The sequence below is a fragment of the Indicator indicator genome, chromosome 3 (genome assembly GCF_027791375.1).
Source record: "Indicator indicator isolate 239-I01 chromosome 3, UM_Iind_1.1, whole genome shotgun sequence".
NCBI lineage: Eukaryota > Metazoa > Chordata > Aves > Piciformes > Indicatoridae > Indicator > Indicator indicator.
The window spans coordinates 243,876-312,424 of NC_072012.1; the positions used below are offsets into that span (position 1 = coordinate 243,876).

General features: G+C 55.1%; 3 protein-coding genes across 3 annotated transcripts; all 3 read right to left on the bottom strand.

Annotated features, from left to right (window-relative positions):
- Positions 1-9,502: 9,502 nt before the first annotated feature.
- On the bottom strand, positions 9,503-12,963 carry LOC128981060 (acrosin-like). The gene is made up of 6 exons (XM_054399709.1): positions 12,893-12,963; positions 12,388-12,585; positions 11,794-12,059; positions 10,962-11,107; positions 10,480-10,818; positions 9,503-9,778 (listed from the first exon to the last, which is right to left on the bottom strand). The coding sequence occupies exons 1-6, from the start codon at positions 12,961-12,963 to the stop codon at positions 9,503-9,505; spliced, it is 1,296 nt and encodes a 431-aa protein (XP_054255684.1).
- Positions 12,964-14,537: 1,574 nt separating this feature from the next.
- Positions 14,538-18,764, bottom strand: ARSA (arylsulfatase A). The gene is made up of 8 exons (XM_054399659.1): positions 18,574-18,764; positions 18,000-18,240; positions 17,299-17,517; positions 16,253-16,422; positions 15,702-15,826; positions 15,423-15,550; positions 14,934-15,036; positions 14,538-14,839 (listed from the first exon to the last, which is right to left on the bottom strand). Exons 1-8 carry the CDS (start codon positions 18,636-18,638, stop codon positions 14,538-14,540), a joined length of 1,353 nt encoding a protein of 450 aa, XP_054255634.1. The 5' UTR covers positions 18,639-18,764.
- Positions 18,765-30,130: 11,366 nt separating this feature from the next.
- On the bottom strand, positions 30,131-49,796 carry DENND6B (DENN domain containing 6B). Its single transcript, XM_054399658.1, has 20 exons — positions 49,635-49,796; positions 48,477-48,515; positions 48,348-48,390; positions 47,169-47,281; positions 45,621-45,701; positions 43,933-44,038; positions 42,503-42,582; positions 42,210-42,272; positions 41,121-41,176; positions 40,178-40,300; positions 38,795-38,890; positions 38,608-38,702; positions 37,474-37,539; positions 36,878-36,942; positions 35,594-35,683; positions 34,351-34,404; positions 33,207-33,316; positions 31,840-31,942; positions 31,133-31,207; positions 30,131-30,253 (listed from the first exon to the last, which is right to left on the bottom strand). The coding sequence occupies exons 1-20, from the start codon at positions 49,794-49,796 to the stop codon at positions 30,131-30,133; spliced, it is 1,743 nt and encodes a 580-aa protein (XP_054255633.1).
- Positions 49,797-68,549: the final 18,753 nt, after the last annotated feature.

Genomic DNA, 68,549 nt, shown 5'->3' on the forward strand with positions numbered 1-68,549 from the left:
CACCATCTACCCAGCCCAGCATGCCATCATACCTGCTCTCCCTCCCCAGCCTGCCATGCCATCGTACCTGCTCTTCCTGCCCAGCCTGGCATACCCTGCCCTGCCCGGCGTGCCCCGGCCCCTGCTCCGCTCGCCAGCTTCCATGCATGCGGCAGCAGCGTGCAGCTGCGGTGCAGCACAGCCACATGCCTGTGTGGGCTCTGCTGGAAGGAGGTCAAGTGCTTCCAACCACCTCAGTGAGGCACACGGGGACCCACAGCCTGCACAGAGTCCCCTGTGCCCCGAGCGCCCTGTGCCCCTCCAGGAGAGGCTGCTCTGCCAGGCTCTGTCCCTCCTTGGGGCAGCGGCAGTCCCCCTGCAGCAGTCACACCCAGCTCAGGAGAGCCGCAGGAGGGATGGACCCATCTGGCAGGACACTGCCAGGATCTTCTCCCTCTCCCTGGGACAGCTTTCCAGCATCCCCTGGGATCCGTGCTGGCCATAGCTCCCACACATCCCTTCCCCACTCTCCAAGGGGAGCTGCAGCCACCAAGGGATGTTCTTCCTGCGGCTTCCCAGGTCAATATTGCTACCTCAGAGGCTTGGACATATCGTGTCCAGGTTCTGCCTGTGCCTTTGCCCTGGTTTTGGTGATGAGATGTTTAGCTGCCATTCTTTGGGCATTTTTTAGTTCATGGAGGCAAACTTCCCGGACTTCCTTCAGGAGCCTGGAGAGCTGAAACACACTGTTCCCATAAAACTGACACATTGTCCCCTGTCCCTACACTCCAAGTGTCCTCAGAGCACTGCAGGCCCGTGGCACTAAGAACAAGTCCCAGCCACACTGAAGAGAAACAGGTGCTGGAGTCACAGGAATGGGACCAGAGCCTAGACACAGGAGAGTGAACAAGAACATCCTAGGCAGAGCAACACATGAGCAGGTCCTGATGGAGGTCAAGCAAGATGATCCTGGCTGCATGGCACAGGGAGCAATTAAACAGCAAGGGGTGGGCCTCGGAGGAGTGGGGCAGAACTTCCTCCTCTCAGCAGCAGCCCTCCTGAGGACAGCAAGAGACCCTCTGCCAGGTGTCCCTGAGCTGCGGTGGGGCAGCCCACTCCCGAGCTCCTCCACAGCACAGCCCAGGCACAGGGCAGCTCAGCATCTGACATATTGAAGGTGGCAGCTTCCCTCGAGACTACCCAAGTGTGAAATAGAGCTGGTATGAGCTGGGAGAAGAGACATCACTCAGGGGAGAGCAGCCAAGAGAGCGTTCAGCTGAGAGCATCCTCTGCAGCAGGCAGCTCCTGTGGTGAGGAACCCCACACAGATGTCTGTACGTCCAGCCAGCCCATAGCATGCACACAGCTGAACAAGGGGAGCAGCTTTGGACCAGGGCTAGCCCCAGGAATGAGAAGCCATCCTCCTCATGCCTTCATCACAGCACAGTTCTGTGGTGTGGCCCGGGGTTTGTGCCCATGCAGAGGTGAGAAACTCCAGGGCACAACCCATGCTGGTCCTGGCTGAGCCTCAGCCTCAGGGAGGACACCATGCGAGGCAGCCCAGTTTGCTGTGTGTGGCCCAGGAGATGGAACCAGCACACAACCAGGAAGCTGTGGCCTGCTGAAGCAGGACTGTCAGATGGGAGGCTCCGCAAGGCAGGGCAGTGCCCACACATGCACTGCGGGGAACGCAGGCACGCCGGCCCAGCAGAGTGGCAGGGCTGGAGGGGGCTCGGCAGGGCTGGCCGCGGGCAGGGGATGCGGACAGCAGGGGCCTGTGGCACACAGAGGAGCTCAGCACCTGTGGTGCCTTCTCCAAAGGTCAGGGAAGCAGCGCGGAGCGAGGCTGGCGAGTGGGAAGCAGCAGGAAGCCGGCGCCCAGGCAGGAGCGCGGAGCCAGGCGGAGGCAGGGCCCATCTGCTCCCTCCAGTCTGGCACTGCGGGAGAGCAGACACCACGCAGCGGACCCAGAGGAAGGGGGCAGCTGCAGAGCTGCCCAGAGCTGGCTGGATTTGCTTCCAGGCATGCCAGGGCATCCTGCGATGAGCCGAGGACACTCTGCAAGTGCTGGTCCTCTGGGCATGGTGCACTCCCCCAAGGAAAGAGCTCGGGTGATGGGTGTGGAAAGGCCAGATGGGGAGAGAACCAGGTGGGCCTTGGTGGCTGTGGTGGGGATCCAGGTGGCTGCCCACCATCAAGCAGAGAGAATTGCCCTGGCTTCACCCGGGGTTGCTGCACAGTGCCTGGGGGGTGGGCGGATCTCACCATGGGGAAGCAGAGGCAGGTGGTATCTCCAAATCTTATACTCAGTGCTGCACCTGGAGCAGAAAGAAGTCTTCTCCATCTCCAGGCTTCTGCTAGCACATTCTGCTGAGGTCCTCCAGCCCCTGACACAGGCAAGCAGTGGAGCAGCAGCACCCAGCACCAGGGACACAGCTTAGCTCCCCTCCTCTGAGCCTCCCTGACTCAGGCTTGCCCTTCCCATCATGGCACAGCACTGGATGGCAGGAAATGGGCAGCTGGCTGGAACCCCCTCCGATGCTGCCCTTTGGAGGGAAGGAGGTGGCAGCAGAGGCTGATCCCACACTCCATGCACTGCACTTGAAGGCAGAGAGGCTGGGCTGGCAGTTGCCAGAGGGCTGGCAGCATGCCCAGGACTCCTGGTGGCACGGAGGGGATCATGGTTGGGTATGCCAGCTCCTTCAGCCTCTGGTCACGCTCAGTCTCCATGAAGGCCAGGACATGGAAGTTCTTGGGAAGTTCTGGAAGAGGCTTTTGCTTTGGCATTGGTTAGAGCAGAAATATAGCTGCGGCTGCCCCAACCCTGGAAATGTTGCAGGCCAGGCTTGGAGCAGCTTGATCTAGTGGGAGGTGGCCCTGTCCATGGCAGGGTAGTGAAACTAGATGATCTTTAAGGTCCCTTCCAACCCAACCCATCTGGGATTCTGTGTGCCAGCTAAGTGCCTCTCACCACAGAGTGACACCACCTCTGCCAGCACTCCGAGCTCTTAGGGACTGGCTCCAAGGAGAGGAGCAGCTTGCTCCAGCTGGGCACATGCAGGGCCAGGGCTACTGCTTTGGGCAGTGTGCCAAGAAGCCTGCAGACAGGACAGCTTGCCAGCTGTGGGACTCCAGCTGTGGGTTCACCACTACCCCTGCAGCGAGGGGCGACTCCTGCTGAGCTCAACACTCAGAGGTTCATTAGAGTCACGCTGAAAGCTCTGGCTGGAGATGATGCATCACCCACAGCTCCTAGCACACAAAAACACCACTGTGTGGCTCCTCAGCAGCTCTGGCTACCTCAGGGTGGCCTCAGGGTCCGGCCAGACCTCCAAGTGCCACAGGCAAGAGAGCCACCTTCAAGGTCTGGGTCCTTATCTGCAGGGTCCACCACAGCCCTGCCCAGCACAAGGAGCCTGAAGCCATGGGCCTGTGCTCCTTGGGCACAATGACATTGTCCCCAGCCAGGGTGAGACATGGCAGTTTAGGATCAGTTTGCCAAAAGCTCACTACATCCCCTGCTAGCCCCACTGCCTCCTGCTCCTCACTGGGCTGTCTCTTCCACCACAGCTACAGAGCAGCCTAGACACAGACAGAAGGTGGCCCAGAGCATTTGTTCCCCACACTGCCCTTCCTAAGGTGATGCCCAGTGGCCACACATGCCCACTGCAGTGGTTGTATTAGGGGTCTGCGTGGCTCTAGTGTGCCTGGACTGAGCTGGTCCTCTGCACCGAGCCTCATGGAACAAACTGGGTGCTTTCTGGGACTCCTCCCTGTGTCACATATGCTGGATCCCATCATGTTCCCTTCACAAACCATTCCTGGGCATCCACCATAAAGCTGGTCAGGTCCAAGAAGGGCTCCAAAAGGTGGACCAACACAGGAGGAGGTTCTGTGTTTTCCAGCTCTCGTCGGTAGCAGAAGGTGCAGCTGTCTCTTCCCTGAGCTCATGGTGTAGGAGCAGGTGCTGTGGGACTCTGAAATGTCAGATCTTCCTGGCTGACACAGATAAGCCTTGGGCTCTGCCAGCAGCAGCCTCTGAGCGTGCCGCTAAGTGCACTGCATGCCCGGCCCGCCGCTTCCTGTAGCAGCAGCTTCGGTGGTGGCACCAAATCCACCATGCATCTGCTGCTGGGACCTGCCTGGGCAGGCAAAGAAGTGCCAGACCACTGCCCACAGCTCATGCCATGCCACACAGCACGTCACAGTCACACACAAGGCATCTCCTGCCCTCACCACTTGTGCTGTGCTGGGAGGGGGCTCCAGAGCACCATCACTTCCAGCCTGTGCACAGCTCCAGCAGCATTGTCCTGCTCTGCAAGCCTCCCGTGCAGAGCTGTGGACACAGTCCCTGCAGTCTTGCTGCTGAGGAGCCTCTGGCCAATGCTTGTTAGTGAAAGTGCTTCTCCTGTTCCAGTCTCCTGTCTTGTCAGCTCCTCCAGCCCATCCTGCCACATGCCAAACATCTCAGCTCCTGGGCACCTGACTGTGCTGCTGTGGGCTGCTCCCAGCACTCACATGGTGAGTGTGAAGTCAGATAACCCTCAACAGGAGAAGCATTACTGCAAGAGTTCAGAAGGGCCTTGCTAGGATGCAGCCATTAACGAGAGCGCTGCCTGGGATCAGGCAGGTAGGAGACATCAAAAGCTGTACCTGCAGCTCCCTGTGCTGAGGCACAGTTGTCTCTCCAACCAGATCACATCCACCAGGATTTTGGTACAGCCTTTGGCCAAGTCCTTACTCCAAACCTCCACCCTAGCTGTTGCTTTCCCCCAAAGGGGTTTCTTTGGTGGACAACATGGTGTGCTGAGCTCTCCCTTGGTTTCTTTCCAGGGTCACACTTGACTCTGAAGGCTGACCCAAAAGCTGCAGAGCACCTCACCTCAGCAGTCTTGTGCCCAGTTTATGTGCCGCCTCTCAGCTTCGTGAAGAGCAGGGGCAGAAGACATCACGTGGATGAAGACTTCATCCCACTCAGCTCAGCCCTTCACGAGCTCAGCCTTTCCAGACTATTTTTCACCTCAACATATTTTCAAAGCATTCTCCCCACCAGCTTGTGAAGAGCCCCAGATGCAAGCCCTGGCCACCTTCACACCGAGGAACAACTGCACCTCCTCTGAGGTGGCTTCACCAGCACCAGAGGTGTCCTTCAGGATTCACAGACATCCCCTCTGGGCACCACCAGCTCTTCTCAGCTGCAGGGTGGGTGAGCCATCCTCCACAGGACAGCCCCTGTGGGCACCTATCCTGCCCTCCAAGCGCCATGCCACAAGCCTCCTCCAGCCCAGCGTGGCCAAGCCAGCAAATCCTCCTGGTGCCAGGCTTGCCCATGGAAACCCTCTGCCCTTGGAAGGGGGAGCTCAGAAGGGCAATTGAGCTGGGTCAAGCGAGATGCTGAGGGCAGGCCTGGCTCGGGGTGGGCAGATGAGGAGGCTGGCAGAGGAGGTCGGTGCCAGGGCTGACTGTGGGACAGGCTCCCTGCCCCGCACCAGGAAAGAACTGCTGGCTGCCTCCCCAGCCCCGCTGGCAGCGCCGGCCGCTTCCTGCTGCTTAATCACCTTTCTCTATGCTAATGAGGAGACAGCTCCTTAAGGGAAGCACGCCTGCTAATTAAGCCCTTAATTTCGTGACACTGCACATTTCCAGAGGCTGTCTCTCTGCCTGCCTGGCCACAAGGACATCCTGTCCGTGCCTGGCTGTGGCACTGCCCTCTGGTCCCTCTGCCCTGCTAGAGCCATAGGTCACCCCTGCCCCATGCTGTCCCCCCAGAGGGGGGACAGAAATGTCCACACACCCCCACCTCAGCCAGCATGGAATGGTTTTGCTTGGAGAAGACCTTCCAGATCATGGAGTCCAACCACTGATCCAGCACTGCCAGGGCACCACCAAACCATAGCCCTCAGCACCACAGCTCTGAAACCCCTCCAGGGATGGGGATTCCTACACTACCCTGGGCAGCCTGGGCCAGGCCTGGACCACTCTCAAGGGGCAGAAATTGGTCCTCATGGCCAAGCTCAACCTCTCCTGGGGCAACCTCAGGCCAGTTCCTCTTGTCCCATCACTTGTTCCTTGGGAGAAGAGACCAACCCCTACCTGGCTCCAGCCTCCTTCCAGGGAGCTGTGGAGAGCCAGAAGGTCTCCCCTCAGCCTCCTTTTCTCCAAACTAAGCAACCCCAACTCCCTCAGCTGCTTTGCCAACCAAAGGACTAGGAGCATGATCCTTGGGTGCCCACTTGCATATCAGCACAGCATGGCATGACCTGGTGTCTCCACACTGCCCAGGTGTTCAGCAGTTTTCTATCATTACCTCAGCCAAGAAGAGGGAATCAGGAACAGAGAGGAGCCCTGTGGGCTGAGCTAGGAACAGATTTCAGGGAACAGCCAAACCAATATTAATGCCAACACCAAGCACACAGAGCTATGCCCAGCCCAGGAACTGCACAGCACTCACAGCAAGCAGGAAAGCATCCTCAGGAGCAGAACAGTGAGCAAGAGAGCAGAAGAAGCAGGAGGAAGAGGCTTGGGAGCAGCCCCAGCCCCAGTAACCCTCCCCCTTTATGTGCAGAGATTCTGCTGGGATGGGATGGACCTGCAGTCAGCTCGGGGCAGCTGCCCCAGCTTCTGCTCCTGCCAGCTTCACCCTGGCTGCCTCCAAACTGCTGACAGGATTCCAGCCAAGCCAAAGCAGGGCAGCCACAGAAGGGCAGGGCCACGAGGAGGAAAGCAGACTCTGGAGCAGTCACAGACTGCTGCACTGCACAGAGCCACCCCATGGGAAGCACAAGGACATGACCACCTCATATCACCTTGTACCAGCTGATACCAGCTCACAAGGGGTGTCAAAGCCTGCAGCCAGCAGTTGCAGTTTGTGGAGGAGGCCAGGGCTGCCCTGGGAAGGCTTTGAGAGGAATCCCCTTCTGCAGGGAACCAATGCCCTGGGCACAGCCCTGGCTCTGGACAGGAAAGATTCCAGACTCTTCTCCAGGGCAGAAGGGGGGATGGTGCCTCCCCAGCCTGACAGCCCAGCAGGATGAGATGCTGACTTGGTGGGTGAGGGGAGTAGCAGATGTTACCTCAGCTTTAGTCATGCTTTTTTTCATGCTGTCTCCTGATAAACTATGGATCAGATGAGCAAACAGGGAGGTAGACTGAGATCTTCCTGCATGGCTGGGTCCAGACAGGTGTGAGCAGGGGTGCAAAGTCCAGGTGCAGGCCAGTGGAGTGCCCCAGGGGTCAATAATGGGGCAAACATTGTCCAACAACTCCAGTAACAACATGGCTGGTGGGGCATACAGCACAGCAAGCCTTCAGCTGACTCAGAGCTAGGAGTGGCTGACACACCACAGGAGTGTGCTGCCATCCAGAGAGGAGAATGGAGCTGGCATCTCCTCGAGTTCAGCTGAGGGACTGCAAAGTCCTGCACCTGGGGAAGAGTAACCTCACAGCACCAGTGGGTGCTCTGTGTTGCCTGGCCAGGAAGCAACTCTGCCTGGAGGGACCTGGGGGCTCTGGGTGACACCAAGCTCCGTGCCCTTGTGTCAAAGCAAGCCACCAACATCCTGGGCTGCAGAAGCAGTGTGGCCAGGAGGGAGGTGACCCTTCCTTTCTGCTCAGCGCTGGTGAGACCACAGCTGGAGTGCTGGTCCTGTTCTGGGCTCTGGTGTACAAGGAGGACATACTTAAGAAAGTCCACCAAAGGGCCATTCTGAGCCTGACTGGAGCATCCCTCATATGAGGAGAGGCTGAGAGGGCTGGGACTATTAAGCCTAAACAGGAAAAGGCTCAGGGAATCTCATCAATGAGGATCAATGCCTGATGGGAGGGCATGAAGAGGGAGCCAGGTTCTTCTCAGATTCACAGATTGCATTGGGTCAGAAGGGACCCTCCAAGGTCATCTTGTCCAACCCTCCTGTAGTGAGCAGGGACACCTCCAACTAGATCAGGCTGCCCAGGGCCACATCAAGTCTGATGTGCTGTCCACAGACAAGACAAGAGGCAATGGACACAAATTCAAACCCATTAAAGTCCACCTGAACCCAGAAGACACTTTTGTTACTGCAAGGGTGGCTGAGCACTGGCACAGGTTGCCCAGGGAAGCTGTGGAGTTTCTATCCTTGGAGGTATTAAAGATCTGACTGGTCATGGTCCTGGGTTAGCTGCTGACCCTGCCTGAGCTGAGGTGTTGGACCAGTTGACTTCTAGAGGTCCCATCCCACCTCAAGCACCTGGTGATGATGTGACAGTTCCTCCCAGCACACTTGGCTAGTGCTCCCCTCCCTGCACAAGCTAGGCCAGCCACTGCCTGGCTCCTGGTGTCTTGCATGCCCATGCAGCATCCTCCACCATCTCTGCCATCCCCTGGCACCCAGCCTGCAGCCTGAGCATGCAGATGGGAAGAAGCAGACATGGCCTATGGAAAATAATGTCAGGAACACGATCAGAGAGAGACTGTTGGAGACTCCAGCTGGCATGTGAGGGGTGGTACTGGGCTGCAGAGGGACATCCCAGATCCATCTGTCACCCAGGAGCTGCAGAATATCTGCCCAGAACCACCCCCAGCCCAGGAACACCAAGGCCTTCTGTGGGGGCAATCCCCTGCTTTATCTCCCCAGGCTGGCGCTGAGGTCTGGGAGCAGGTCTCCCTACACCAGGAAGCAGGAGTGACCCTGACCCTTCTCCTGGAAGGGACACAGATGGTTTCCTGCACTGCCCCTCCACACCTGCACCTCCATGGCATGACCCTGTGTCCCTGAAGCCATTGCCCACATGCCCTGGTCCTGCCAGGCTGTGGCTGCATGCACTGTAGGCACATCAGTCCCTCTCCCGAGGACACCCCCAAGCTTCATACATCTCCAGGGCCTGGTGCCACGGGAACAGAGACTTCTGCTGGCTGCTGGCTCTGCCTGTCATGCTGGGTTGCTGCAGTGCCCTGCACACCAACACAGGTGTGCAAGCACCTGTGGCCAGACAGCATCCCTGGCACCTCACTGCGACCTCGCTGCTGGTTGTAGCACCCTAAACGTGACCTCAGCCGGCAGACCCCCTGCATCCCATCCACTGCCCCACCTCATCCTCTCCCTGCTGAAGACCCTGAGACCCATGGTGCCAGGCTGCTGCACAGGGCAGAGACCAGGATGCTCTGAAAGAAGCATGGTGGTGCCCACTTGAGGAACGTCCCCCGTGGAGTTGCCCTCAGCTTCTCGGCAGTGCCACACCGATGCCTCTACTTGGGGTGAGCAGGGTCCTGAGCCTGCCATCGGGGGGCAGCTGCCCTGCCGATGCCCTGCGGGTGCCCACGCTGCCCCTGTGCCCTGCAGCCCCTTGCCCTGCGGTTTGCAGCCAGCGAAAGCCAGGCTAAGCTTTCCCACGAAGGGATGGAGAACACGGGAGATGCAGAAAGCAGTCCCGCGGGGAACAACCTGCCCCCGGCTTTCCGATCGGCCCCCGAAAGACCACCAGAAGCTTCCCCCTGTGTCCCGCCGCTCGCTCCCCGCAGCACCCACGCACCCTGGGAGCCAGTGCCTCAGGCCTGAGGCCAGAACTGCGAGGAACGGGCAGCTCCCGCGAGACCCTCCCGCCTGCCCCCGGACCACGGCTCGCAGCCCCAGCGCTCGCTCCCGCCGCTCCCGCGCAGCCGGGGCCGCAGCCAGGCCCCGGCCCGAACCGCGGCGGCGAGTGGCTGTGCCCCCTGGTGGCGGTGGGGCACGGTCCTGGGGAAAGGGGGCGGAGAGCGATGGAGCGGGCACAGCGGGATGGGCTGCGGGCACAGCGGGATGGGCTGCGGGCACAGCGGGATGGGCTGCGGGCACAGTGGACACACAGATGGCATTGGTTTAGAAGAGACACTCCAAGGTCATTTTGGCCAACCCTCTGCAGTCAGCAGGGGCACCTCCAACTAGATCAGGCTGCCGGGGACACATCAAGTCTCATCTTGAATGTCTCTAGGGACAGGGGCTCAAACACATCCCTGGGCAGCCTGTTCCAGGTTCCGCCACCCTCATTGTGAGGAACTTCCTCCTGATGTCCAATCTAAATCTGCCCTGTTCCATCTAAAAAGGAGGAGGAACTTCTTATTTAAGGGTTACAGAGCCCTGAATCAGGCTGCCCAGAGAGGTTATGGAGTCTCCATCTCCAACCTACATGGATATGTTTCTGTGTGACAGACCCTAGGTGACCTTGCCCTGGCAGGAGGGTTGGACTCAATGCTCTCCAGACATCCCTTCCAAGCCCTACCCTTCCATGATTCATTTGGCATGTGTGGGGCAGGGAAAGCTTTGCCTTGTGCAGGACACAGCCCTGGCCTGAAGCAGGGTTAGCTGTGAAAATTGACAACTTCAAGACCAAAAATCACAATCAGCATTTGTGTGCCTGGGAGCGAGGTAGCCAGGACAGAGCAGGCCTTGGACACTGAGGTGGCCTTCGGGTTAGCAACGCATTGTCCCAGGGGGACACGGTGGTGGGACAGTGCAGCCTGGAACCTGCTCATCCTGCTGCTGCAGCCTTGCTGCCCCACACATACTTCAGCAGCTCCTGCAGAAGACTAAAGAACTGCACCAGCTTCTGCTGTGGAAAGGGACAGGACCTGGTGGTGGCTGACTGAGCTGGTGTGGCCCCTGGTGTCTGACTAGGGGCAGAGGAGCCTGGTTGTGCTGCTGGAGTTGTTGTTACTGCTGGGGACAGTCCCATTTGGACCAGGATCCACTTGTAGAAGTGCTGGGTGGAGGTGTAGACTCCAGGCTGCCTGGCTCTGGCACAGCCTTTGCCCCAGCTGGTCACTCCAACCAACCAGAAGTAGTCATTGTTCTTGTCCTGGCACGCAAGAGGACCCCCACTGTCACCCTGCAACAGAGGAGAGAGGGGGCAGCTGGTATTGGGTGGCCTCCTTCTCTCCCCCAGCATCTGCCAGAGCTGTGTCATGCACAGAGAAACTCTTGTGCCAGGGCTGCCCCTGCTGCTGGGCTTGACCTACAGCAGGCACCTACCTGGCAGGTGTCAATACCACCCTGCAGGTAGCCAGCACACAGGTCGTGGCTGTGGATGGAGCCATTGTACCAGCGGCTGCTGTTGCAGAGCTTGAAGCTGATGAGGTGGACCTTGGCCTCCTGGAGCACATCAGTTAGTTCCTCAGCTGTGAGCACAGGAAGGAATTGACCCCCAGCAGCTCTCCTTCACTGCTGGAGTGAGCTGCTTTCCAAGGGCTTGGCATCTTGCAGGCATTGTGCCAAGGTTGGCCCTCTGCCTGCCTTTGGGTCACAGCCTGGGCCCATCTCTCTCAAGGGGTCTCTGTGTCCCACAGCCTGGCTCTGGCTTTCACCCTGGCTCTCAGGAAGCCCAACTTGGGAGCAGGTCCAGAAGAGGCCACCAAGATGATCAGAGAGCTGGAGAAGCTCCCCTGTGGGGACAGCCTGGGAGAGTTGGGGCTGTTCAGCCTGGAGGAGGCTACAGGGAGATCTTCTGGTGGCCTTCCAGTACCTTAAGGGGGCTACAGGAGAGCTTGGAAGACTTTTGATAAAGGCTGGGGGTGAGAGGATGAGGGACAATAGCTTCGAGCTGGAAGAAGGGAGATTGAGACTGGAGATGAACCAGCAAAGGTGGGGAGACACTGGTACAGGTTGCCCTGTGGATGACCCCTCTCTGGAGATGTTCAAGACCAGGATGGATGAGGCCTTGAGTAACCTGGGCTAGTGGAAGGTGTCCCTGCCCATGGCAGGGCATTGGCACTGTATGATCTCCCAGGTCCCCTTCCGACCTACACCACTCCATGACTGACCCCACCACCCCAGCGTGCCCAGCCTGCCCATGCTGGGTGCTCACCGTTGGCCGTGGTGGAGCCCCAGCCGCTGACAAAGCAGTTGGTGAGCTTGGGCACCCTGAGCGAGCCGTCGGGCAGGCAGGCTGGCTGCACGTAGTGCCCGCAGTGCACGGGCTGGCCCAGCTCCAGCAGGGCGATGTCATTGCTCTGGGTGGCCCTGCTGTAGCCCGGGTGTGCCAGCAGCTGCTTCACCTGGTGCACCTCGGCCCTGGCTCCCAGCTGCGACAGGCTGCTGGCCCCAGCCACCACATGCCACTTGCTGATGTTCCTGCAGATGGAGACAGGGCTCAGAGCAGAGCCCCGGCCCGCAGCAGTCCAGCACCTCCCCACCCTCTGCTTGCCAAGGGAGAGAGAAAAGCGGCGCCACCCAGGGTGCCACCGCTCCAGCATTGCCTTGGGCACAAGGAATGCCAAGCTGGAGGCTGCTAGCAAGCTGTGGCATCAGCCCAGCCTTCTCCTGAGTAGCCTCAGCTGTGCAGGGCAGTGCCCAGGCATTGGGTGTATGGCAAAGAAGCAGGATGGGAGTGGCAGGGGGTGCTCGAGGCAGGGCACCTGCCAGCGCTATGGGCACAGCCCCACACCCTGCTCCTCCTTACCTGGCACTGACGAAGCAGTGGGCTGCTGTGAGGACCCACTGGGCGCTGATGAGGGACCCTCCACAGATGTGCCCTGAGCCTGGTCTCTGTGGATCCTGGATGCTGACAATCCAGGGCCAAGCCCCTGGCAGGGCACTGGTGCCACCCACAATGCGTGACATGCCTGAGCCACGAGCCTTGGGCCGGCTCCCACAGGCCCTTTTGTAAGCAGAAACTCATCAGTGCCCTGCTGAATGTCTGGCACTGCGCAGACTGAGGGTCAGCCTGCCCTCCCCACACAGCGTGGCACAGACAGCAGTGCCAGGGCAACCCCAAGGAGCAGGTGCCCCTCTGACCAGTTCCGCTTTAGTCCCATAGTTGAGCTGTGCCAGCAGTCTGGGTGCTGGCCAGCTAAGGCTTCCACAGAGGGTTTGGGAAGCTGTGGAATGGCCATGGGAGACAAAGAGCACACCCCATGAACCCCATCGGTCACCCAAGCTCACTCCCAGAGCCTGGTCCCACTCACCCACAGTTCCTCTGTGTGCCATGCATGGGCCGGCACAGCGACTGCAGGACAAGGAGGGGGAACAAAACCATCTTGCTGCCAGTGGCTGCAAGAGCTGAGGGCTGCTCACCCCAAACAAGTGCCCACAGGGCTCACGTTGCCATGGTGCCCTTGGCACTGATGTCACAGAGTGGCTGGTACCAGGTGTTGGGCTCTTTGGCCTTGGGGAGGTGACAACACAGAATCATGGAATTGTGGATAGGTTAGGGTGGAAGGGACCTTTGGAGATCCAGTCCAACCCCCTGCAGCCAGCAGGGACATCCCCAACCACAACAGGTTGCTCACAGCCCCAAACAACCTCACCTGGGGTGGTGCCAGCCATGGGGCAGCTCCCACCTCTCTGGGCAGCCTGGCACAGGCTCTCACCACCCTCAGGGGCAAACATTTCTCCTTTCTCTCCACTCTGAAGCTCCCTCTGAGTCCCAAACCATCACCCCTGCTCCTGCCACAACAGGCCCTGCTCAAAACTGTCCCCAGCTTTCCTTAAGCCCTGAAAGGCCACCAGAAGGTCTCCCTGGAGCCTTCTCTTCTCCAGGCTGAACAACCTCAACTGTCCCACCTGGCCTCACAGGAGAGGCCTTCCAGCATTGCTGTGGCCTCCTCTGGCCCTGCTCCAACAGGTCCAAGTCCTTCTTGTGCTACGGAACAGAGGTTGCAGGCAGGAAGGGAGGCAGCAGCTGGGGACAGCCCTGAACTCTCCCTTGCAGGAGGAGGCGTGCATGCCCCACGGCTCTGAGCAGAGCCTGCCAACCCCCTGTGGCATCACAGCCTCTTTGGGAAGCTCACTGCCACCCTGTCCTCAGCAGCTCTTTGTCACCAGGCCTTTCCCAGAACACAGACACCAGAGGAGGTCACTGCTGCAGCAGGGTGCACGTGTTTGGGTGTTGGGAGGACAGCCTGCCCACAGCCATGGTAGGCAGGCAGGGCTGTGCCAGCCAGGGCAGCCTGGTACAGCCCAGCAGTGCCAACCTTCCTGCACAGAGCTCCCTGGCACACAGACACCACATTCCCTACACTGCCTGTGCCAGGCACACAACACCCCCTGGCAGGGCCATGGCCTGTGGCTGGCTGGGCAGCTTAGAAGGGCCACTGCGGCACCAGGTGTGCATGGCCAAGGATGGGCACTTTGTAGCTGCAGCCATGGAAGGATGCTCCTGCTCCATTCCCCATGGCTCTCATCTGTCCTGTCCCAGCCTCATCCCTCCAGTCGTCCTCATGCAGCTCTTCTGGAGCCTTGCCACCATGCTGGGCCACAGGGCAGTGCTGGCAGAGAGGCACGAGCCAGCCACTTGTGTGCAATCTGCAGAGCAGCTCTGGCACTGGAGATGGTGGAGGTGGTGCTGCCTCATCGGGCACCCCTGAACAAGTGGGGGTTTCTGGCAAGAGGTCCCATGCAGAGCCCCACTGACCTGCACTCCTGGCAGAGTTGCCGCCCCCTCCAGCCTGAGATTTGCCAACCCAGCACCCCATTAGTGAGAGGTGGCACTGAGCCCAAGCTGCAGGGCAGCTCTGAGGCTGAACTTGATTAGTTGGGGATGGGGTGGGTCTGGTGGCTCTGGGACAGGGCTCCAGCGAGGAGCAGCTGCAGGAGATGCAGCACAAGGGGCTAGGAGCAGTGGCAGCAGGCAGGCTTGGGAGTGCAGCTTGGCACACAGCAGGGCTGCAGGGCAGGGTCCCTGCCCTTGTTCATCTGGCTTTCCCCAAACTGCAAGCACTGCTCAAAGAGCACTTTCTGCTGCTTGATCTCCTGCAGCACCTGCAGCACCTCAGGCCCTGCAGCCCTCTGCAGCAGGTCATAGTTCTCGGCTGGGTCTGAGTCCAGGTCAAAGAGCAGGGGGGGCACGTGAGGCGTCAGGGGGGTCAGCCCGTGGCAGGCCTGGTCTGGCGTTGTGTCACTGTGAAAAGAACCTGCAGAAGAGACCCTCAGGTGTGCCTCAAGGTTCTCTTTGAGCTTTGGCCAGCAAAGTTGGCCAAAGTGCAGGGGGGAGGGGGCTGCACTGACCTTGTGTGAAGTAGTGAGCCTTGTGCCTGCCCAGCCTCACTGCAAAGGGGCCGTGCAGGGCACTGGGCGACGGTGGGTAGAAGAACATTGTCCGCCGGGGGCTCTGTGGGAGAGCAGAGCTGAGCTCACCTCTGCTGCAGCAGGACCAGGCAGAGACTCCACAGAGCTCCACAGGAACCCCGAATCTACAGCCAGATCGTGGCCAGAGAGGGGGGAAGCTGAGGAGCAGCTGCATCCTCTTTGTGCCCTCCTCAAAGCTACTGGAGCTCTGTCCACACCCACCCTGCAGACATGGGGCCTTGGCATGGCAGCACCTTGCAGTTGGCAGAGAAGCCTGGGGAAGGCCAGGAACTCCAGGGCATGACCCAGGCTGGACAGAAGAGTCACAGCTCACGGACCTCCCCTGATGTCCAGCCGGTTCTACTCATCAGAACAGCTCCACCCCACCCTCAGCCTTCAGTGCCAGCCCAGCCAGCCCGCAGGACTCACCTGCCCAGATCCAAACAGCACCGGGCTCAGGTCATAGCCATCCAGGGCAACCTTGGGAAGGGTGGCTCCAGCTAGGGCAGTCAGTGTGGGCAGGATGTCCAGGGTGCTCGCCAGCTCATGCGTCACTCCTGTCCCATCACAGCCGGGCACAAAGACAGGTTCTGACCCCACTCCCTTCCCTGCCACCCTCAGCTCTCTCCCAGGGCAGCCGAGCCGCCATAGCAATCCTGCCTTGGCTGGCACCAGCAGGAGGAAGGCACAAGCAGTGCCAAGTCTCACCTGGAGCGATGCAGCCGGGCCAGTAGGCCAGCGCTGGCTCCCGCATGCCACCTTCATATGTGGTGCCCTTCCCACACCTCAGCAGGCCGGCGCTGCCCCCGCGTGCCATCCGCATGGTGGAGGGGCTGCCAGATGGAAGGGCCACCCAGCATCAGAGACATGGCTTTCTGGGGCTGCCAGGGGGGTGCGAGCAAGGGGCACTTCCACCTTTCTCAGCCTTGTGAGTGAGGAGGTGTGGGGCAGCTGAAGCAGCCGAGCTGCCTGAGATGCCCAAGCAGGGCACTGGAGACCAATGCCACTCACACACAGAGGCAACTGGGGCACAGTCAGGCTGCTGCCTGTTCCTGGCCTGGACCCTGTGAGGTTTCTGCTCACCTCAAGGGCACAGCCAAGTCTCACCAACTAGGGGTCCCCTCCAGAGCAGCGTCCACCCCTTACCTCACCCCAGGTGTAACCTGGCAGTGCCACGCCAGGTCCCTTTTGTCCCAGCCAACCAGTGCCTCAGCAGAACCTCATCAGTGACCAAGTGCCCCCCTGCTGAGCTAACTCACCCGTTGTCAGAGGTGAAGAAGACCAAGGTGTTGTTGGCAACTCCATTCTCCTGCAGTGCCTGCAGCAGGTGTCCCACTGAGGCATCAAACTCCAGAAGGGCATCACCGAAGGGCCCACGGCGCGACCGCCCCACGAACTGCTGGCTGGCGAACTGGGGGTAGTGTGTGTGCTGCAGAAAGGGCAGGGAGACTGCTGGGCAAGCACCCCACAGAATCACAGAATGGGCTGGGTTGGAAGGAACCTCCAGTCCAAGCCCCTGCACTAAGCACGGACATCGTCCACTAGAGCAGGTTGCCCAGGGTCCTGATGAGCCTCACCCTATATATCTCCAAGGATGGAGCCTCAACTACCTCCCTGGGCAACCTGTTACAGTGTTCCACCACCCCCATAGTAAAGAACTTGTTCCTCACATCCAATCTCAATCTGCTCTTCTCTCATTTCAAACCATTGTTCCTTGTCCTGTCCCTGCAGGCCTTTGCAAACAGTCCCTCTACAGCCTTCTTGGAGCCTCTTCAGGTACTGGCAGGCTGCTCTTAGGGCTGCCTGCAGCCTCCTCTTCTCCAGGCTGAACACCCCCAGCTCCCTCAGCCTGTCCTCATAGCAGAACTGCTCCAACCCCCTGATCATCTTCACAGCACTCTTCCGGACCACAGTGCTGCCTCTGCTCCCCAGATCACTTAGATACAGTCAGCACTCCAGCTAGGACAAGGAGATGGGTGACAACCACAAGAAGAGGTCCCCAAGCTTTAGAAGCATCTCTCAGACAAGGCACAAAGGAGCTGAGCTCCAGCAGAGGATGTGGAGCCCCAGAGGGGGAAGTTTTCCCTGGGGGCTCCTGGCCCAGAGACATGGGCAAAGCTTCAGAGAGAAGCAGCTGAAGAACACTGTCAGAATGGTGCTGCCACAAGACCTGGCCATGAGAACAGCGACCCCAGCTCAGCCAGGGGCAGGTACTGGCTGCTCAGCACAGCAGCAGCCAAGATGCTTCCCCGCACTACCCCATAGGACAAAGGTGCCCTGCCCAGCCCTGGGCCCCATCTCCTACATGGGAGGCATAGTAGAGCAGGAACGGGAGGCCTCGGCGGGCACAGTTGGCGATGAAGTCCCCGGAGAACTTGTTGTAGAGTGGCACCAGCTGAGGAAAGGAGACTGGCTGCTGCACAATGGTCTGGTTCCACAGCAGTGGGACTGGCACTAAGCCCTGGTCACAAGTCCCAAAGCACTTGGTGTCAGGTGGGAAGCAGGTGAGATTCTGGCAGGGGCCCTGCAGAGAGCAAAGAACACTTTGCCTTTTACCTGTCTTGCAGGACAGAGAGGAGAGCAAAGAGTCTCACAGCAGCCACTGCCAGGTCCTACAGGCTCCGTTCAAACACAGCTCCCAGAAGCCCAGGGGTCTGTGCCCAGCCGAGCACTGTCCAAGGGCCATGATGCCGCCACATCAAGGCCTCCTGGCAGCAATCCAGATGCTTCTCTGCAGCCCAGAAGCTGACCCTCCCTTGCTGCAGGGTGCATGTCCTCACAGACGGCTGCCAGCCACCTTCTGCAAAGCTGCCCTGCCACAGGAGCACCTCAGAGAGAGGCTTTCCCCAGCAGCATCCACCTCCCCAGCCTGCAGCCAGCCATCTGCCCAGGCAAGCACCAACCCACGCTGAAGCTTCAGTTCTCAGACATCTCCCCCTCAGTCCTCAGACATCTCCCCCATCAGCCCCACCCAGGACACCCCGCAGGGCCTGATGGGCCTCTCACCTGGTCATGGGAGTAGGGCACCCCCAAGAAGTGGTCAAAACCCTGGTGGATGGGCAGGAAGGATCCATTAATGCCCAGGCCAAGGTGCCATTTACCAACCATGGCTGTGGCATAGCCCTGAGCCTTCAGCACCTCAGCGATGGTGACCTCAGCAAGCGGCAGCCCTCCCCTTGAGTCAGGGTAGAACACACCAGGGTAAACCCCAGAGCGCATCTGGAACCGGCCCGTCAGCAGGGCTGCCCTAGGGGGAGAGTCGAGAGAGAGAGAGGAGATGGGCGTCACACTGGGCACAGCGCAGGGCGAGGTGCTTGGGCGCCATGGGAGGGTGCTCCACTCCTCGGCACCTGGCAGCTTGGCTTCTCAGGCTCACGGCTGCCGCCACCCCCGTGTGCTGGGACAGAACAACGGGCACCCCACAAGGCAGGGGAACCTCCGCGCCTCCTGGGTTACGGCAGGTTGATAGCCACCCGTTCCTCCTGGCATTGCGGCTCCAGAGCTGGGTGCCAAGCCCTGACTCACCCCCGCCCTGGGGCCCTGCAGCAGCCGCCGCCAGCCGGCGCAGCGGCAGACGTACCGTGACGGGCTGCACACTGGGGAGCTGCTGTAGAAGTTGGTGAAGCGCAGCCCTTGGGAAGCCATCCAGTCTAGGCTGGGTGTGTCAGAAGAAGGGTGCCCGTAGCACCCCAAGTCCCCGAAGCCCAAGTCATCCGCCAGCAGCACGACGAAGCTGGGGGGAGCTCCGGTGGCTCCGTGCAAAGTCAGGAGCATGAGGAGCCACAGCAGACCCCGGAGCCACGGCGCCATCGGCTCGGCGATGGGCGCTCGGCGATGGGCGCTCGGCACTGCCAGGCACGGCACAGCCCCGCGATACCCTGTCGGCGCGGCCGGCGGTCAGCTGACTGCAGCGGCGGTCGCGCGGCCGGCCCGCCGCGGGGCATGCCGGGAGCTGGACTCGGTGCCCGCTGCCCGCGGCTGGGGCGTCTTCGGGGCCGCTTTTCGGGGCCGCTTTTCACGGCACCTCCCGGCCTGCCGGCACCGCTGCGGGCGGATTCCTGAGGCCGCCCTGGTGCTGCGGACCAGGTTTCCCGCGGAGCTGCTCTTGGCATTGCCCAGGCTGTGGGTTCAGCATTGCTGTCACACAACCACGGAGCGGTGTGGGTCGGAAGGGACCTTTCAAGGTCCATCGACTGCAACCCCCTGCAGCCAGCAGGGACATCCCCAACCACAACAGGTTGCTCACAGCCCCAAACAACCTCACCTGGGGTGGTGCCAGCCATGGGGCAGCTCCCACCTCTCTGGGCAGCCTGGCACAGGCTCTCACCACCCTCAGGGGCAAACATTTCTCCTTTCTCTCCACTCTGAAGCTCCCTCTGAGTCCCAAACCATCATCCCTGCTCCTGCCACAACAGGCCCTGCTCAAAACTCTGTCCCCAGCTTTCCTTAAGCCCTGAAAGGCCACCAGAAGGTCTCCCTGGAGCCTTCTCTTCTCCAGGCTGAACAACCCCAACTGTCCCACCTGGCCTCACAGCAGAGGCCTTCCAGCACTGCTGTGGTCTCCTCTGGCCCTGCTCCACCACGTCCCTGTCTGTGCTGAGCACTCCAGAACTGCCCCAGCACTGCAGGAGGATCTCGAGCAGAGCTCCCTGGTGCCCCTAGGCAGCTTCTCAGTGCCCCCGGGCATTGCCTTCGTGTCCCTAGACTGCTTTTTAGTGGACAGCTCCTCCTCTATGCCTCAGACCGTCCCCCAGATCTTTGTTCTCCTCATCAGCCCAAAGTCTCTGAACTAAGGCCAACAAACCCTGTTTGAAGCAGGACTCTGCTTGTTCAGGGTTGGAGAGGAGAACCTGGGTTGGAGAGGAGAACCTAGGACTGGAGAGGAAAAACAGGACTGGCTGCTGGTGGATGTTCATACAGCACTTCTGGGGGCTTCTGGAGCCACCAGTCCTTGTGTTAGAGTCTTCTGCAGGCCATCAGACCTTTTGCTGGGGTCTTCTGGAGCCACCAGCCCTGGTGTGGAGGTCATCTGGAACTGTACCTCGCTGCCTTCTCACTCCCCAAGGAGCAGGATGGAGATGCAATATTCAGCTGGGTGGGGAAGCTCCTGCAGCCCTGGCTGGGCAGGTTCCTCCAGCTGTGGCCATGGCCCTGCAGACAGGGTGTGGAGAGAACTCCACTGGGAGCTTCTCCAGTGCAACCAGATAGACCCAGACTGGTCCCACTGCTGGAGAAGAGCTGGGAAAGCTCTTGGCCATGGTGAGTGAGGAGGAGCAGCTGTCAGCCCTCTCCAATGAGCAGGTAAAGGCTTCTGCTGAGGGAGACTTCTGAGGCCTGGGAAAGCTGCTGCAGGCCCTGGCCAGGCTGGGGGACCTTGGCCAAGGGGGCTTCCTTCATGGGGGACAGCACCATGAGGGTGTCAGCAGAGGGGTCCCAGCTGCCTGGTCCATGGCTTTGCAGGTTACGGCTTGCTGGGGCTTGAGCAGCTTGTTTGGAGTTGCTGGAGCAGGTCCAGGGAAGGACAACAAAGCTGGGGAAGGGTCTAGAAAACAAGAAGGGTCTGGAGGACTTGTGAGGAGCAGCTGAGATTGTGGAGCCTGGAGAAAAGGAGGTTGAGGGGAGACCTTCTGGCTCTCTAAAACTTCCTAAAAGGAGGCTGGAGCCAAGTGGGCACCAATGTCTTGTCCCAAGTGATGGGACACGAAGAAGCAGCCTCAAGTTGCCCCATGGGAGGTTCAGGTTGGACAAAAGGAACAATTTCTGTCCCTTGAGGGCCATGTCCCTTGAGGGTTGTCCAGGCCTGGCCCAGGCTGCTCAGGGCAGTGGTGGAGTCCCCATCCCTGGAGGGGTTTCAGAGCCATGGAGCTGTGGTGCTGAGGGCTATGGGTTGGTGGTACCCTGGCAGTGCTGGGTCAAGGGTTGGACTCCATGAGCTTCAAGGTCTTTTCCAACCCAACCCATTCTGTGGCTTTTCCTGGGGTGTCTGCTCCTGCACTCTGTGAGAACCAGCAGGCCCTGGGACAGGTCCAGTTTGGCCAGTCTCACCAGTTCGGCCAGTCTCACCAGTTCCTCCTTGCTAGCCCCAGCCATGCTGTCTGGGAACTGAGCTCAGCAGCATAGCCTGGAGCAGGAGGTGGCTTCTCAACACTCCCCAGCTTCAGGCAAGGGAAACCAGGGTGCTGCAGAACCCCCCTCATGATGCCACCATCAAGGAGCCCATCCCAGGCAGCAGCAAAGTTGGCTTGGCAAGGACCCAGTCACTGTCCCCTCCACTTTGCCCACCACCATCAATGCCCCCAAGGCAGCATGCTTTGGGGAAGACACTTCTTGGCGACACCTTGGTGACACACAAGCCCTGGCCACCCATTGCTGCTTCATCCAGGGTGGCCAAGGGAGTGGGTCTGGCTCCATGTCCTCCTGTGCCATGAGCTGAGATTCCTGGTGTGGCCCCTTTGCAGAACATCTCTTGATGGCTTTCTGCTGTGAGGAGAGGCCAAGAGAGTTGGGGTTGTTCAGCCTGGAGAAGAGAAGGCTCCAGGGAGGCCTTCTGGTGCCTTTTCAGGACGTAGAAAGCTGGGGACAGACTTCTGAGCAGGGCCTGTTGTGCCAGGATAAGGGGTGATGGCTTGGAACTCAAAGAGGGACATTTAGAAGAGAAGTTTTTTATCATGAGGGTGGTGAGAGCCTGTCCCAGGCTGCCCAGAGAGGTGGGAGCTGCCCCATTCCTAGAACCATCCCAGGAGAGGTTGGTTGGGGCTGTGAGCAACCTGCTCTGGTTGCAGGATGTCCCTGCTGCCTGCAGGGGGGGTGGAGTAGGTGACCTTTAAAGGTCTCTTCACCCCAACCCATCCATGGTTCCATGATTTTCTCTCCCTCAGGTCTTTGTGTTGACATGCATCTACCTGCCAGCCTCACTGCTGAGGTGGGTTCTACCATGGCTTGGAGGAGGCAGCAGCCATTACCCTCTCCTCATGTGGCTTCTTCAGGTGTTACCCATGCCCCGTTTTGTCCCCAAATCTGGACACGAGGATCTGGCCTTGCACCGATCCAGGAACCCCCCACTCACCCCAAACCCATGCCAGTCCCTGCCCAGGTTGATCTGAGGGTCCACCATGGGATGGTTTCACCAAGAAGCCACCATGCTGGGACACCATCAGCTCTTCTCCATCAGGACATTAACCTCCAGCTCCATCTCTTCCAGCCTCCTGGGCAGTGGATCCATCCTTGCTGCCACCTCCTGGCACAGGAGATGCTGCCACATCCAGGTGAGGGACACAGGGATGGGGTTTGGCTGTGACCATGGCCAAGGAAGAGCTGGAGCAGCACCACTGCTGCTGGGCTTAATGGGACTGGAGGTTGGGCTCCAGGACAGGAGATGCAAGAGATGGTCCCAGCTCCACTCTGGGATGGTGTAGGGAGGGATATGGCCATGGAGGCTCTGCAGAAGCTGCCACCAAGGTGACACTGCCAGGGAGAGCTAACTCTGTATCCTGTCCCCCAGCTTCGTCCCCTCTTCCTCCTTGCCCTGGCAGATTTCCTGGTGGCCACCACGCTGCTGACCATGGCCACCATCCAGCTGCTGCCACCTTGGCTCTTCATCCCAGCCTATGCTGCCTGTCCTTATGGGCTGATGTTGGCCACGGTAAGGCTCACTGGGACCCACCCATGATGTGGCACCAGGACATGGGCACCTCATCCTGTGCCACTGGGAGCAGCTGAGATCCCTCTGGGTGTTGGAGTGCTCCTGGGGTGGTTCTTGCCCAAGGGGCCAAGAAGGTCACCAGCAGTCTGGCCTGGATCAGCAATAGCGTAGCCAGCAGGAACAGGGCAGGGATTGTGTCCATGCAGTGGGCACTGCTGAAGCCACACCTGGAATCCTGTGGTCAGTTTTGGGTCCCTCACTCCCAAAAGGACAGGAGCAGGTCCAGAGAAGGGCAGTAGAGCTGGGGAAGGGTCTGGAGCACAGGTCTGGTGAGGAGCAGCTGAGGGACATGGGGTTTTGAGCCTGGAGAGAAGGAGGCTGGGGGGAGACGTTTTGCCTCTCTACAGCTCCCTGAAAGCAAGCTTGGAGCCAGGTGGGATTGGGCTCTTCTCCCAAGGAACAAGGGGCAGGACAAGAGGAATTGGCCTCAGGTTGCCCCAGGGGAGATTGAGGTTGGCCATGAGGAACAATTTCTGCCCCATGAGGGTTGTCCAGGCCTGGCCCAAGCTGCCCAGGGCAGTGTTGGAGTCCCCATCCCTGGAGGGGTTTCAAAGCTGTGGAGATGTGATGCTGGGGGACATCATGAGGCCATTTGCTCTTGGTGCTCTATGTCTTGGAGAGCTTCTGCCATGTCCCTCCCGGCACAGCTCTGCTGAGGGGACAGCAGTACATTGGGACATGGCGCTTGAGAAGGAGGACAGCAGGACACAAGGGTGTGGAGCATGAAGATGGGGACAGTGGGACATCAGGGTGTGGAGCACAAGAAGGAAAGGAGGAAGCTGCCTTTGGGTGGTGGACAGAGCAGGAGCTTGTTCTCCATCTCCTCTCCCAGACTTTCTACTCCATCTCCTTCCTGATGGTTGTGGTCTATGCCTACGAATCCTACCGCACCGTCCGTGGCTGGAGAGCCTGGCAACTGGCAGCTCTGCAGGTTGGTGACCTGGGGAGCACCAAGGGGGTCTGAAGGCATCTCCTTTCCACGGGGCATTAGTGGTTTCCCTTGTGTCCCAGTGGAGCAGGGCTGAAGCCTTGAGCTTCTGCAAGCCCTTCAGCCTCAGGCCGCTGGTGGTTTCCTCCATGCAGGAGCGGAGCAGCTGCCTGGAGAGGACGTGGCAGGGGCTGCCCTACATCTTGGCCTGGTAGGTGCCAGCTGCTGGTCCTTGCCCCATCTCCACCCTGAGCAGGGCTGTGACACATCTCCTGCCCTCCTGGTTCTGCCCAGGATGGGCTGGACGTGTCCCCCCCTGCCTCCTGCCAGGCTGGTGCCATCGCTCACGCTGCTGGCCCAGGCAGTCGCCCGTGGGGCCTCCATCACCAACATCGCACCAAAGCCCATCCAGCCCATCGTGCCCTGGAGGGGCAACAGCTCCCAGCACACCCCCAGCCTCTACTGCTCCAGGTACCTCAGCAGTCTTCCCACCACCCTAACCCCGAGGCAGGGCCAGGCACCCAACAGCCTTCCCAAACTGGATTTAACTGCAAGCACCACCAAGCTTGGTCCCGGCCCCCAGGCTGAAAGAGTGGTGGTGGATGAAGTCAAGTCCAAGTTGGTGGCTGGTCACAGCTGGTGTTCCTCAGTGCTGGGGCCAGTTCTGTTTGATGTCTTCATCAGTGCTCTGGTTGAAGGGCATCAGGGCAACCTCAGTCAGTCTGCAGATGACACCAAGATGGGGGAGATGTTGATCTGCTGGAGGGTAGAAGGATCTACAAAGGGATCTGACCAGGCTGGATCCAAGGGCTCAGGCCAATGGGATGAGGTTCCCCAAGGCCCAGGGCTGGGTCCTGCTCTCAGGTCACAACCCCATGAAGGCTCCCAGCTGAGGGCTGAGTAACTGGAAAGGGTGGGAAAGGACCTCAGGGGGTTGGTGACAGTGACTAGAGATGAGCCAGTTTTTGCCCAGGTGGCCAAGAAGGTCACCAGCATCCCCTGTCTTTCCAGCTGCCTGCTCCTCATCCACCATGCCCAAGACATCTGCTACAAGGTGAGTGCTGCTGGGTGGCCATCCCACTGCTGCCTGCCCCAAGGGCTGAGGGGCTGGGAGACCAGCAGGTCCATGGGGCATGGACAAGTGCTGCTGGAGGGATGGAGCAGAGATGTACCTGGGAATAGGGTTGCTGACAGCAGCTGGAGATGAGCCAGAAGGCCAGCAGCAGCCTGGCCTGGATCAGCAATGGTGTGGCCAGCAGGAGCAGGGCAGGGATTGTCCTCCTGCTCTGGGCACTGCTGAAGCTGGAAATCCTGGAGTCAAGTTTGGGCCTCTCACTCCCAGAAGGACATTGAGGGGCAGGAGCAGGTCCAGAGAAGGGCAACAGAGCTGGGGAAGGGTCTGGAGAAGAAGAAGGATATGAAGAACTTGTGAGGAGCTGCTGAGGGTCCTGGGGTTGGGCCTGGAGAAAAGGAGGTTGAGGGAAGACCTTCTGGCTCTCTACAGCTCCCTGCAAGGAAGCTGGAGCCAGGTGGGGGTTGGTCTCTTCTCCCAAGGAGCAAGGGACAGGAGAAGAGGAAATGGCCTCAGGTTGCTCCAGGTTGAGGTTGAACATCAGAAGAAACCTCTTCACTGCAAAGGTTCTCAAAAACTGGCCCAGGCTACCCAGGGAGGTGGTGGAATCCCCATCCCCGGAGGCCTTCCAGAGTTGCAGAGATGTGCTGCTGAGGACCATGGGTTAGCATCAGCCTTGGCAGTTAGGGACTGGTTCGACTGAATATCTTCAAGGTCTTTTCCAACCAAAACCATTCTGTGGTTCCATGATTTTGAGTCCCTGCTGGTGGAGAGGACTTCTCTCACACCATGGAGCTTGTCATGCCTCACCCCTGCCTCAGGAGAAGCAGCCCCTTGGGGCAGGGCAGGCCCATGGCCCCTGATGTCCCATCACCTTCTCAGTACACTGGCAGGAAGGACGCTGGCCTGGAGTGGAAGATCATCTTCCTGTTGTACCTGCTGCTGGTGCTCAGCTGCTGCACGGTGAGTCCTTGGGGAGGGCAGAGGGTGAGCAGAGCAGAGCAGCAGGGCTGGCCCAGCTGAGCTCCTCCCTGTTGCCCAGCTCCTCTACCACAGGGTGAAGCTGTGGTGCCAGAAGAACGCCGCAGCCCCGCTGCTGACCTTGGAGAAGGATGGCTTTGGGGGCAGCAGCATCCGTGGTGTCACCAAGGTCTCACACTACTTCCAGTTGGTTTTCCTGCTCTGCTGGGCACCAGGTAAGCAGGAGCTGGGGGTGGCCCTCAGTCCCTCCTCTCAACCTCCTGTTCTCCAGGCCCAACAACTCCAGGTTCCTCAGCTGCTCCTCATAATTTCTCCAGACCCTTCTCCTTCTCTAGACCCTTCACCAGCTTTGTTGCACTTCTCTGGATCTGCTCCAGCACCTTCATGTTCTTCTTGGAGTTGGCAAGGCCTTGGCCAGGAACCTTCCCCCAGGGCAGGAAGCTCCATCCCACCCTGCTCTTAGTGACCAGTTCTTCCAGCGGCACTTCCTGAGGTGGATCATGGTTGATGGTCCTGCTTCTTAGCAGCATCTCATCCCTCTGGGGCCCTTTTATGCTTTCAGCCCCTCAGAATCCTGGGGGAGTCAGATCCTGAGGTCCTCAACGTCTGGGGAGAGGGGGCGGAAGGACCTCATGGGTGTCCTAGGTAGACCTCTGTGTCATGGGAAATAGGCTAGGAGAGGGGAAGGACATTTGCCATTTGGAGAACTCCAGATGAAGCATCATCAGAGAGAAGGAGACCAAAGAGTGTCCTTTTGTCTTCCATCCACAGCCTTCCTCCTCACCCTCCTCTCCTTCACCAGCATCAAACCCACCTCGGTCTTTGTCCTCCACATTGCTACAGTGAGTAAACTCCATCTGCTGGGCTCCAGAGCTGAGATGTTTGTCCTTATCAGAAAGGAGACCTCCTGGGGTGGTGGGGCAGCAAGACCCCTTTGGGTGCTGCCAGCCCCTGAGGGTGACACCCAACCAGGTGCCACGTGGGATGGACTCAGAGCAAGGGTCTCAGGTTGCTGGTGGCAGCCCTGGGCCCAGCCTGGCTCTGCCACTTGCTCTGGTGGTTGGTGTCATGCTCCTCAGCTCTTGCCTTTAGTTGGTCACATCAAGAGGAAAGTCCCCTCCTGGGTCACCCTGTGCACTGCAATGATGGAGCCACTGGGGTTGGGAAGGACCTTTACGATCATGGAGTCCAACCCTTGACCCAGCTCTGCCAGGGCACCACTGAACCATGCCCCTCAGCACCACATCTCCACAGCTCTGAAACCCCTCCAGGGATGGGGACTCCACCACTGCCCTGAGCAGCCTGGGCCAGGCCTGGACAACCCTCAAGGGGCAGAAATTGTTCCTCATGGCCACCTGGGGCAACCTGGGACCGTTTCCTCTCATCCCATCACTTGGAGGAGACCAACCCCTACCTGCCTCCAAGCTCCTTTCAGAAGGTCTCTCATCCACCTCCTCCTCTCCAGGCTGCAGCTCCCTCTGCTGCTCTCAAGTTCTCCAGACCCTTCCCCAGCTTTGTTGCCCTTCTCTGGACCTGCTCCAGCCCCTCAGTGTCTCTGGAGTGAGGAATCCCAGAGGACTTGTGCTCACCCATGGGCTCCTCTCCAGCTTGGAGAGGCCGCTGGGGCTCGCGGTGACCCTGGGGCAGGAGAAGGCCACACTCACCTCTGTCCTGTCTCTCTCACAGGCTTTGACCATCTCCCTCCAGGGCTTCCTGCACAGCTTGGTCTATGGTTGGCTGAGGCAGAACTTCCGTCAGGAGGCCATGGGCACGAGCCCCTCCCTGCCCCCCCCCCACCGCGGCCTCAAGGCTTTCTATGATGACTCCCTGAGGGCTGGTCCCTAAGCTGCCACCACAGCCCAGCTCCTCCAGCATGGGGCCTCTCTGGACCAGGTCCCTCGTGCCTGGAATGGGTTGAGGAGCACTGGGCAGGTGGGGGGGGAAGCTGGAGTGGCTGTGTCCCAGTGGGAAGCCCACCTGTAGACCCTCACTGCTGGAGGCCACCCACGATCCCACCCTGCAAACAGCACCATGAGCAGTGCCTGCCCAGGAGGTGGACCATGGGAGGTGGGACAGGAGCTCACTGGATGAAGGATGCTCATGTTCTGCACCATGAACAACTTGGCTGGTGGCAGCAGGACTCTGGAGCGTTCAGGTGCTGTGGGAGGAGGCTGGTGGCAAGCTCTAGAGCTTCCAGCAACTGAAAACCAGCAATGACAGCCCCAGGGAAGGTGGTGGTGCTTGATGGGTTCATTGCTCTTGGGCCAGGGCCATGATTTCTGCCAGACAGCAACCCTGCAGGGCCTGGGAGAAGGTGCTTCCAAATAAAGGCTGTGCTTGAGGTTCTCCTGGGCTTTGCTGCTCTTAGATAAGTAACAGAAAGAGGTGGTGAGCCACCTCCTTCCTACCCTGGGGCTGGCCAAGGCTGGACGTCAAGGGGCCAGAGAAGAGCAACAAATCTGGGGAAGGGTCTGGAGAACTTGTGAGGAGCAGCTGAGAGACCTGGAGTGGCTTCAGCTTGGAGCAGGGGTGCTGGACTGGATGAGCTCCAGAGGTCCCTTCCCACCCAACCATGCTGGGGATTGGTTGATCAGAAGCCTTGGAACCAGCTGCTTGGGCAGCCAGATCCCCTTCCTGATAGATCCCCTTGATGATCTTAGAATGACAGAACAGTGGAGGTTGGAAGAGACCTTTGAGATCATCAAGTCCAATTGCTGTTGAAGGTCTCTTCCAACCCACACCATGAACCCACCAAAGAGCCATCCTGGATTCAATGATTTGTGTAATTCATTTTTTTTCTCCTCTCCATCAGTTCTCCTGCCCACCAGGGTCACAGCAGGGCTCCTGCATGGAGGTCCTCACCAGCTCTCTGTACACAATAGACACTGGCCAGGAAGGGTTGCCCTCAGGAGTCATGGCCACAAGTCCTTACTACAGGGAGCTGTGGCCACATCTCCTCACTTCCAGGTCAGAAAAGCAGTGGGAAAACCAAGCACCTTCCTGCTCCTCCTGCATTGTTCATGTGAAGGAAACCACAGGGAGGGCCTGAGAAGCAGCACAGCTTCCACCTCATGCGGTCTGGGAGCTTTGGAAATGTCCTGGATGAAATGCCAAGTGCAGAGGTAAAATTTCAGGTCTTCTGCCAGAGCAGGACTCCATCAGGCTACCAAAGCCACCCTCAAAACCATTCTTCATGCAAACTGTTCAGACTGGGAGGTGGTGACACAAAGTTAGAGCAGAAGCAAACAAACCTGGGGTCACAGCAGATCCATGTCCAACGTGGAGTTCCAGTCCATTTCCAAGTGGGAAGACAAGAGCTCCAAAGCTGGCAGCAGAACTTCAACTCTTCCCTACATTCATCCCAGAAGACAACACAGATCTCTCTCTTTGCCAAGAGGTGAAGACCAGCAGAATGACCAAGCTGGAAGCTGTGGTGAGAGCTGGAGAAGTTGCACCTCAGTGACCTCACAGCAGGACCACTCAGAGCTCCTCATCTTGGTGCAGATGACCCAAGCTGTCCAAATCAGGTTCTCCAACCTTTTTTGTCAGTAAGTGGGGTATCTGAGGTGTCTCATGGCCTGAGGTGGAGCTCCATCCTCATCAGAGCACAGCAAGGTGATTCTTCTTGGAACCTTCATCTCTGGAGACATTCAAAACCCACGTGGATGTGTTTCTGTGGGACCTTCTTTAGGTGAGCCTGCCTTGGCAGGGGGGTTGGACTGGATCTCCAGAGGTTCCTTCCAACCCCTACCATCCTGTGATTCTAGTAGAATAAATTACATTTGGAGGCCAGCTCCTCTCTGTGAGTTCCAGGAGGTGCTGGTGTCCACACAGCACCACACCGTGACCTCTGGAAAGCTTCCTTGCAGAGGCACCAACCCCTTCTTCTTCTGTCTTGGAGAAAAAGCTCAACATTTCAAGTCCAGCAGCTCCTCCTCCAAGTCCCATCACAGCTGAAGCAGAGTCAGGTTGCTGAAGGGGCAGTGATGACTTCTTCACCCAGTCTGTAGGTGGGAATCTAGAATCCCTCTGATGATCACCAGGAATTGTCCTCAAAACAACTGCCCACTCCAGGGCTGGTCCTGCTTCTTCTGGGCAGGATGGTGGCACTGAAATGTTGAGAGCCTAAGCAGCAGAGCTGGAGGAGCACGGATGGGCAAGATGTGTTTAGCAGAGCCTGTCCCATGCTGCTGGAAGCCTGGTGGTCACCTTCTGACCTAGGAACAACCACCCAAAGAAGAGTTTCTCCTTTAGGATCCCCTAATCCAGCCCCTCAGAGCAGGACTGGGCAGTGACCATGGTTCTCCCTTTCTTCTACACCTCTGACCCACACATTCACGTGCTCAGGATCATCCCCAAGTTGGCAGCAAGGTCTGGACCAGGCAAGAAGTTTCCTTTCCAAACTCAACTGCAGCTTGGGTCCTTCCTTCTTCAGCAGAGTCCCTTCACCAAGCTCAGTGATGGTGCAGCACAGCCTGGAGATCCTCGGGCAAGGAGCCGATGATGGTCTCAATGTAGAGGCCAACGCGCTGCAGAGTCTCCTCCTTCACAGGGAGGTGCTGGCACCTGGCTCTCACCTACAGGAGACACAGGAAAGACAGCAGCTTGAAACCAGCTTCAGAGGTCCTTTTCTGCTTTGTCCTTCAGACAATCACAGCATGGGTTGGGTTGAAGAAGACCTTGAAGGTCATGGAGTCCAACCATCAGCCCAGCACTGCCAGGGCACCACCAACCCATGGCCCTCAGCACCACAGCTCCAGGGCTTTGAAACCCCTCCAGGGATGGGGACTCCACCACTGCCCTGGGCAGCCTGGGCCAGGCCTTGGACAGCCTTCACGGGGCAGAAATCGTTCCTCATGGCGAACCTCAGCCTCTCCTGGGGCAACCTGAGTCCAGTTCCTCTTGTCCTAGCACTTGTTCTTTGGGAGAAGAAACCAACCCCTACCTGCCTCCTTTCAGGGAGCTCTAGAGAGCCAGAAGATCTCCCCTGAGCCTCCTTTTCTTCAGGCTCAACACCCCCAGATCCCTCAGCTGCTCCTCACAAGTTCTCCAGACCCTTCCCCAGCTTTGTTGCCCTTCTCTGGACCTGTCCTAGCCTCTCAATGTCCTTCCTGGAGTGAGAGGCCCAAAACTGACCCCAGGATTCCAGATGTGTCACCAGGCCAGGATGCTGGTGATCTTCTTGACCACCTGGGCACACACTTCATGTTGTCTCTTTAGTGTGAGCCAATAGACAGGAAACTGTTCCCTGAGCCTCAAGGAGATGAGGAGTCAGAACTTTGAATCCGTTCCCACACAAACTCTCAAGTTTCATGACTGATCCACGGGCCAGGTGTCCACATCAAGAAGAACCCAAGTTGCCTATCCAAGAGGTGTGACCCCTGCCCCTGGTCCCTCCCTGCCACTCAGGCACAGCCAGAAAGGGACAAGTGCAGGAAGAAAGGAGGAGAACTTACCAGCTTCTCACGAAGTTTTAGCACCAGGTCCACAATCTCCACCTCAGACTTGTCCTTCATCCAGGCTACAATGTTCTAAAGAGAGAGAAGAGCTTGCTCAGGGACATTTCTCCTTTACAGAAGCTTCTCTCCAAGAGATGTTCTGAAAATAAATAGGAGGAGGAGGAGGAGGTTTCTCCTCTTCTTCCACAACTCTGCTCATGGCACTTAAACCTCAGTGAGGAGGGCAAAGCTCTCCCCACTTTTCTGCCCATGACAGCACCAAGCTTTGGCCTGCAAGGGAAGAATGAAGACAAGCTGGAGCAACACATAGGTAGTGTGAGGGAGAGGAGAGCTGGAGATGCATCTGGATTGGACACCAGAGCTCCTGGGACTTCCCCAGTGTAAGAAATTGCACCAGGAATGAAGGAAGCCATGAGGTGATGCTTCCAGTCTGGTTCTCTGTCGGCTTGGGAAGGACCTGATGAACAAAACAAGGGCTGATAGAAGCAACCAGAGCAGGATCTGGGCTGGTAGACAACATGGAGGAGCTGAGCTCCTCCCATTCTCATCCCCCTTGTGTGAAGTCATTCCTGTGCACGGGCAGCCAGGAGGCAACATGGTGATTCCCAACCCCAAGATGCATCCATAGATGCCCAAGGTGGCCACATCCTCATCTCCCAGGTACCAGCTGATGATGGTTTGTGACTCCTGCAGCTGGAACTCACTGCTTCACAGATGGCTTCCAAGTGAAGGGCCTCCAGCTTCTGGGTCATCTCCTTGTGCCGCTGCCGGTACCAGCCATCGAAGTTGGGAGACTTGAAGAAACGCCTGCAGAGGGAGGGGACACTGAGGAGCCACAGGGCAGCCACAGAAGCACCCAGGGAAGCAGGCTGCCTCCATGGCACACAGACTGCCTGACACCTCGTGTACTACCACGCTGCTCTCAGCTTTTCTACTCCAGAGGCTTCTCTTCTGTCAGGCAGGGACATAACAGAGCTGAGCTTCAGCAGACTGTCACCAAGGAGAGGGACAACCCCCCCAGTGCCACACTTGCCTTGGCACCAGCTCTTGCCTCAGACAATGTGAGGAGTCCTGGGCTACCCTTTGACCTCCTGGAGCCTTATTTTGGCCCAATTCTCCTTTGGAATGATGGTCACTTGGACAGTTCACCATGGGAGGCCATTCCCGGCCCTCTGCTTGGTTCCTCTCCTTTCCTGATAGAAATATCAACAGTGTGGCCAGCAGGAGCAGGGCAGGGATTATCCCCCTGCACTGGGCACTGCTGAGGCCACCCCTGGAATCCTGGGGTCAGTTTTGGGCCTCTCACTCCAAGTAGGACATGGAGGAGCTGGAGCAGGTCCAGGGAAAGGCAACAGAGCTGGGGAAGGGTCTGGAGGAGAAGGAGAAGGTCTGGAGAACTTGTGAGAATCTGAGCAGCTGAGGGACCTGGGGCTGAGCCTGGAGAAAAGGAGGCTGAGGGAAGACCTTCTGGCTCTCTACCACTCCCTGAAAGGAGCTTGGAGGCAGGTAGGGGTTGGTCTCTTCTCCCAAGGAACAAGAGGCAGACCAAGAGGAACTGGCCTCAGGTTGCCCCAGGGGAGGTTCATGCTGGCCACAAGGAACAATTTCTGCCCCTTGAGGGTTGTCCAAGGCCTGGCCCAGGCTGCCCAGGGCAGTGATGGAGTCCCCATCCCTAGAGAGGTTTCAAAGCTGCAGAGATGTGGTGCTGAGGGCTGTGGTTTGGTGGTGCCCTGGCAGTGCTGACTTGATAGTTGGACTCCATGACCTTCAAGATCTTCTCCAACCCAACCCATCCCATCCCATCTCTGGTATTTAAAGCTTTCAAAAGTTTTCAGCGAAGCTTTTGAATAAATAAAAATTCAAAAGCATGGAGCTGAGGCCCACAAACCTGGTGCTTTTCATCTCTCCTTCATAGCTCAGGTGCCACCAAGGCACAGGTAAGAACATCTCAGGTGAGTCTCTGCCCTGAAAGTCCCCTTTTTGCCCCCAGTTCCAGTGGAGGATTTGCTGTTCATCACAGCCTGGAGCAGCTGTTAAGGAGATGAGGCAAAGGAAGGCACTGAAGCCTCACCTGTAGAGGCCTAACCAGTCCCCCTTGAGGACACAGGTCAGCTGGGGCCCAGCGTGGTCAAGGCTCTTCATGAAGTCCTCCTGACGGAACGGACGGATCTGGGGGGGGTTCTGCACAACACAAAGACCATGTGAGAGGGGACCCAAAAGGAACTGTTGGGGCTCTGCACCTCAGAACAAGTCCAGGTGAGGGGTGACCTGCTGGGAAGCAGCTTCATGGAGAAGAACCTGACAGTGCTGGGGTACAAGGAGTTCACAATGAGCCAGCAATGTGTCCTCATGGCCAAGAAGGCCAAGGGTCTGCTGGGGGGCATGGAGAAGAGCGTGGCCAGCAGGGCAAGGGAGGTTCTGCCCCTCTGCTCTGCCCTGGTGAGGTCACAGCTGGAGAACTGGGGCCAGTGCAGGGCTCCCCAGTTCCAGAGAGACTGGGAGCTACTGGAGAGAGTCCAGTGGAAGCTGGGAAGATGCTGAGGGGCCTGGAGCAGCTCTGTGAGAGCCCTGGGGCTGACAGCCTGGAAAAGAGCAGCTCCAGAGGGCATCTGAGCAATGCTCAGCAAGAGCTAAAGGACCTGTAGGGGGCAAGAGGCTGGGGCCAGACTCTGCTCAGTGGTGCCCAGGGACAGGCCAAGGGCCAAGGGGCACTACCTGGACCCCAGGAGGTTCCATCAGGAGCAACTTGTTTGGTGTGAGGGTGCTGGAGGCCTGGAGCAGGCTGCCCAGAGAGGTTGTGGAGTCTCCTTCTCTGAGGAGTTTCCAACCCCCCCTGGCCATTGTGCCCCTGGGCAAGCTGCTGTGGGTGCCCCTGGTGGAGCAGGGGGGCTTGGACTGGATGAGCTCCAGAGGTCCCTTCCCACCTCACCACGCTGGGACTGGGGGTCAGTGATATCTATCATTGCACTGGAAGAGGCTGCAGCAGGTAGAATGAAGCACCTCCAGCAGCCTTGCTAACAAAGCTCAACTGAGGTTGCCAGCAGCTGAGCTCAGGAGCAAAACAGGAAGCATCTGGCCTACAATTGTGGTGGGTTTTTATCCCAAGGAGTCAAACTCACTCCCTTCAAGGAGGGAAAGTCACACAGAGGGTGTGCCACACAGCAGGTGGCAGAACCATTCCCAGTCCCCAGGGTCAAAGGCAAGATGGCTCATACCTTCCATGGAGTGATGGCCCTCTGCAGAGGCATCAGACTTGCAATGTAGTGCTCCTGGGAAGAGATAAAACCCCCAAATTAGAATAATTTTGGAAGCTACCAACTGGAGAACCTCTCTTATGCTCACTATCAACAGCCTCCTACTCTCTGGTTTCCTTCTATGTGAGCCCAACCCTTTCACCTTGTGTTCCACCTTGACTCCCACCAGGAGCTAAGGTCACCATGCTGCAGGAATCCCAAGTGTGGCATAGGAGAAAAGGTCAGGTGAGGAGAAGCTGGCAGGAGGGACCAGAACCTGAGATCTGTGCTCCCATCTTCTACCTCCTGAGATGAAGGAGAAAAGAAATTGGAGGAGCCAATCTTGGCCAATTGGATGGTCACCAAAAAGGCATCAGCAGCTTGCTAGTGGGTCTGGAGAGCAGACAGAGCTGGGCTTGAAAGCAGCCTTTCCGTCTGCCCTGTGAGGCCACAGCTGGAGAACTGAGGCCAGTGCAGGGCTCCCCAGTTCCAGAGAGATTGGGAGCTACTGGAGAGAGTCCAGTGGAGGCTGGGAAGATGCTGAGGGGCCTGGAGCAGCTCTGTGAGAGCTCTGGGACTGACAGCCTGGAAAAGAGCAGCTCCAGAGGGCATCTGAGCAATGCTCAGCAAGAGCTAAAGGACCTACGCGGGGCGAGAGGCTGGGGGCAGACTCTGCTCAGTGGTGCCCAGGGACAGGACAAGGGCCAAGGGGCACAAACTGGAACCCAGGAGGGTGTGAGGGTGCTGGAGGCCCGGAGCAGGCTGCCCAGAGAGGTTGTGGAGTCTCCTTCTGTGGAGAGCTACCAACCTCCCCTGGCCATTGTGACCCTGGGCAAGCTGCTGTGGGTGCCCCTGGTGGAGCAGGGGGGTTGGACTGGATGAGCTCCAGAGGTCCCTTCCCACCCCACCATGCTGGGATTGGGGGATTGTAACCAAACAAGGAAGGCCTCTTCTACACTGCAGCAAACAGCCTTCATTGTCTGCACACCTGCTACTGCATCTCCAGCCACAGAGCTTTATGCTGATTGCTGACACTGGCATCCAGGAGACACTGAGTTCTCCATGGAGTAAAACATCTCGAAGGAGGTGCCATGTCCTGAAGCTATTAGAGATGCTGAGGCAGAAGTAAATAAAAGAGGACAAGCTCCACCTTTTCCCTCAAGCATCTCCTGTTCAACCATCCCCTCCCCTTCCCAGCCATCTGACAAGTCCCTGCTGAACTCACCAGTGGGATGATGAAGCTCTGGGTGAGCTCCAGGAGGTGACGCCTCAGGAGGGCACTCTGGACTTCTGAGGGCCGTTTCCTCTGGATGCCCTGGAAGCAGAAGGAGAAGTCACAATGCTGCTGTTTCTCCATCATGCAGACATGAAGCTTTGCAAAGCCTGCAGCTAGAAGCCATGAATCCACAGCAGTCTGGAAATGGTAGCACCCAAAATGAAGGTTCCCCTCTCCAGAGCTGACTTTTCACTCCATGAAATCTGGTTTCTCAGATTATTTTTGGAAGGGATTGTCCTCACTTGGGTGGGCATCAGCACCCACATTTCATTCATAACCACAAGTGAAAAGTGGTTTAGGTTGGACATCAGCAGAAACTTCTCCACTGGAAGGGTTCTCCAACACTGAAAGAGGCTCCCTAGAGAGGTGGCTGAGCCTCCATCCCTGGAGAGGTTTCAGAGTCTTGGAGATGTGGTGTTGAGGGCCATGCTTTAGCACCAGCCTTGGTAGAGTTAGAGAGGGGTTGGACTTGATGAGCTTAAAGGTCTTCTCCAGCCTAAATGAGTCTGTGAAAAGGAAGCTGAGGGGAGACTATATGTCTCTCTACAACTCCCTGAAAGGAGGTTGGAGCCAGGTGGGGGTCACAGAATCATGGAATCACAGAATGGTTTTGTTTGAAGAAGACCTTCAAGCTCATGGAGGCCAACCCTTAACCCCAGCACTGCCAGGGCACCACCAACCTATGGCCCTCAGCATCACATCTCCAAGACTTTGAAACCCCTCCAGGAATTGGGACTCCAACACTGCCCTGGGCAGCCTGGGCCAGGCCAGGCCAACCCTCAAGAGGCAGAAATTGTTCTTCATGGCCAATCTCAACCTCTCCTGGGGCAACCTGAGGCCATTTCCTCTTGTCCTGTCCTTTGTTCCTTGGGAGAAGAGACTGACCCAAGGGTGGTTGAACATTAGGAAAAGTTACTTTGCTGAAAGGATGGTCCAGGCCTGGCCCAGGCTGCCCAGGACAGTGGTGGGAGTCCCCATCCCTGGAGAGCTTTCAAAGCCATGGAGCTGTGGTGCTGAGTGCCATGGTTTGGTGGTGTCCTGGCAGTGCTGGGATAAGGGTTGGATTTGATGGTTTTAAAGATCTCTTCCAAGCCAAAGCATTGTGTGATTCCACCATGACACAACTGTGTCAGCCCTGCTTCTTCTGCAAAGTTTGTCCTGTTTACCCCACGGTGCTGGCCCAGTTTTCCCAGGGATGAGACAGAAGCTGTAGGACAGGTGGAAGCTGCTCACCTTGAGTAGTCTCTTGATCAGGGTCTTGTCTTTGTGAAGAAAGGTTTTGTAAGAAGTGTAGATTCCTGGAGTTAAAAAAAAACAAAACAAAACACAAAACAACACAAAACAGAGAGGAAAATACTCCAATTTTAGCAACAAATCTTTGCCTGTGGATCTACAGGAGCCTTAGGGCTAGCTGAGGTTTCCACCACAAATCTGGCTGCAACCAGTGCTCCCAGCAGGACTGAAGGACTCTGAACCATCTCAAGAACCTTCTTATGGTGAGACAACTCACTTCTGGCTAGGCCTGAGGTGAGCAGCTAGTGAAGAGACAGCTGTGTCTAGGCAATCCAGTTCCTTGGAGTTCTATCACCTCTAAAATCCAACAGGACATCAAAACCAGCCCAGAAAATGAGAAGCTGCTCTCCCAGTTTGTTCAGTTAATTCACTGGTGGCTTCTTCAACCTCAGGACAAAGATGTGGTTGTTCTGGATTAGATGAGGAGTGTCACCACTGGCCAACAGATCAAGTGTGAGATGGTGACCCCAAAACATCCACCTATCAAGACACCAAATCCTACATCTGGATTAAAGAAAATTAACTCAAGGACTCACCTGGTTTGGTGTCCAGAGTCTTTAGTTTAGCCAACTTCTTCACCTTCACTTGCTTGGGCAGGTCTCCTGAGGACAGACATCAAATGAGGAGCTCAGGCTCTGGCCTTGAGAACATTCAACTCCTACACCTCAACAGCTCCAGCTCAAACTGGATCCTCCCTGAGCTCCACTCTCACATAAAGCTTCTGCTCTGCTGAACTGTGGAACAGGAAGGTGCTTGGGAGGCATGACGAAGAGCGTGGCCAGCAGGGCAAGGGAGGTTCTGCTGCTCTTCTACTGTGCCCTGGTGAGGCCACAGCTGGAGAACTGGGGCCAGTGCAGAGCTCCCCAGTTCCAGAGAGACTGGGAGCTACTGGAGAGACTCCAGTGGAGGCTGGGAAGATGCTCCCTTCCAGATGAGGGGTCTGAAGCAGTTCTGTGAGAGCTCTGGGGCCGACAGCCTGCAGAAGGGCAGCCCCAGAGGGCATCTGAGCAATGCCCAGCAAGAGCTAAAGGACCTGTGGGGGGCAAGAGGCTGGGGCCAGGCTCTGCTGAGTGGTGCCCAGGACAGGACAAGGGGCACAAACTGGACCCCAGGAGGTTCCATCAGGAGCAACTTGTTTGGTGTGAGGGTGCTTGGAGGCCTGGAGCAGACTGCCCAGAGAGGTTGTGGAGTCTCCTTCTCTGGAGAGCTTCCACATGCCCTTGGCCATTGTGCCCCTGGGCAAGCTGCTGTGGGTGACCCTGGGGGTTGGACTGGAAGAGCTCCAGAGGTCCCTTCCCATCCCAGCATGCTGGGGTTATGTGGGAAGAAGGCACTGCAGGACAACCATTCCTCAACCTAGTGGGGCTTTCTTGGCTTCATAGCAAACTGTCAGAGTTTCTCCTTCCACCACTCTCTCCACTCTGCACTTTCTCTTTCCCACCCAAGAAGGTGTCCTTCTCCTCTTCACACTCAGAACTTCAACAGACCAAGCTGTCCCCTCAGCAGCTGCTCTTCACCTCTCTTTGTATTCATCCTGCACACCAACTGGGCCAAAGCCTTTGGCTTCCCAGTTCCCCCAAGTATGCTGATGGGCAAAACCACAACCCTCAGCTCACTCTGAACCTCTGCCACGCTCCACCAACACCAGAGGACTCTGATTCCACCCTTACCTGACATTTTGAGCTCCCCAACCCGAAGGATGTGTGGCCAGTGCTGGAGAGTTTTGATGAAGAAAGGGTTTGTGACTCCCACAACTATGTTTGGCCTAGAAAGATGGAGGGAAACCAAGCAGAAGAAGGTGAGCCTGAGGGTTTGCTCCAGCCAGATGGCGGCCAGCAAGGATCTGGTGGGACTTACGGAGCCTGGGTCCTGGTGGTGTACTCCTTGAACTCGCTGTCATGGATGGTGAAGTAGGGGCGGTAGTCACAGCAGTACCTCAGAGGAGCAAGGCAGCTGCAAAGCAGGCAGAAGGGGAGTCACAACCTTCATGGAGGAGGAACAGGGCTTTCCATCAGCTTCATGACCTCCAACAGGGTTTTGTCCTATCAGGGCTAACACCTCGGAGGAGTTCCAGGGTGTTTTACCTAAAGCTGAGTCCACACCTGAGGAGATAAAGTTCCTCAGAGCTGAGCCAGCAGCTCTCCCACCATGGGAGATTCACTTTGCTCTGCCACTGGGGGAACATGAGCAAGGCTCTCCTGCTACACTGCTTGGCCCACACCTTCAAGGCCAGGTTGGTCTAGTGGGAGATGCCTTTGCCCGTGGTGGTGGAAGGGTAGAACTGGATGATCTTTAAGGTCCCTTCCCACCCAACCCATTCTGGGATTCTATGTTTCATCAACAAACTAAACCCAGCAGGATGGACCCAGCAGAACTGGTGTGAAGGGCTGCCAGCCACAAGATCTGACCAGGCTGGGGGAGAAGAACCTCGGGAGTTCAGTCAGGGCAAGTGGATGGTGCTGCCCTTGGGGAGGAACAAACTCCTGCACCAGCCCAGTTGAGAGGTGACCTGCTGGAAGCAGCTTCATGAAGGACTTGGCAGTGCTGGGGGACAAGGAGTTCACTATGAGACAGCAATGCGCCCTTGAGGCCAAGAAGGCCAAGAGACTGCTGGGGGGCATGGAGAAGAGTGTGGCCAGCAGGGCAAGGGAGGTTCTGCCCCTCTACTGTACCCTAGGGAGGTCACAGATGGAGAACAGTGCAGGGCTCCCCAGTTCCAGAGAGACTGGGAGCTACTGGAGAGAGTCCAGTAGAATCTGGGAAGATGCTGAGGGCCCTGGAGTAGCTCTGTGAGGAACAAAGGCTGAGAGCCCTGGGGCTGAGAGCCTGGAGGAGAAGAGCCCCAGAGGGATCAATGCTCAGCAAGAGCTAAAGGACCTGTGGGGGACAAGAGGCTGGGGCCAGACTCTGCTCAGTGGTGCCCAGGGACAGGCCAAGGGCCAAGGGGCACTACCTGGACCCCAGGAAGTTCCATCAGGAACAACTTGTTTGGTGTGAGGGTGCTGGAGGCCTGGAGCAGGCTGCCCAGAGAGGTTGTGGAGTCTCCTTCTCTGGAGAGCTTCCAACCCCCCCTGGCCATTGTGCCCCTGGGCAAGCTGCTGTGGGTGTCGCTGGTGGAGCAGGGGCAGGTTGGACTGGATGAGCTCCAGAGGTCCCTTCCCACCCCACCATGCTGGGATTGAGGATCCTGTGTGAATTTCTTAGTCTAGCTCCCTGTATCTCATTATTTGAGGGTATTACCTGGTCAGTGCCAGAACCATTTCTGAAGACAGCATAGGGGATGGTGCCATCACCACCACTGGCTCTCCCAGCAGCATCAGCTCCCACAACATCTGGATGTGGATGAGGACTGGCTGGAAACACCTTTGAGGGAAGGACAGAACTGAGGTAAGACATGCAGTTTGGACAAGCACAGACACAGCTACTGCACATAAACCAACCCTGGTGAGCTTCAGGCTGGGAACTGGAGATCTAGGATTGGTCACTAGTGTCCCACCACAGAATGTCAGGTGTCCTCCACATGCTGCTCCTCAACCATTTCAATTCTGTCTGAAAGAAGTCCTTTAAACAACATAAAGCAACCTTTTCAACTAAGAAGATCAGGGAATCATGGAATGGCTTGGGTTGAAGGGTCCTTCAAAGCTCATCCAGTCCAACCCCCTGCAGCCAGCAGGGACATCCCCAACCACAACAGGTTGCTCACAGCCCCACACAACCTCACCCGGGGTGGTGCCAGCCATGGGGCAGCTCCCACCTCTCTGGGCAGCCTGGCACAGGCTCTCACCACCCTCAGGGGCAAACATTTCTCCTTTCTCTCCACTCTGAAGCTCCCTCTGAGTCTCAAACCATCACCCCTGCTCCTGGCACAACAGGCCCTGCTCAAAACTCTGTCCCCAGCTTTCCTTAAGCCCTGAAAGGCCACCAAAAGGTCACCCTGGAGCCTTCTCCAGGCTGAACAACCCCAACTGTCCCACCTGGCCTCACAGCAGAGGCCTTCCAGCACTGCTGTGGCCTCCTCTGGCCTTGCTCCACCATGTCCAAGTCTCTGCTGTGCTGAGGATTCCAGAGCTGCCCCAGGCACAGCAATTTCTGATTCCTCATTTGGTGTCTTCCCTATACCCATGATTTATAGGACACCATGAGCAGATGGGAAGGAGAAGGTTGTAGGGATGGTGGCTCTCACCTGAAGAGATCTAGTTCATGAATACTGGGGAGAACCATTGGGGCTGGCAACAAATTCTAAAGGAGGAAGAAAGAAACAAAATAATCAAAGACTTGACTTAGATGATCTCCAGAAGGTCCCTTCCAACCCCAACCATTCTGTGGTTCGGTGAAGCAAAGCCAACACTGTTGGTCAACAGAAGCATCCTGGCTGAGATGCCACCTAAAGGGACCACCTCAAGCACAAAGCAGCTCCCTCTAAGTACAAAAGAGAAGAGAACAAGGAGGTATGAACCAAGAACAGATCTGCATGGAGCATTCAAGGTCCACATGGATGTTTTTTGCTAGAAGATAGCCCCAAATCCCTTCTTTTCATGATGTGAAAGGTTCAAGTGTCTGCTGCTTTGTTATCTGGAGCTTCTTCTGGTGCAAGGCAGAGCTTAAGACACAGAGATGATGAAGGCTGGTAAGGTGGGTACCAAAAGTTGTTCAAAAGAGAGAAAAGGCGAGGGGGGAAAAGTAAATGTAAAAGAACCACATCAAAGCTGAATAAAAGCAGAAAAGATGCTGCAAAGCACAACAAACCAAGGGAAAGGCTTGTGGAGATCTACCTCCCCCTGAGCCAGGGGATCTACACCTGAACCAGGAGATCTACCTCCACCTGAGCCAGGAGATCTACCTCCCCCTGAGCCAGGAGATCTACACCTGAACCAGGAGATCTACCTCCACCTGAGCCAGGAGATCTACACCTGAATCAGGACATCTACCTCCACCTGAGCCAGGAGATCTAAAACTGAGCCAGGAGATCTACCTCCACCTGAGCCAGGAGACCTCCACCTGAAGCAGATGATCTACCTCCATCTTTGGAGGTTGGAAGGGACTTCTGGAGATCATCAAGTCCACTGCCCCTTAGCAAGGCAGGTTCACCTGTAGTTTGAGCCTAATGAGGAGCTTAAACCATAATTAATTAATTATTATTTAATTCATAATTAATAATCAAGTGGTTTCCAAGAGGATAAGGCTGAAGGAATTCCAGTTCTTCTCCTCCTTCCTGCCCTGTCAGCCTAGATTCTGCTCCTCATTGCCTGTGTCACACCATGCTTCATCTCACCTCTTGGTTGCACTGCTTCACTGGGCTTGATCCTGGTTTGTCCACCCTTGATGGGATCCTCACCTAGGTGAGAAGAGGGAGATGGACTCAGCATGAGTGAGCACAGTCAGCACTTGGCTTGCTTTCCCATCCACTTTCCCCATTCCCCATCCCCAACCATCCACCTGAGGAAGCTTCCTCAGATACCACTTGGAATTGTTGGAATTAAAGGGAAAGGGTCTGGAGAAAAGAGGAACTTGAAGATCAGGAAGCAAAGGGATGGTGCTGAGAGCAAACCACCAGCAACAAGGTACCTGAATGACAACTCCCATCACTGGAAGGTTCAAGGTCTGTCCTGGCACAGGAGGTGGCCACTGATCGATCTCGTTGCACACTGCAGGGACACAGGGCAAGGAATAAAACTTTCACTTGAAGGTCAAGAAGGTGACCTGGGCTGCTCTGTGAGGTTCACCAGTAGGATTGTCACTCACTGCTGGCTGCAGACAAACACAGGCTCAAAGAACAGATGTGGAACTGGTGGTGGAGTCCCCGTCCCTGGAGGTGCTCGAGAAAAGTGTTCCATGGCCCTTGGGGACAGGGTTTGATGGCCATGGTGGGGTTGGGTTGGTGGTTGGACTGTATGATCTCAGAGGGCTTTTCCAAACCAAATGATTCTATGATTCTATAATTGTGCAAGGTTAGGTCAGACACCAGAACTTGGACCTGCACCATCACTTCCAGAACAGGTCCAGCAACACAGCCCTGCTCATGTATCAGGGTGAAGTTGAACAGTGCAATGAAGACCTACAGAGAGATGTCTGCTTTGCACTAGCAGCTTGTAACTCACTCTGGAGGTACATTGTAGGACCTGGGGGGGTTGGTCCACAGCAGCTGAAGATAAACCAACATGTGCCCAGGTGGCCAAGAAGGCCACCAGCAGCCTGGCCTGGATCAGCAATGGTGTGGCCAGCAGGAGCAGGGCAGGGACTGTTGCCTGCAAGCACTGTGCGAGCATTGCTGAGGCCACACAAGGAATCCTGGGGTCAGGTTTGGGCCTCTCATTCCAAGAAGGACACTGAGGGGCTGGAGCAGGTCCAGAGAAGGGCACCAGAGCTGGGGAAGGGTCTGGAGAACAATGAGAAGAGTCTGGAGAACTTGTGAGGAGCAACTGAGGGACCTGGGGTTGCTGGGCCTGGAGAAAAGGATGCTGAGGGGAGTCCCTGTGGCTCTCTACAGCTCCCTGCAAGGAAGCTTGGAGCTTGGGGTTGGTCTCTTCTCCCAAGGAACAAGGGACAGGACAAGAGGAACTTGTCCTGTTACCTCAGGGAAGGTTCAGGCCTGGCCCAAGCTGCCCAGGGCAGTCTTGGAGTCCCCATCCCTGGAGGGGTTTCAGAGCCGTGGAGATGTGGTGTTGAGGGCCATGGGTTGGTGGTGACTTGGCAGTGCTGGGCTGATAGTTGGACTCCATGACCTTGAAGATCTTCTCCAACCTAAATGATTGAATGGTTGTATGCAGAACTGACAGCATCACCTCCTAGGGCTGCCAAGCCCTTCCCAATAAGTCATCCTCTGCAGCCATTTCTCCTTTTGACCAGCCAGACCCTTGGAAGAAAATTCTTCCCTGTTGGCATTTCTTCCAGACCCAATGAATCTGGAACATCTCGGCTGCCTTTCAAGAACTTCCCAATTTCAGTTTGAGGTTTCAAGATGCCAGCCCTCCCCTCCTTAGGTCTGAGTCACCCACCTGCCTCCAGGCATGGCTCCAGCTTGTCAAAGTATTCCGGAGCAATCAACTGCAGCAAGGACTGGAACAAGTTGACGTATGGAAGTCGTGACACCAGCACCAGAGACTGCAGAAAAAGGGACATTTAGGAGTCAGAGACCTCCTGGCATCATCATTCCTAGCACTGCATCATCTCTTACCACCAGCAAAACCAAGGAAGAGCTCCAAAGTAGCTCTTTTTATACAGGTGGGATTGTTGCCCACTAAACCATGAGGTGATCAAGTCCCACCATCAGCCCAACACCACCATGGTCACTAAACCATGAGGTGATCAAGTCCCACCATCAGCTCAACTCTACCATGGTCACTAAACCATGAGGTGATCAAGTCCCACCACCAACCCAACACCACCATGGTCACTAAACCATGAGGTGATCAAGTCCCACCATCAGCTCAACTCTACCATGGTCACTAAACCATGAGGTGATCAAGTCCCACCACCAACCCAACACCACCATGGTCACTAAACCATGAGGTGATCAAGTCCCACCATCAGCTCAACTCTACCATGGTCACTAAACCATGAGGTGATCAAGTCCCACCATCAGCCCAACATCACCATGGTCACTAAACCATGAGGTGATCAAGTCCCACCATCAGCCCAACACCACCATGGTCACTAAACCATGAGGTGATCAAGTCCCACCATCAGCCCAACATCACCATGGTCACTAAACCATGAGGTGATCAAGTCCCACCATCAGCCCAACACCACCATGGTCACTAAACCATGAGGTGATCAAGTCCCACTATCAACCCACACCACCATGGTCACTAAACCGTGAGGTGATCTCATGGTTAAATGGCCACGGTGGTGTTGGGTTGATGGTTGGATTTGGTGATCTTAGACCTTAGATCTTAAAGGTCTCTTCCAAGCAAAACGCCTCTGTGAGGCTAGGATTCTATGATTAGGTCCCCATGGTGTCCAGTTTCTCTAATTCTACAACTTTTTGAGTGATCAGCTCACTGCTTTCAAGGAAATCAAAGGAGTTGTTCAGCCTGGAGAAGAGAAGGCTCCAGGGAGACCTTCTGGTGGCCTTTCAGTGCTTAAAGGGACCGAGAAGAAAGCTGGGGACAGAGTTTTGAGCAGGGCCTGTTGTGCCGGGAGCTGGGGTGATGGTTTGGGACTCAAAGAGGGAGCTTCAGAGTGGAGAGAAAGGAGAAATGTTTGTCCCTGAGGGTGGTGAGAGCCTGTGCCAGGCTGCCCAGAGAGGTGGAAGATGCCCCATCCCTGGAAGCATTCCAGTTGAAGTTGGTTTGGGCTCTGAGCAAAGATGAGCTCCATGATTCTATGGCTGCTGGGAAGAAGCCAAATTCCAGCCATTAAGCAGGGTTGAGGTTTAACCCAGCCCAAGCTGCAGGAACAAAGTTCATCCTCCTGCTGCCTGTGACACATGGAGTGAGGACTTCATGATGCAGCCAGCAGCAGGTCACTGCCCATGTGATGAAAACACTGTGGCAACCCCACCCAGGCTGGTGTGCAGTGACACTTTCCACACCTTCCCTCTCCTCCATGACCTTTGGTGCTTGCTGCAGAAAGCCTGTGGGTGTCACATAAGAAGTGGTGCTGGTTTCCAGCTCTGGATGGTGCCTTTTCAAAGCTGAGGAGAAGCTGAGAAGGAGCCATGGCATCTGGTTTCAGGACTCACCTTCTGGAAATAACCTCTCTTCATCGAGCTGTCCTTGACCTGCCTGAAGTAGACGTAACCAAAGTAATGAGCTGACTCCCTCTGCAAGAGAGACCAACAACACTGTCATGGAGAAATCCATCACCCCAAAATCATCATCCCCCCAAACCCCTCCAGCCACTGGGCAAGGAGCAAACCTCACCCCTGCTAGGAGACAACCAGGGCATTGCCTCATGGAATGCATGAGGTAGGAAGGGACCCTCCAATGTATCTTGTCCAATGCCCCTGCAGTCAGCTGAGACATCTCGAACCAGATCAGGTTGCTCAGGGCCCCATCAAGCCTGACCTTGAATGTGGTCTCCACCACATCCCTGGACAACCTGTTCCAGTGTCTCACCACCCTCGTAGTGCAGAACTTCCTCTTGATGTCCAACCCAAATCTGCCCTGCTCCAGTTTCAAACCATTGCCCCTTGTCCTACCACAGGTCCTTCTGAACACTCCCTCCCCAGCCTTCCTGTAGCCCCCTTCAGATACTGAAAGGTCACCAGAAGGTCTCCTTGGAGCATTCTCTTCTCCAGGCTGATCTCTCTCAGCCTGTCTTCATAGCACAGGTACTCCAGACCTCTGATCATCTTTGTGGCCTTCTCTGGACCTGCTCCAACAGTTCCATGTCCCTCTTGTGTTGAGATCCCCACAGCTGGACACAGCACTGCAGGTGAGGTCTCCCCAGAGCAGAGCAGAGGGGCAGGATCCCCTCTCTCCATCTCTGGCCACACTGCTTTGCATGCAGCCCAGGCTGCCCTTGGCCTTCTGTGCTGCAAGTTCACACTGCTGGCTCCTGTCCAGCTTCTCACCCACCAGCACCCCCAAGTCCTTCCTTCTCCACAGAGCTGCTCTCCAGCTGGATTGATATCAAGGATTTATCCACCCAACGTTGGCCATGCCCAGCTATCTGGGGGCGTTTATCAAATGGGACCACAGAAAGGAGACACAAACAACTGAATTCACAGAGGCTTACAGCCTCCAGGCACCACTTGTACCTTCGGGGCCATCATCTGGAGTCCTCAACACAGGAGAGACATGGACCTGTGAGGAGGTCCAGAGGAGGCCTGAGTGGAGCATGTGAGGAGCAGCTGAGGAACCTGGGGTTGTTAAGCCTGGAGAAATGATGGCTGAGGGGAGACCTTCTGGCTCTCTACAACTCTCTGAAAGGAGGCTGGTGAAGGTTGGTCTCTTCTCCCAATGAACAGGACAAGAGGAAATAGCCTCAAGGTGCCCCAGGGAGGTTTAGGTTGGACATTAGAAGAAACTTCTTCACTGAAAGGGTTCTCAGAGACTGGAACAGGCTGCCCAGGGAGGTGGGTGAATCCCCATCCCTGGAGGAGTTTCAGAGCTGTGGAGATGTGGTACTGAGGGCCATGGGTTAGCACCAGCCTCAGAGGAGTTAGAGAATGGTTGGACTGCATGATCTTCAAGGTCTTCTGCAACCCACACAATTCCATGAATCCATGATTCTGTGACTGGTGTGTAGGTTCTAGGCACAAGGGCTGCCCAGAAATGCCACTGACCTGCAGTGTCAGAGGTGCTTCTCTGTTGTACTCTCCATCATCCTCATAGTGAGTGGTCCGCTGGCCCCCAGACTGCCGAAGGCGGAAGCTAAACTGAGTATCCCCAAGGCCACCTGAGACACAGAAGATCAGAACTGTTCAGGAAGAAGTTGCAGGAAAGACAAAGATGGAAATTGGTGACATCTGAAATGGTGACACCAGAAGGGATGCTGGCTCACAATGAGAGAATCATAGAATGGTTTGGGTTGGAAGAGACCTTCAAGATCATGGAGTCCAACCCTTAACCCCAGCACCAAGGCACCACCAAACCATGGCCCTCAGCACCACAGCTTGGAAACCCCTCCAGGGATGGGGACTCCAACGCTGCCCTGGGCAGCCTAGGCCAGGCCTGGACAACCCTCAGGGGGCAGAAATTGTTCCTCATGGCCAACCTGAACACTCCCTAGGGCAACCTGAGGCCATTTCCTCTTGTCCTGTCCCTTGCTCCCTGGGAGAAGAGACCAACCCCCACCCAGCTCCAACCTCCCTGCAGGGAGCTGTAGAGAGCCAGAAGGACTCCCCTTAGCCTCCTTTTCTCCAGGCCCAGGTCTCTGAACCTGCTGCAGGTTCTCAATGTCCTTCTTGGAATGAGGGGCCAAAAACTGCCCCTAGGATTTGATTAATGCCCAGTCCAAGGGGACAATCCCTGCCCTGATTCTGATGGCCACACTCTTGCTGATCCAAGCCAGGATGCTCTTGGCCTTCAACAACCCCAGATCCCTCAGCAAATTTCCATTTGCCAGGAACTCCAAAACCAAGAATGGAGAGGAACAGCAGGAAGGAAGCCCCAAAAGCCAAGAACAAAACTAGAAGATACACAGATGTGGTCCTTAGGGACATGGTTTACTGGTGCCCTAGCAGTGCTGGGCTAAGGGTTGGACTTGATGATCTTAAAGGCCTTTTCCAACCACAAGGATTCTGTGATTCTCTGACTCGAGGTCACAGATTCTCTACCCTAGGCGAATCCAAAGGAGAAGCAGCCTCTTTGTTCAGGCCTAAGGGCTGGGTGTTCCTTGCTGTTCACAGCTGTAGAAGACACAGCCCAGCAGGCCCTGTTGCTGTAGAAGTGATGATGCATTCTTTCATCAGGACAAGGAAGCAGCTTGCAGGCTACAGGCATGGCCAGCAGATGCCACCTACCTGAGTAGGAGTCTGGGAAGGACAAGTAGCAGATACTGCTCTTCTGCAAGAAACAGAAGAGACAGAGTGAAGAGAGCTCCATCCTTGCTGCTCCAAGTCTTTAAAAGCAGGAATGTGAGCAATTCTTACCTCTTTCTCCGTCAGCCTGAAGTCATAGGGGTACACCAGCTGCAAAAGAGACAGAAGGCAGGAAGTCAACCATTTTGTTCCACCATGACACCTAGAACCATTGCTTCTATATCAAAAGTGGTTTCTTTCCCCCAAAGTCCCATGTCCCACAAGAAGACACCATCAAAAGCCTGCTCACCAGCAGCACCTGCACTGAACCTGCCACAGACTCTGTATTGATTCTCACAGAGACAGAGCACATGGATCATGGTTCACTGAGATCTTAGTATCAGAGGTAGGAACTTGGTGAAGAAACAGCCCCACCACCCTGCTGCTGACTTCTCCTGATAGACTCTTGATGTGTAAACAGCTCTTTTCTCTAAAGCCAAGGAAAAGCCCCTGTACCAGTCCAGGTTAGGAAGCAGCTGCTGGGAAGCAGCTCCACAGAGAAGGACTCAGGAATGCTGGGGGACACCAAGTTTCCATGAGCCAGCAATGTGACCTTGTGGCCAAGAAAGCCAAGGGCCTCCTGCAGGGCATGAAGAAGAGTGTGGCCAGCAGAGCAAGGGAGGTTCTCCTGCCCCTCTACTGTCCTATTGAGGCCATAGCTGGAGAACTGGGGCCAGTGCTGGGCTCCTCAGTTCCAGAGAGACTGGGAGCTACTGGAGAGAGTCCAGTGGAGGCTGGGAAGATGCTGAGGGCCCTGGAGCAGCTATGAGGAGCAAAGGCTGAGAGCCTGGAGAAGAGCAACCTGAGAAAGCTTCCCAATGCTCATTAACAGGGAAAGGGTGGGGGCAGGAGGATGGAGCCAGACTCTTGTCAGTGGTGCCCAGGAACAGGACAAGGGATAAGGGGCAGCAGCTGGAACCCAGGAGGTTCCATCAGGTGCAACGTGTTTGGTGTGAGGGTGTTGAAGCCCTGAAACGGGCTGCCCAGAGAGGTTGTGGATGGCTCCTCCCTGGAAGTGTTCAAGGACAAGTTGAATGAATCCTTGCTGTGTAGTGGAAGCTGTCCCTGCCAACTGTACGCAGGCCCAGGCCCGTCCCACAAGCCCCAGGCCCTGCCCCAGCCCTGCCCCGCCCTAGCTCACCGCACCACTCCCCGGCACTACCGGGCCCCAGGCCTGCCCCACAGACGCCGGCACCTGAGACGTCCCACACCCCCCGGCTCTTCCCATACCTCCATAGCCTGGCCCAGCTCCAGGTCGAAAGTGACCACGCAGACACAGTCAAGCCATGCGGAGAAGCGTGCCCAGGGCAACAGGGAGGAGGCAGCGGCGGCCTCAGCGGCCGCAGCCTCACGGCGACGGGGCCAGGGCTCGGCCCGGCACAGGGCGTCCATGGCAGCGCCCACTCCGCCCGGCCCTTGTCGGCCCTGCCGCGCGACGCTGCGCCCCCCGGCGGCCCGGAGGTCTCCGCGCCCGCTGCCCCCACACAGCGCTCCCACCCTTCCCACCATAGAGTCGGCTCCAGCCGAGCAGAGCAGCCCTGAGCTATGTAGGTTATGGCGGCGTGCCCTGGGACCCGCAGCCCTCAGAGGGCGAAACTTGGCGGTGAATCCCCTTACTCTGCCCCGCTCCAGCGTTCGGCTGCGGGACGCCGTTCCCCAGAGCTTGACCTGTTCACCTGCTCGCCCCAGACTGTGGCTGCAGCCCCGGGCCCTGGTTGGGCCTGGCCTGGTTTTCTAGGTCCTAGACCTCCCGGTCCTGGTTCTCTTGGGCCTGGGCCTCCCTGGGCTGGCCAGGCCTGGTCCCTGGCCTTATGCAGGCTGAGAACCGTCCTGTGGCACAGCGAAGGTGTCATGACCCCCAAGGGGGCTTGAGGGGTGTCCTGCAGAACCAGGCTGGGCACAATGCGATTACAACCTTAATGTGCTGGGGTTTGAGAGTTGTAAGGCACATGAACTCCCTAGCATGACAGTTTCCCTCTTGCATTTATCCAATGCTTGGAGTGGAAACCAGCATCTTGGCCTGCATCAGGAATGGTGTGGCCAGCAGAACCAGGGCAGGGATTGTTCCCCTAGATTGGGCACTGGTGAGGACACACCTGGAATCCTGGGGTCAATTTTGGGCCCCTTCACTCCAAGAAGGACATTGAGGATCTGGAGTAGGTCCAAGACAAGGGTAGTGAAGCTGGTAAAGGGTGTGGAGAGCTTATGAGGAGCAGCTGAGGGAACTGGGGTTGATCAGCCCAGAAAAAAAGGAGGCTGAGGGGAGAGCTTCTGGTTCTCTACAATTCCCTAAAATGAACTTGGAGCTGGGCAGGGGGGGGAGATCTCTTGTCCTGAATTGATAGAACAAGAGGAAACGGCCTCGATTTGCCCCATGGGAAATTCAGGTTTGACACAAGGAACAATTTCTTCCCCTTGACAGTTGTCCAAGTTTGGCAAAAATAAATCTGGATTACTTACAGGTAAAAAAAGGTAAATTCTGTTTACACTCTCAGAGTTTGCTTACTTGGTTATTCCTTTCTGGCCCCTACCTGGTCATAATTCCCCACCCTTTTTTTGTGTCACCTGTGGCCTGAATCTGACTTGGAATTCAGTCCCTTGGGCGTTGGAGGATTTGTCTGTTCGCCTCTTTGTTTGTATTATGTCTAATTCTACCTTGGTGCTAATGCTGCTTCCTGTGCAGACTACCTGCTGCTGTTGCCTCTGGTCTCTTGCCTGTCGTGTCTCAGTGGCTGGAAGTTGTTACAGTTACAGGTGCTCCTGTTGGAAGGAGGATGGTTTAAGGGATGGGCGAAAAGTGCATATCTTTCTGTCTCTTGCCCTTTTTCTCTCCCTTTCTCTGTAACTCTCCTGAGACCCAGGGCTGCCATTGGGCAGTCAGTCACTTGCAATCCTCCTGCATTTTTATCTCTCTCACTCTCTTTTTTTTCCCCCTTTTCTTTCCTAAAAGGGAGACTGAAAGTGGAGAGACTGATCCAGCCCATGCTGCAATCAGTCCACACTCCTCACCCAGCTCTGCTCTGGGTTAATTGCTTTATTATAGGCAGCTGCCCCACTTACACCGACCAGCAGGGTTTGGCTTTTTTTTTTTTTTTCCTTTTTTTTTTTTCTTTCATCCCCAGTGTCGAAGACGAAGCTCTGGTTTCAGGCAGATCTTTCAAAACGAAAAATAACTAAGGCGTACATGTTGTGGTAGCCCGCCTGACTGAGAAATAAAGATACACACACAGCTCCCTGGCGAGACTGGATTTGGCGTGAGAGAAGGGGAGGTAAGGCACTGAACAGCCGGACCGGAAGGGTGGGGGGGGACCGTCTGCCGGCGGCTCCCGGGTCCCCGCACCTCTCCCGCAGGAAGGGAGCCGGCGTCTCCTCTTTTCTCTCCCTCTCGAGAAGATGTCAGTCCGGAGAGAGGTTTCCCGGCAGGTGAGTTGCCTCTCCTCTGCCTTTTCCCCGAACCGGACGGCTGCTGCCCCTTGGCACAGGCGTGAGGGGATGCTCGACCCTCCCGTGTAGTCCCAACTATGCCTCGTTGGCCGTTTGCCCTTTTGTTTTTTTTTTCTTTTTGGAGGAGGTTTTGAAAAAGAATCCCCCCCAAAAAGAAACGTGCACTGCAGGTTGTTTACCACCAAGGCAGCCGATATAAACAAGAACCGGGTTCAGATGTCTCCTCAGTCAGCAGGCTTTGTAAATGTTAGTCTCCGGTTATGTGCTTGATGACTGAAAGAGTTTTCTTGGCTAAGAGTTCTTCCAAATAACCTGGGAACATCTCCTCCAGGTGTTCCGGCACATGGGTGCAGCTGATTCCGTGACACAAGGAAATACTCCTTCAGATGGAACAGAAACTGCGGAACTGCTGAAAAAAAAAAAAAATTCTGCCGCTCAATATGCGAATACTACTACTACGAATAATAATAAAGGCTTGGGGTTTCGTTTCATATAACCATTCTCACACTAATCGTCATTAGCAAGAGAGAGAAGCTTCTACTTTTCAATGATCATTTACATCCCAGGATCGTCTTAAAGTGAACTGTAAAGATGCAAAGCAAATGCTGGCGCTGGAAAACTTCCAAATGGTGCCGGCACAGCTAGAGCCAGTCCAGCTGAAACGAAGCCAGTTTACCAATCTCCACAATTTTCGGATCGAAGCTGGTTTTATCCACAGCTTAGCAGAAAACTTGTATAAAACAAACGAAATCGCGCCATTTCTTTTTTTGGGGGGAAATCAAAACTCTAAAACTCGGGTCTGAAACACATTTTGGAAAAAATAATGATGATGATGATAACAATAACTTGCTAAATTACATTCAATTTTTTCCTGCAAATATGTCATCCAGTGCATTTGTTTTGCTGTTTGAAGACGAATATATTCCCTTTAACAAAATGATGTGGCACTGAACAGTAGGGTAATGTCGGTAACACCTAATAGGAGCATTTCAGCATCTGTCATTCCTCCGTCCACAAAAAAACCCGTGTATTTTGGACAAAACTGGGCGGGCCAGAACGGCACTGAAATGGTTGCCGACTCAACGGCTGCTGAAATCGTGCGGATGAAGCAGAGTAGGCGTGAATAAAATCCCCTTTCCCTTTTTCCTTCCTCTGACTATTCCCAGTCGTGGTTTCTTTCTTTCCCCAATCCTGCAGAGTGTCCGGCACAAGAACACGGCACAAGAACACAGCACGAGCCAGTAAGAGCTTTGACGGTAGGCCCGGAAGCAACACACCGGACTCTTTTCTAGTCGGAGCCAGATATGCCGAGCTGCAAGGCTCGTGTCAGGGGGGAGAAACGCGAGGAGACTGATGAGCGTCTTCAAACGAGCAACGGAGAGTGCCCGTGGAGGGGCCGAGGAGCTCTCCGTCCTTGCTTCGGGGACGCCAAGCAGCTCTGGCGCTGCACCCGCACCGTCCAGGACTTCGAGCGTAAACCCGATGGGTCTCTTCTCGGGGGGCCCGCGGCCCCGCCGGAGTTACCGGTGCTGCCACGTGGTGCTAGACGTGAAGGCTGCGCCCCCGCCGCGCTCCGCCGGCCCCCGCGGCGGCACCTGTGGCTGTAAGGGAGGGCCGAGAGCCGTGCCAGAAATAACTAAACAAACGCAGCGAGATGCAATGTGGCTGCTACTGGCCGAGCAATCTGCCGGCGACACTCCAGAAAAAACAGCCCGTGGCGTTCGCCAGCGCCCTGCAAACAGGGAAGCCCTGCCCGCAGCTGGGGCGGGCACGCTGCTAGAGCAACTCCGCTTCCTTTCTCATCTCCCTCTGCCCTCGGCGTAACCTTAGTTCTTGGCTTTGGCGTGCTCCCTCTTGCTCATTCCTTCCCTTTCCCTCCTTGCCGCTACAGGGACATCGTGGACGAGGCTGTCCCCAGCTGCACATCGTTCCTGGAGCAACAGGCAGCGGCGGGGCGGGAGGGCTGCGTGGCCCTAGAAGGTCCCGGTGGACGGCCCAGGCAGCTCCCTGCTTGTCGCTTCCCTGCCGTTTCGGGGTGCTGCAGGCACGTCGCTCCAAGGAACTGCCGTTGCTCTCCTGCCTTCGAGTTGCCCCTTGGCTCCCTCTCGCCACCCCCTCTTCATATTGATTGCAAGGTGGGAAGCAAGCGGATTTTTGGATTGCAACTCAATTTATGCATTTTTGATCATTAAAAAAATGTAAAATAAAAAATAAACTAAAATAAAATTAAAAAAAAAATCCCGCAAAGACAGGATCTTTAAAGAGCTTGTAGGTCGACAGGTAAGGACTCAGCTGGCTCTCAGGAATGTGGAAATTCAACTCAAGTCACCCTTATGTGACGAGCAATATTAATAAGGGCGTTAGGTATCAGAGCGCGGGAGGGGGCAAGGTGAGAGGCAGAGAGAGAAACTTGGCAGCTAAAGTAACAGAGTGATCTCGATCGCGGTTATCCAACACCGAGGAGAAAAGAGAGGCCTTTCCGGGAGCGTCCACTGCCCACTGGCCTGCCATGTTGCCTCGGCACTGGGGACAAACGTGGACGTCCTCGGGGAGCTGCCGCTGTTTGGACACCCGAAGAGCAGGGAGGGGAAAGGCAGTAATCACTAGTTTTTCCCTTTCCCTTTTATTTTCCTGTTCCTTCCTCCCTCCCTCCTTTCCTCTCTTCCTCTCTTCTTTCCCCTCTTCCTTCCTCCCTTCCTCCCTTTTTCTCTTCCTTTCTCACTGATTCCTTAGCTGTGCATTTTTAGATGACTCCCACTGCCAACGCTGCCTGCACCTTGCCATCAACCGCCTAGCTCCCAAAAACTGGGTCTCCAGGGATATGGCACAGAGATCCCGAGGAGGTCCCTGGCAAGAGGAAGCAGAAGTGAAGCAGGACAGAGAAGGGCCCTGATAAGGGGCAGGAGATGGACGGAGTCATCCAAGCTGCCCGCCCCACTGCCACTCTCTGCTCTGCACCCCTACCTTCCCCCCCTGGCACTCTTCACGTTTTACTCTTTCATAATCAATGCTCTGGCTCTTGCAGGCAGCAGCCCAAACTCCAGACTCCTTCTCCTACATTTTCCTAATACTTAACTATGAACAACTTGTCCTTTTAAAACGCTGACTTTGCCCTTCACACTCTTTCCCTTGTATTTAAATGTCCTTTATTATTTTTTCCACCAGCCAAATACCACCTTTCCCACATTTTTTCGTCTTCTTTTCCCTTTTTTGGTTTTCTTTTTTCTTTCTTTGTTTTTTTTTTCCCCTTTGTTTTCTTTTTTTTCCCCACCTCTACTATTTTGAAGGATATTCAAGGTAAGACTTGATGAGGCCCTGGGCAGCCTGATCTAGTTGGGGATGTCCCTGCTGACTGCAGGGAGGTCAGACTGGATGAGCTTTGGAGGACCCTTCCAGTCTGGAGCGTTCTATGATTCTATGTTTCAATTTTGCAGAACCATTTCTCCAATAGCTTCCTAACTCTACCCCAAGCTGCCATCCAAACTCTAATCAACACCTAGAGGGCATTGAAGATCACAGGTCACAGGATGTTAGGGGTTGTAAGGGACCTTCGAAGATCATCAAGTCCAACCCCCTGCCAGAGCAGGACCATAGAATCCAGCACAGGTCACACAGGAATGCATCCAGATGGGGCTGGAAAGTCTCCAGAGAAGGAGATACAGCCTCCCGTCTCCTCATCCCCCCATTTTCTCCGTTTTTGAAGCCCTTCGAAGGGGGAAGAATCTCCTCAAAGGCCCGGCTGGAGGGTCCTTTCCCCCGGCAGGGCCGGGAGCGGGGCGCGATGGCTGAGCTGTACCCGCAGGCAGCGGCCAGGCCGGGGAGCCTCTGCAGCAGGCCCCGCGAACGCCTGCACGGCAGCCCGGCAGCGGCCACGTCCCGTGAGCTAACAGCGCCACCCAGGGGTGGCCGCCGGGGGTGGCCGGAGCGCGGAGAGCAGGGTCCGAGCGGCTGGGTGAGGGGACGCTGCAGGGACTCAGGTTCAACAAGACCAAGTGCCGGGTCCTGGGCTTGGGTCACAACAACCCCATGCAATGCTCCAGGCTTGGGGCAGAGTTGCTGGAAAGCTGCCGGGTAGAGGAAGATCTGGGGATGGTGGTTGACAGTGTGAGAGGTGTGATTCGTGCTGGATAAATGAGACACCAGGATATGTAGGTTATTTGCTATATGCTATGTTGATTGAAGCCATGTGGATCCAGGATATGAGTTATTTGTTATATGCTGAAACCATATATGGCTATAAGTCAGCTTGGCACCTAAAAGTTACAGGATGTTATGTAACAGGGACTAAGTACACATGCGCAGGGTGATGAGGTCAAATAGAGGACAACCAAGGGAGACTACTGACTTCATCCCACGACCACCAGAGAGGGAAGGAGAAGACCCTCAGAGTGTAACCACGGCTGTGCAAGGAGCCAAAACTAATGGGAGGAGTCTTCTGGGAACTGAACACTTTTCCAAGAAGCTGTTTGAATATGTCTGTGACCGAAGGTATAAAGGAGCTACAAGTTGCTATGTGCTGTGTGCGCTGCAGGTGGAGCCAAGACTCAGCGCCACACCCGCCACACCCAGCGCTGCTTTGTTTGCTGTTACTACAAATATATTTCTATCAATCATTTTAATAATATTTATACTTGCTCATTGGATTGGCTACAAGTTTTTATAACAACAGCTGGCTGAATGTGAGCCAGTGTGTGCCCAGGTGGCCAAGAAGGCCAGCAGCAGCCTAGCCTGGATCAGTCCAGCAGAAGGAGGGGCATGGTTGTTCCCCTGGGCTGGGCACTGGTGAGGCTGCATCTAGAATTCTGAGTTCAATTTTCAGCCCTCACTCCACGAAGGACATTGAGGTGCTGGAGTGTGTTCAGAGAAGGGCGACAAAGCTGGGGAAGGGTCTGGAGAACAGGGCTGGGGAGGAGCAGCTAAAGAAACTGGGGTTATTCAGTCTGAAGAAAAATGAGGCTGAGGGAAGACCACATGGCTTTCTACAATTACCTGAAAGGAGGTTGGAGTGAGGTAGATGCCAGTCTGTTATCCCAAAGAACTAGCAATAGGACAAAAGGAAATGGCCTCAAGTTGCAGCAGGGGAGGTTTAGAATGGATATTAGGAAACATTTCTTCGCCGAAAGGGTTGTAAAGCAGGGAAACAGGCTGCCCAGAGAAGTAGTGCAGTTATCACCTCTGGAGGTGAATGTGGTTTTAGGAACATGGTTCAGTGGTGACTTAGCAGTGCCAGGTTCATGGCTGGACTTGATTATCTTGTGAACCTCTTCCAATAAAAACCATGTTATGATTCTATGACTCATGGGGAATAGAAGGCCTGGAGGGGTCTCCTCATTCCAGCCAAACTGTGATGGGCTCAGAAACCACAATTCCTGAGCCCCAGCCTCTGCCCTCCACCCCAGGCCAAGCAGGCCAACCCCTGCCAGAGCTGCCAGCTTTTAAAGCACAAAATCTGAATGTTGCCCTTGGGCTGCCTCCCTTTGCCCCACACCAATCTCTCACCTGTGCACAAACCCAGGTGTGGGGCTGAAACCATCGTGGAGAAGCACACTTCCTCTCTCTGGGAAGCTGTCGCAGTTTGTATGCAGGAATCAGACTTCTGCTGGGCCAGAGACATTAAGAAAAGAGCAAGGAGCTCAGCCACACAACTATTAATGGCTGTGTTACTTGTCTAAAGGTTGCACATACAGGCTTGGTTGCTTTTCATCTCACAAAGTCCATGGAAATAGGACTGCAGTTCAGGTGATCTCCTCAGTGACTGTTAACTGTAGGCTTGCATGTCCTACTTGCTTCTTTCAATCACAGAATGCTTGGGTTGGAAAGGACCTTTAAAGGTCCCCCACCCTGCACCAGGAAGGGACATTTTCAACTAGATCAGGTTGCTCAGAGCCCCATCCAACCTTCTCTTGAACGTTTCCAGGGATGGGGCATCTGCTGTTCACTCTGGGAAACCTCTTCCAGTGTTTCACTGCCTTTACTGTAACAAAATTCTTCCTTATATCTTGTCTAAATCTGCCCTCTTTTAGTTTAAAACCTCTACCCTTTGTGCTGTTGCCCTGCTATAAAAGATTGTCCCCATCTTTCTTACAGATCCCCTTTTAAGTACTGAAAGGCCACAGTAAGGTCTCCCCAGAGCCTTCTCTTCTCCAGGATGAGTAACCCAAACTCTTCATAGGAGAGCTGCACCAGCCCTCTAATCATCTTTGTGGCCCTCCTCTGGACCCACTCCAACAGGTCCATGTCTGTCTTGTGCTGAGGACTCCAGAGCTGGATACAGCACTCCAGGTGAGGTCTCATCAGAGTGGAGACCCTAGTGAGCTAGTGAACTAGTCGTTTTTTTTGGTGTGTGTCTAGACTATCTTGGACATGGCATCATTTTCAGGGCCAAATCTTTCTGTGGTTTTGATCTGTAAACCACTGCTATCTTCAGCTAATTGATTTGAGGCTGCTGGATGGGGGATAAGTGACAGTGTCTTTCCTTCAAATATCAGCTTCACTACTGCTGAAAGCTTAGGCTAAGAAGATTTCTTGAAGCTTAATAATTCAGTGATTTAAGAAAAAAAAGAAAAAAAACCCTCTGTAGAATATTCAAACAGATAATTCTCATATTCAGAAACACACAGGCTTACTTTATAGGTAAAATATGCAAAGCTCATTGAGCTCCTTTAAATAAATAGCACCTTGGTAATGATAAAAGTCTGCCTGAAAAAAAGGATTCATAGACACAAAAGTATCAATAGATGTGGTGGGTCAGGGCAACCCTAGATATCAACACAGGCTGGGGGTGAGGAGATTGAGAGCAGCCCTGCAAAAAAGGACTTGGGGGTGCTGGTGGGGGAGAAGCTGGACAGGAGCCAGCAGTGTGAGCTTGCAGCACAGAAGGCCAAGGGCAGCCTGGGCTGCATCCAAAGCAGTGTGGCCAGAGGTGGAGAGAGGGGATCCTGCCCCTCTGCTCTGCTCTGGGGAGACCTCACCTGCAGTGCTGCATCCAGCTCTGGAGCCCTCAACACAGGAAGGACATGGACCTGATGGAGCAGGGCCAGAGAAGGGACATGAAAATGACTGGGGGATTGGAGCAGCTCTGTTATGAGGACAGGCTGAGGGAGCTGGGGGTGTTCAGCCTGGAGAAGAGAAGGCTTTAGGGAGATCTAAGAGCAGCCTGCCAGTACCTGAAGGGGCTCCAAGGAGGCTGCAGAGAGACTGTTTGCAAAGGCCTGCAGGGACAGGATGAGGGACAATGGTTTGAAATGAGAGAAGATCAGATTGAGATTGGATGTGAGGAACAAGTTCTTTAGCACGAGGTGGGTGGAACACTGGAACAGGTTGCCCAGGGAGGTAGCTGATGCCCCATCCCCAAAGACATTCAAAGTCAGATCAGAGGTGTTCCAGCCTCCTGATCATCTTTGTGGTCATCCTTATGGTGATTAGGGAGGGAGGATGGTTATTAATTTATGAATTATTAATTATGAATTATGAAAATATATTTTATTCATTATTACAATTATTAATAACCAATTAATCACCTTTATTATTGATTCTAATGCACGGTTGTGAAAATATATTCCATATCTGGTTTAGTATATACAATTTGACCCAATTAGAATATTTACAGAATTGATTTCAATTAAGGGAACGAAGGGTGCAGTTCCGCCGCTTGTCCACTAGATGGCGACTCGACAAGACGCTTGGCGACTGTAGCTATATACAGAGACATTTACAATGTTATCAAGAGGCAAGTCAAGCTGGAATATCATGCTGCTAGGCGCGGGTGCTTTGAAATGCATGTTACTAAGTGTTGCATGCGTGAAAAGATACACTGTGTCTTTCTTTGAAGCGAGGTAAGTTGCTGGATCACGCTAGCTACTCACTACTGCCGGCCGGGGCTGGCCCGTTCTGGGGCAAGGCTTTCTTTCTCCTCCCGCCTCCAAGGGAGAGGTGACTTTCTTTCTCCTCCCGCCCATCGGCGGCTTCCGTTGGCAGGGCAGTCCCACCACGCAACTGCGGTGGCTGGGGGCTGGCAGGATCGGTGTGGCTTCCTGAACAGAATCGGCCTGGCAGGGCCAGTCCGGGGAGTGGTCCTGCATGGCGGGGCCAGGTCCTTTGGGGTCGGCCCTCACAGTCGAGATGATAGTTCCTGGTAGGCAGGGTCAGCCGTCTCCAATCCCGGAGACTGGCTTCGTGGAATGGACACAGTGGAGCGGCACTTCCCCTCGGCTCGAAGTGAGCTGACTATGCCGATCTCGGCAACTGCTTCCCATTTAAGGTTATGATGCAGTCCTTGGTTTGAACTCAATGGAGAGGATGTGTCTCTCGGGAAATCCCGGGTTACATTACCCTGATGGCTCAGGGCTGTGGAGCGATAACGGTAGCTCCACTTATCTCCTGCGAACAGCAGGGGTCACACAAGATGTGTTGCTGCTTGGTCAGCTGCTTATAGTTGCAGATGTTGGACCGCCAGGCTTGGGTGAGACCCTCACGTTCTGGGCTAAAGCTTACCCTCGGGGTTCCAGTCCTCGTTGAGACGCGACTGGGTTTATGATGCTGGCTTTTGTAGCTTCAGCGAAGAGATCTCCTTTGCTGGTTCCTCGAGCAGCTCAGGGAGCTGCTTCTTTCCATGTTGCAGAGGCCTCTAGGATGCTTGCACATGGAAGTGAGAAGACTTAGGGGTGCTGCGAGCTTGCGTAGCTCGAGCAAAGCGAGAGAAAGCAAAAGGAGAGAGCAAATTGGTAAACAAGAGGGCAACACTTATAGATTTCTCGAGGCTGGATCTGGCCAATGGGCACACTTGTCAACAACCTGCTTTACCCTACAGAAAGGGTGAAGCTAGAATTATGCTCTTAGATGGAAAGAGCATGAGCATGTCATGCGATGGGTGCATGGAGTTGTTTACCCCTTAGGAGACAGGTTGGTGCCTGGGCCTTTGTCCCCCACTCCAGGACGGAGGGTGGAAGGGGAAACTTACCAAAACATGTTGGGACAAGTTTGTTGGTGTTTGAGGGCATAATTCTGGCCACAGGGTGCCTTCACCACAGTCCTCTGGACCCACTTCAGCAGGTCCATGTCCTTCTTGTGTTGTGTTTGTCTGTGTCAGGCTGCTTCATCTGCTTTTCTCTTCTTTCTGTACTGCTTTGATGGACCACAGGTAAGGACTATGCTTCTTACAGGTCCCAGAGGCTTAACTACAGGGAAAATCCAGCTGCATTTATCCCTGCCAACCACTGCCAGGCACTGTTGCTCCACACAACTGTAAATGAAGCCCCCTCCACTCATTTAACTAAGAATCACAGAATTAGAGAATTGTTTAGGTTGGAAAAGATCTTTAAGATCATCAAGTCCAACCATTACCTGACTCCACCAGTCTGGTGCTAAACCATGTTGCTGCAAGTTTGCTTTAATGTCCACCATTAGTGCAGCTATAACCAAAGCTGCTTTGCAGAGGACAGTTTTTGGGATGGGGAGAAGGCCAGTCAGTCCTCTCCTTGGCCATCACAGCACAAAAGCTCCAGATCTGCTGCCAAAACCACACTGTAAAAAGGGGGAGGGGAGATGAGCTGGGAGTTAAGGGTGGATGTGGCCTTTCCACAGTCCTGGTCTAGCTCACTGCTGTGTGCAACCTGTGTGACATAAGAGGCCATAACTTGAGTACTGGCTTCGGTTTTGGGGCCCTCACTCCAAGAAAGGACACTGAGGTGCTGGAGTGTGCCCAGAGAAGGGCAACAAAGCTGGTGAAGGGTCTGGAGAACAGGTCTGGTGAGGAGCATCTGATGGAACTGGGGTTGTTCAATCTGGAGAAAAGGATGCTGAGTGGAGACCTTCTGGCTCTCTACAACCTGAAAAGAGGTTGAAGCCAGGTGGGAGTTGATTCTTCTCCCAGGGAACAAGCTCTCAGGCGCTCAGGGGAATCAAGCAAAAAGTTAATGTGCCATTAGGAGAAAGAACTACAAATCCTGTCCCCACTTTCGAGCTAATCTTGCTTTGGATTCCTCCTCCAGCCAAGCTTTCTTGCTGCAGGCCACCTTATGCTTTCAGTGGGGACAGCAGCACAGCATAGGTTGCCTGGGGAGGTAGTTGAGATCCCCTCCCTGGAGATATTCAAGGTCAGGCTGGACAAGGCTCTGCTTTTAGGGCAGTTTACAGATGGTTTACAGAATGGTCACGCTCAGAACTTGCAAGCCACAGGTTTGCACGTTGTGCTGTGGTTACATCAACACAGCCATCACAAAGAAGATCCTTTTGTAGATACTATGGTATTGGAGGGACTTCTGAAGACACTTCCTGCCTAGGGCCAAAAAGGAATGGGGGGGGGAGGATCAGACATCTCTTTTCCCTCATGTCATATTCAGTTTCTCAAAGCATTGTTTCTCCTGCCCCAGGGATGGAAGCCACTTCCAGCTTTGGGTGGCTGAAAGAAGAAAGGGCAAGGAGCTGATCTTCAATTGTATGGAGTGAAGAGCAACAGATGGAGAAGTAGGAGACAAATTAATTGTTCCTCCCCTTTCTGGATCTTTCTCTGGATTTAATTATCCGGTGATTCTGTAGCTGTCAACTGATGGATGTGCAGTGCCTGCTGGCTATTCCACTTTTGGGCTGTATTAGATTGGTTGAAAAAGGATTGAATCAGAATAGTATTTTGTCCTAATGTAAAACAATAGTGGGAGAATGAGGAAGTCTATGGAAAAGGAATTATTAGTATCAGCAGAAGAAATTGTGTTTCAGTTTCTAAGTTTCAGTGCAGCACCACAGAAAGAGTTGGGTTTGTTATGATGAGATTGACAATTTTATAAAAGACCAAAAAAAAAAAAAAAAAAAGACAGGAAAAAAATGAGCAAAAAATAATAAGATGTGTGGTCATATGATTTGTGAAGAGTCCAAATAGAGGATATTAGATATGGGTTGTGTGGTCAGCAGCATCTTCTAGATGCAGAACATAAGAGAGTGAAAGGAAGATAAACGGAAAGTTGTAGACCTAGCAAAAGAAATCCAAGTGAGCTGCTTTAAATGAGTACTTGAGGTTTGCACAGCTGCAGATTTCTCTTATCTCATGAGAATTCTCACTGTGGCTAAAGTTTTTATTCAATGACTTGTGCTGAAATTAAAAGAAAAGAGGGGAAAAAAGAGAGAAAAAGAAAAACAACTCCAGCCCCTAGGCTGGTAGATAAATGGAATTGTGTTTTCAAGCTTGTATCCATTGTCACGCTCTTAGGTCTGAGTAATGGAGAGGAGAGGGCAGGGGAGGGGAGGGGAGGGAAGGGGAGGGGATGGGTGGGAAGAGCCAAGAGGGCAGCCATGTGCTGGGCTACATCAAGAGGAATGTGACCAGCAGGATGAGGGAGGTGATTCTGCCCCTCTGCTCTCCTGAGACCCTACCTGCAGCACTGCCTCCAGTTCTGGTGCCTTCAGCATAAGAGGGACAGGGAGCTGCTGGAGCAGGTCCAGAGGAGGCCACAAAGATGACTGGGGGGCTGGGAAACCTCTGCTATGGGGACAGGCTGGGAGAGTTGGGGCTGTGCAGCCTGGAGAAAAGAAGGATTCTGTGGAGACCTTAGAACAGCCTTCCAGTATCTGAAGGGAGCTTACAAGAAAGCCATGAAGGGAGTTTTGACAAGGGCTTGGATTGAAGCTTGAGGAGGGTGGATTTTGATTGGAGATTAGGAAGAAATTCTTTCCAGTGAGGGTGGTGAGACACTGGAGCAGGTTGCCCAAGGTAGCTGTGGATGCCCCCTCCCTGGAAGTGTTGAGGGCCAGGTTGGATGAGGCCTTGAGCAACGTGGGCTACTGGAAGGTGTCCCTGTGCATGGCAGGAGGGTTGGAACTGGATGATCTTTAAGGTCCCTTCCCACCTAAAGCCCTCTATGAATCCATGTCGGTTGCTGTGTGTGAGACAGACACTGCAGTGCATTTTGTCAGCCTGAAATAAAACAGCTTTTTTAATGCTGTGGATCTCCCCTGCTGCCCAAAGGGTGCCTTGAACAATGAACTGGAACATAAATTCCAGGAGAAGGAGGAAGATGAAAGGGTCACAAGGCCTCTGAAGGACTCAGGCTGCCCATTGCACAGACCTCTAACTCTTGTCCTACTCATTTTAAAGTAATCCTCTGGATTTAAAATAAACCTAATTTTCTCTCCTTGGATTCTGAATAAAGAAACCTTGCTTCTTGACTCTTCAGATGCAGCTCTTTGGACAGAGGCATAGAAGAAGTCTCTTTGTCCTACTCCAAGAAGGCATTTTGTAGGGCATGGCTTTATTTCTTGTGATTCATCAGCATCCCAAACAGGGCAACCCACAATGCTTTGTTTTCTAACTTGCCACATCTTAAAGCTGGAAGCACTGAAGGGATTGACAGTTAGGAAGGGACCCTTGAAGCAGGCACTGATCACCTTTCTGTCACCTCACACAAACTGACACCATGGATGGCCTGGGGTGGGATGGTGGCAGACTGGCCAGACTCCACCGCTCCCAGTCCTGAGCCTTGCCCTTTTCAGGGACGTAAGCTCAGCTTTAAAAATATTAGTGTGAAGGATCAGGAGAAGGTTGGAACTAGAAGATCTTAAGGTCCTTTCCAACCTAAACCATTCTTTGAATGAAATGATCGTTCCACCAGAATGAGTCATGCTGAAGTTCTGTTTCATATCTGTATCAATGACCTAGAGTGCACCCTCAGTAAGTTTGCAGGTAACACCAAGCTGGTAATGAATGTCAGCCTCCTCCTGGGCAGAAAGTCTTTTCATAGGGATCTGTACAGATTGGATCAGTGAGCCAAGAACAGTTGTATGAGATTTAAGAAGGCCAAGTGCTGGGTCCTGGGACTTGGGCATGTTGGTTGACAACCAGCTGAATATGAGCCAGGAGTGTGCCCAGTGGCCAAGAAGGCCAACTGGATACTGATTTGTATCAGAATTAGTGTGGTTAGCAGGACTAGGAAAGGATCGTCCCCCTGTACTCAGCAGTGGTGAGGTCACACCTCAGATACTAAGTTCAGTTTTAGGCCCCTCAATAGAAGAAGGACATTGAGGTGCTGGAGTGCGCCCAAAGAAGGGGTCTAGAGCACAAGACTTAGGAGGAGCTGCTGAGGGAGCTGGCAAGGTTTAGTGTGGAGAAAAGGAAGTTGAAGGAAGACCTTATTGCTCTCTACAACTGCCTGAGAGGAGGTTGGAGTGAGGCTGCTGTTGGTCTCTTCTCCCAAGGAACCAGCAGCAGGAGGAGAGGATGGGTTTGAGTTGTGCCAGGGAGGGTTAGGTTGGACATGAGGCAAAAATTGTTGAGTGAGAGAGTGGTGAGGGGTTGGAACAGGCTGCCCAGGGAGGTGGTGGAGTTGCCATCCCTGGGGGTGTTGAAGAAACCGTAGACATGGCACTTTGGCCCATGGTTTTAGTGGCTGTGGTGATGTTGGGTTAACAGTTGAAGTTGATGATCTCAGAAGACCTTTCCAACCTTACTGACTGTAGGATCGAATGATTCCCTTCCATGAAATCCCAAACCATTATCCATATCTTAAGGCAGTACATGGGTGCACAAACACAGTACCGACAACCCTGTAGGTTGTATCAGCTCATCTTTGCCTTTTAAAAGTAAACACAGAATGAACCCTCAATTACCAGCATAATTAATCTTCATTCACAGGAATTTGCATGCCTGAATAATTAAATAATTCAGACCTAAAATGGAAAGGCCTGCATTTTTCTACTGGCAAAGCTTTAGCAGCAGTCATGATAGTTCACAGCACATAAATTATTCATACTCAGCTTCCTTGCCTTTTTTTTTTTATTTTTGATCTTGCAGTAATCCTCTTAGTGCTTCCTAATTAAATGAAAATACTTTCTAAGGCATTCATTTTTGTGACATCACCAAAATATTTTAAACTCTGGATCAGACAAACTGGATTTACATTTCCAGTATTTGCCATCGGATGTTCAGTGCTGTTCTAATGGAGCTATAAAACACCCAGAGTGGTGAGGAAATGGGCATGGAGCTTTAAGATGAGCAGGGAAAAATCCACCTTATGCTTGACAACTGAGTTTAACACAAATTTTCACAGCCTCACAAGATGTTAGGGGTTGGAAGGGACCTCCAGAGATCATGGAGTCTAACCCCCTGCCAGAGCAGGACCATAGAATCCAGCACAGGTCACACAGGAACACATCCAGATGGGGCTGGAAAGGCTCCAGAGAAGGAGACTCCACAACCTCTCTGGGCAGCCTGCTCCAGGGCTCTGGGACCCTCCCAGTGAAGAAGTTCCTCCTCATGTTGAGGTGGAACCTCCTGTGCTGCAGTTTCTATCCATTGCCCCTTGTTCTATCCCAGGGCACAAGTGAGCAGAGCCTGTCCCCTCCCTCTTGACCCCCCAGCCCTCAGATACTGATAAACATTGATTAAATTTCCTCTCAGTCTTCTCCTCTCCAGACCAAACAGCCCCAGGGCTCTCAGCCTCTCCTCCCCAGGCAGGGCTCCAGTCCCTTCAGCATCCTCATAGCCCTCCCTTGGATTCTCTCCAGCAGATTTCTCTCCCTCCTGAACTGGAGAGCCCAGAACTGGATGCAATGTTCCAGGTGAGGTCTCAGCAGGGCAGAGTAGAAGGGAAGGAGAACCTCCCTGGATCTGCTGGACACACTCCTCTGAATGCCCCCCAGGACCCCATTGGCCTTCTTGGCCCCCAGGGCACATTGCTGTCCCATGCAGAACTTGTTGCCCACCAGCACTCCCAGGTCCTTCTCCTTGGGGCTGCTCTCCAGCAGATCCCCTCCCAACCTGTCCTGCTGCAGTTTATTCTTCCTGCCCAGGTGCAGGACTCTACACTCATCCTTGTTGAACCTCATTAGGTTCCTCTCTGCCCAGCTCTCAGCCTGCCCAAGTCTCACTGAACGGCCTCACAGCCTTCAGGAGTCTCAGCCAATCCTCCCAGTTTGGTATCCTCAGCAAACTTGCTGAGCAGACTCTGTCTGTCTGTCTGTGTCCTCATCAATGTCATTGATGAAGATGTTGAACAGGACCAGGACCAGCACTGATCCCTGGGGGACTCCACTGGTTACAGCTCTCCAGCTGGACTTGGCACCACTGACCACCACTCTTTGCACTCTATTTTTTAACCAGTTCCTAATCCGTCTCATTCTCTGCTCTTCTATCCCACACTTCCTGAGCTTGCTCACAAGGATGCTGTGGGACACAGTGTCAAAAGCCTTACTAAGGTCAAGGTAGACTTTGTCCACTGCTCTCCCTGCATCTCCCCGTCCAATTGGGACATCATAGAAGGCTATCAGATTAGTCAAGCAGAATTTCCCCTTGGTAAATCCATGCTGACTGCTCCTGATAACCTTCTTCTCTTCCAAGTGCCTAGAGATGACCTCCAGAATGAGCTGCTCTATCATCTTTCCCGGGATGGAGGTGAGGCTCACTGCTCTGTAGTTTCCTGAAACCTTGTTGTTGCCCTCTGTGAAGCCTGGAGTGACGCTGGCTTTCCTCCAGTCCTCAGGCACCTCTCTTGACTTTACTCAGCAGCTCAGCACTTTTGCCTTTGCTGCTCTATGGCTGCAAGTAAAAGAAATGTGACAAAATGCTAACAGGGATCTGCTGGAGAGAGTCCATTGGAGGCTACAAGGATGATTGAGGACTTGAGTATCTCTGCTGTGAAGAAAGACTAAGAGACCTGGGGCTGTTTAATCTGGAGAGAAGACTGAGAGGGAATCTGATCAATGTCTATAAATAGCTAAGGGGTAAGTGTCAAGATGAAGGTGCCAGGCTCTTGTTGGTTGAGTTCAGTCATACGACAAGAAACAAAAGGTCCAAGCTGGAACACAGAAGACTCCACCTCAACACAAGGAGACGCTTCTGTATAGTCAAGGTGCCAGAGCCCTGGAGCAGGCTGCCCAGAGAGGTTGTGGAGTCTCCTTCCCTGGAGACTTTCCAAACTCACCTGGATGCATTCCTGTGTGACCTGCCCTGGCTGATCCTGCTCTGGCAGGGGGGTTGGACAGGATGATCTCTGGAGGTCCCTTCCAACCCCCCACATTCTGTGATTCCATGATCCTGTGATTGTACAGACAGCAGGAGGGGACTATCTGTTGTAGGACACCAAATCAGCTTTCACAGAATCCTAGAATGGCTCAGGTTGGAAGGGACCTCAGAGATCATCTGTTCCAACCTTCCCACCATGGGCATGGACACCTCTCAACCAGACTCAGCTGCTTCAAGGCCTCATCCAGCCTGGCCTTCAACACCCCCAGGCAGGAGGCAGCCACAGCCTCCCTGGGCAGCCTGTTCCAGAGTCTCATCACCCTCCTACTGAAGAACTTCTTCCTCAGCTCCAGTCTAACCCTGCTCTGCCTCAGCTTCAAAACATTCCCCCTTGTCCTGTCTCTAGACACCCTCAGGAACAGTCCCTCTGCAGCCTTCCTGCAGGATCCCTTCAGGTACTGGAAGGCAGCTCTGAGGTTCCCCTGGAGTCTCCTCTTCTTCAGGCTGATCAACCCCAGCTCCCTCAGCCTGTCCTCACAGCAAAAAAACGCTTAGAAATTATTTTTTTTTCCCTCACAGAATTATTCAGTTTTCCATTTTCAACTCTAACCGCGTCCCTGAGCGGTGAGGGCCGGCCCCGGCCTGGTGCAGAGGACAGGGGCGGCCCGAGCCAGAGCAGGGTGGTCTCTGCGCGCTCCTCGACCGTCAGCAGAGGGCGTCCTCCGCCCGCCACGGGCAGCGCAGGGCTCTAAGTG

Excerpts from the sequence above, each read along its gene's own strand:
- LOC128981060 (XM_054399709.1), bottom strand. The coding sequence starts at position 12,963 with ATGGTTTTGTTCCCCCTCCTTGTCCTGCAGTCGCTGTGCCGGCCCATG. Across the intron at positions 12,586-12,892 it reads GGCACACAGAGGAACTGTGG|GGCCTGTGGGAGCCGGCCCA; the intron begins GTGAGTGGGACC and ends TGCTTACAAAAG. Across the intron at positions 12,060-12,387 it reads CACTGCTTCGTCAGTGCCAG|GAACATCAGCAAGTGGCATG; the intron begins GTAAGGAGGAGC and ends CTCCATCTGCAG.
- DENND6B (XM_054399658.1), bottom strand. The coding sequence starts at position 49,796 with ATGGACGCCCTGTGCCGGGCCGAGCCCTGGCCCCGTCGCCGTGAGGCT. Across the intron at positions 44,039-45,620 it reads AGAGAGGTTATTTCCAGAAG|TCTCTGGTGCTGGTGTCACG; the intron begins GTGAGTCCTGAA and ends CTTTTTCTGCAG. Across the intron at positions 30,254-31,132 it reads TAAAACTTCGTGAGAAGCTG|GTGAGAGCCAGGTGCCAGCA; the intron begins GTAAGTTCTCCT and ends TGTCTCCTGTAG.
- ARSA (XM_054399659.1), bottom strand. The coding sequence starts at position 18,638 with ATGGCTTCCCAAGGGCTGCGCTTCACCAACTTCTACAGCAGCTCCCCA. Across the intron at positions 18,241-18,573 it reads CCAGTGTGCAGCCCGTCACG|GGCAGCCCTGCTGACGGGCC; the intron begins GTACGTCTGCCG and ends CTCTCCCCCTAG. Across the intron at positions 17,518-17,999 it reads TGCCCTACTCCCATGACCAG|GGCCCCTGCCAGAATCTCAC; the intron begins GTGAGAGGCCCA and ends TGCTCTCTGCAG.